General features: G+C 38.7%; 2 protein-coding genes across 3 annotated transcripts; one reads left to right on the top strand and one right to left on the bottom strand.

Moving 5' to 3' along the window:
- The first annotated feature begins 42,972 nt into the window (after nt 1–42,972).
- On the top strand, nt 42,973–50,932 carry spp1 (secreted phosphoprotein 1). Of its 2 annotated transcripts, none has more exons than XM_034125684.1 (8): nt 42,973–43,078; nt 46,233–46,291; nt 47,247–47,291; nt 47,377–47,445; nt 47,872–47,934; nt 48,054–48,194; nt 48,532–48,894; nt 49,609–50,932. In XM_034125684.1, exons 2-8 carry the CDS (start codon nt 46,238–46,240, stop codon nt 50,035–50,037), a joined length of 1,164 nt encoding a protein of 387 aa, XP_033981575.1. In that variant the 5' UTR covers nt 42,973–43,078; nt 46,233–46,237; the 3' UTR covers nt 50,038–50,932. The 2 variants fall into 2 exon arrangements, with proteins under 2 accessions (XP_033981575.1, XP_033981576.1); XM_034125685.1 differs by having other exon boundaries at nt 48,532–48,900.
- Nucleotides 50,933–55,520: 4,588 nt separating this feature from the next.
- LOC117478966 (osteocalcin 2-like) lies at nt 55,521–60,059 on the bottom strand. Its single transcript, XM_034125943.1, has 3 exons — nt 59,915–60,059; nt 59,387–59,466; nt 55,521–57,384 (listed from the first exon to the last, which is right to left on the bottom strand). Exons 2-3 carry the CDS (start codon nt 59,447–59,449, stop codon nt 56,887–56,889), a joined length of 561 nt encoding a protein of 186 aa, XP_033981834.1. The 5' UTR covers nt 59,450–59,466; nt 59,915–60,059; the 3' UTR covers nt 55,521–56,886.
- Between the last annotated feature and the right edge of the window lie 2,441 nt (nt 60,060–62,500).

The raw sequence follows: 62,500 nt of genomic DNA, 5'->3' as shown, positions 1-62,500 counted from the left end.
CATGTGACTTCTTTTAGTTTTGTATGTTTTTAAAGAGACTGCTTTAAAAAAAGAAAAATCGGAATTTCCAAAGAATGATGCAACATGTTGGAGATGAAACCAGTAATGTTTTTGAAAATTAATTATTACTAAAATAACTTGTAACTTAAATGTTAGTATTCATTTACAAGAATATTGTTATACTGTATAATACATAATATTTTTAAACTATAACTCTGCTGATAATATTTTTTAGTGTCTAATAATGTGATCCATTTTTACATAGTCGCTCTTTTCTGTGTTGGAAATTTTAAACAAGCTTCACACTAAACACTTGGTTTAATGACATACATATTTATTTTGTTTATCATATATATGGCAGCATATGAAAGAAAACAGAGGACAACAAGGGAATCCTTTCTTTCAAAACAATGATTGAAATCCAGTAGATTTGCCCAAATCAACCATTTTCTCAGATTACGGTTTAGCTCAGTGCCTCGACTGAAAAAGTGAAATACAATTCTTCTCTGTCACTTAACCCAAACTATTTCCTCTCACTGCAACATGAAGCCACCAACATGAGAAGCTGCCATGTTTAACTTTGACTTTACACAGGTTTACTTTAAAGAAAATAAAAGTGTTTTGAGGCTTTGAACCCTCTCACCTCAACAGCTCTCCATCCTGAACTCTGCTGATGTTTGTGAGCCAGAGATGCTAATCATAGCAGCTGTTTTTCAGGAAGGGAAGCACCGGAGCTGCTCACATACCAGACTCATTCAAACATATTTCCTCCCTGGACACACCCACACCCTCACACACACACACAATGTAAAACAATGTCTGGGTTCAACAGTGATTTAAAGTGGCATTCATTATAGAGATTCTAGATCAACTACTGGTAATGGGGTTGTAATCAATTGCAACACTTTAAATGTTAGATAGCTTATCAGTGATGACAGGGTTTTTTTTTTTTTATTCTAAAATATGTTGTCATCGTCTGAACCAAAGAATGGACTTTTGACAGAAATCCTAACATCGATTGCTCAATACTTCTCCAGCTTTATGAGACTTATCTGAGAGCCTGAAAGACCTTTCAAAGGGCAAACAAACAACCCAAGGTGACTTCCCCCAGTATTCTGACTTCCCATTGCTGAGTACAAAATAAAAGGCTTTCAGAGAATATTTCTGTTATCTGTGACGTCTGTGTTTGTTAACCGCCTGTCTGTGGATTCACAAGAGCTGACTGCCACATGTAGACTGACCAGAGAAACTGAAACATGTGCAGCTGTGGGGCAGAAATCCCCTGATGAATCACAATCACATTGAATTTCATAGAGACAACATGACAGTGGCTTATATTTAAGCTTGCTAGATTTCTTAGGAAAATGCAGAAATTGCATTTTGAAATTGCATTTTGTACTGCCGGACATTTTATCCTTTTGTTCAATTATTTTTGGGCCACAACACATTAAATATTTAAATGTGTACCTGCTATCTCAACATCTGTTATGATATTTTACAGATTTCAACAGCTGCCAGGTGTGTGTGTGGCTAACCAAAGCTCTGTGAATTGAGGGTGTTTTAGTCACAGACCTCAGAACATCTGTCCCACGGTCTCCCTGAGACACACTCGCAAACACACACACAGCCCCCCCCCCCCCCCCCCCCCCCCCCCCCCCCCCCCCGACAGATGGAAAGGTCATGGGTAAACCGCTGTCCGAGCAGAAGCATACAGTATGCAGTAAAACTCGTGTCCTGCTCAGGAAACAGAAACTGTCTAACAGAGCTGCGTTTTCTTTCTGATCACCATCGACTGCCGACCACAACGGTTCCTCCGCTGCTTCAGCTTCACTTTCATTCGCAAGTGTGAACACATGAATAGAAGCTAACGGGTGTGTATACGTTTAGAGAGGTTTATCAGAAGTTTGGAGGGTTTACTCTTTCTCTTTGGGTTGTTTATCCAGATGAATGATCTTTGTCAGATTGTCCGCACATTGAAAGGAAAACTGTTTTGTTAGCTTGCTTGACGTACAGCTGCCATAGCATTTCCTGTGGTTAACAACCATAATTGCCAGTCATTGCAGCTACCCACTCATGAGTTGAAGTTGGGAAAAAAACAAAGCCAAAGAAATATTCTCAATTAATCTTTTCCACGAATCGGCAAAAACATTTGAGTATTTTTTTTGGTTCTATTTCCCAATGGATTTCATTTATTATTATTATTATTATTATTATTATTATTATTATTATTATTATTATTATTATTATTATTTCTATTTTAAAAGTTGAAAGCACTGTTCATTAAGGGACCTCAAGGGAACGACAGTGGGTGGGGTTCTTTGACCCCTTCCCAAAAAACAGAACTGAAACAGAAAGTTCACTTTACTACACTCACACACACACCTTTTGAAAGTTAAAATAATAAACTCAGGTCCTCTTTTTCTACCTGTTGCTTCTCCTACCCATCATCACATCCTGTGTCCAAATATGGCAATTTCACTTCAACAGGAACTGTCAAACTCACATAACGGTTACAAAACCATTCTCTCACGTTTCCTTTCTCAACAAACAAACAGATAATAAAATGGATTTATACAAAGTTGCAAAGAGAAAAACGAAGGAAGCGTAGAGATTCAATGCTGACTTCATGCCCACCCTACTTCCCCCCCTGACATAGGGTTGAAAAATGACAGCACATTTCCTGTAAATGAATCTTGCTGAGGAATGGCCGTGGCAAAAACTGACAAATAACGTGATTGGGGTACTATCATATCGTTACTGTCATATATAAAATCAGACGGATGGGATTTGTGTCTTATGCCTGCATCTAGCCAGGTATAAAACAAGTATTCTCACTTAACTATTTGCTGTAAACCAAATATGTATTTATTAATATGTGACATTGGCACTTTGTCTATAACGCAGGGATTTTTTCACATGGCATTATCAAATCTAGAAAATTGAAACCTTGCATCTTCAGAAGTGTTTTGGTGGTCTCACAAATGTCAATTGTCTGCCCAAAATGACTTTTCCTCTCTAGTGGTAAAGAAGTCTGTGAACTCCCCGCTCTGGGATTTTCCTTTTGAATAAAGATACAGTATTTTCTGCTGCTTAGACCTTGGACATGTATCTTACTAGTCCATTTGGATAAAAAAAACGAAGTATCCAGGAATAAACCACCTTCAATCTGACCCATCCTAAATCAAAACATGCCCTACTGCACATCCTACGTAATAATGTAGTAGACAAAGAAGTTACATCCTATGTGATCTCTGTAATCAGGCCTCATTAAGTATAACAAAGTGTTAAACAGGTTTAATGGCTTCTGTGTTTGTGTTGCCTTTCCGCTCTGCTTTAGTAGATATAATATCACTGGCGTCTATAAAACCAATCTGTTTTCCTCCGTTTTTCTTTTTTTGCACAGTGGGAGGTTTTAAGAACACAAAACAAAGGTCAAATTAATTAAAACTCTACTTTAGTTGACCATTGACTTTTATTGTAGTTACGATAATCTTAAGTGATAATGTTTGGCTACATAGAGGCAGGGTGTAGAAAGTACACAATGTGTAACGGCGTGAAAGGGAACTCGCTCATTAATATTTCTAGCACGTCCTATAAAAGCTGTCAAATGGACATAATTGCAGATGTGAAGTGAGTTTAGTGACGACATTTCTACTTACTAAAAGGCTAAACCTGACCTCAAAACTGTAGAGCAAAAGGTGTTATGGTAGAAACAGCCGTGATCAAATTAATCATTTTTGGTCACCAGTATGCAAATAATTCACAAATCAAGAAAAAAGGGTTGTGAAGAGATTAAACAATAACTCCACTGCTAGGACTCTACAACTGAAATTGCAGGTTTTACAGTTCAGACGGGAAGACAGTTGCTTCATTGACCTCTTGTTACGGGGAAGAAACTTGACCAAATCAAACAATAACCAATACGGACCCACTTAGTTCATTAAAGAACCATTAAATGCGAGATGTCTAAAGCAAAAAGGACATAAACAGACAAGACCAACCGACAATATCCCTTCAATCGCTCAATCAGATCTTGGAATGGTCACCAAGGCAGATAAGAACATTTCTGGGAATACAGCAAAACATCAACCAACTAAAAAGTGGACATCATAGGCGAGACGAACAACAAAAGATGCAACCCGAAGTATGCTATATTCACGAAGAGTGGGGAAAGAGTCTGAACTTACATGACTTCCCTCTGTTCCCGAATACACATCCTGACGCTCTGCTTGGAGTTCAACACGATCGACTTCTTTTTCCTTACGGATGGAGCGGACATATGGGCGGACATGAAGGTGGCAGAACGGACACATATACCACCATACTGTTCAACCTCGTGTAGCGACCGAGAACCGATGCACAGTCAGATTGAGGCAGGATTGACAGTGACACAGATTCACGATTACAGAAGTGGTGAGATTTGGAAGAAGATACCAAAGAAAACGGATGACTAAAAAAAAAAAATGGAGGAAGAGATCAATAGAAAGACTTGATAGATGGGAAGATAGAATCGGTTGTGTTTGTTAGGAAGTCTGCTGAAGGGTCTGCACCCCTGATACTCTGCCAGTGGTTTCCTGAAGGGGCTTCCTCCTCCAGCCCCGGCCTGTCATTGGTCGATTGGCTGAAACATGTTCCTTCCTGCTTCCTCAGCGCTAGTATTTGATTGGCCGCCGGATACAACCCACACCACTACACACACATACGCTTCACACAGTTGGACACACAATACAAGAGAAGCTGGGGGACTTTCCATCCTGTAAGACTGGAACAATACAGAGGTCCAGCACACGCACGTACACACACACACACAAATACAATGACATGGCCACAACTACAACTTGAATCATAACTGTTGCAAATAAATACATAATTATGAAGAAGGGGGAGGGAAGTATTATTTATAGAAATATTTCACATATATATGGAAAAAACGGTAAATTCTCTGAGCTTCTCCGAGAAATGTATCTTGCCCAAGAACTTGAGTAACCAAGGATTGAACTGTGGGCCTGCATTATACAATCTTGAATCCATCAATAACATTGCATGTACACCCTGTTCATCTTGTATACACATATTTTCAGCACTATAAAAATGTGTTCTAATATACCTATACAGTACACTCTTTGCATTTGTTATACTATAAACCTTGAAGTAACTTGCATACACTCTTTAATGATGCTTTTTGGGGTTTTCCCTTTGCTGTAGTGTGTTATTTATAGTTTGTTGTGCAAGTAAATGGTCTGCAAAGGCTAAAATCCCTGTGTTCCCTCCATAGAGACATCCCTATATAACACTCACGCTTCTATTGGCTAGTGCTCCATCACATCGTGATAAGCTAAGGGAAGAGACATCTCCAAGCGGTTGTCCAATAGAGTGGCGAAGTCGCTCCCCTTCCGGTGGACCTCCATGGGACCTTATTTCAGAAAAATTATGTATTGAAGTCAATGGCGAGAGAAAGATTATCTTTCGATCCCGTTTGAATTGTGCCACGAATTACACATATGATGTTTGTAAATGTAAAAGATAATTTTGCAAGTCAAAAAAATAAAAATGTGTCGTAAAACTGTGATGTGACACATTTTTTGTGTGAAACCGCTCAATGAACTACATCTCTGGTCTCACACACGTCACCAACACCAAGATGGCCGTCACGTTGGCACATTTCACCTCTTTATTTGAGAATAAGGCGAAAAGTATTAAAAGAGGTGAAAATCACTACAAGTCTGGGCATGTTGAGCGCTGTACATACACACAAGGGGAGTTAGTCGGTTCCGTAAGAGCCAGCATGCGGGACCGGCTTTACAAGGTTTCGGTGAGTAACACGAGTGTAATGTGTAACGTTAATGGCATCACTTACGCGACTCTGGGATTTGTAGTCTTTCTAGTTGCGTATTTTTCATAGTCTTACATTTCAACAGTTTTACGACAAACTGTGACTTTCTTTACATGGAAATTATTTATTAAGATTGACAAACGAAAATGTGTAATTCGTGGCGCAATTCAAACGGGATCGAAAGATAATCTTTCTCTCTCCATTGACTTCAATACATAATTTTTCCGAAATAAGGTCCCATGGGGCGGAAGTATAAGGGCGGGACTTCGCCTCTCTATCACTACAGACATCCAGCTAACCAATCAGAGCAGACTGGACTCTGGTTTCAGACAGAGGGTGAAAAGAGGTGCTGCAGCACAGGCAGTAGGAGAAAAATAAAGAGCTTTTTGAACATTAAAGTAAACATGTCACAGTAAAGCTACAAAATACAAATATAAAACTTGATCCTTAGCAGACTGCCAGTGTGAGGAAGACCCAACAGCAAGTGCAGTTTATTTGTTCTAAGGACCTCATTTACCATTGTGCTTACTCTGTGTGGCGCACTGGCACCTTAGAAAGTTTCTTCTCTTCAAACCAGAATAGCAACTTTTAGTTTTCTTGCTGCTTTGCACAAAGAACAAACAACCACAAACAACCACACAGCAGCACACAGTCTTATTTTGATTGCAAGAGCTCTAACCACTGTCCCAGCTAACACTCTGAGGTGTTACACTAAAGTTAGAATTTGAAACCAACTAAAGAGCTAGTTCTCTTGAAACTGATGCTTAGCTGCACCTTCATATATGAGATAAAGGGTCAAAAGAGACTGTGTCAGAAAGATATACAGTACAACACTTGACAGATTTAGTCCATTGGTTTTGGCAGGGTCTATGCAGCATTAGAATGAAAGAGTTGTATGATTGTTTTAAAGGTAGAAAATGTAGTCCTACAGAAAGTGTCTTCCAGTCACGCATAGAAACATCAAGATGCAAAAAAAAGGATTTTCATATTATTGATTACAGTAAGTCATCTTCCAAGTCTAGAGCTAAGAGCCTAAACATTAGGTTTACTGTCAATACATATCTCAATTCAGTGACTATAATATCTATTGTTATATGCAGGGGTGCACATAACTGGTACGCATGCACGGCAAAAATCTGAAATGCGTACCGTCACTTGTGTCACAAAGCGTATTTGCGTACCGACGTACTTGTGAAGCTTTTCTAGAAGGCGTTTAGATCACCGGACGACAGAGTTTGTCTCCGTGTGAACAGAGGGGGCTGCTGTTAACGTCGGTCTGTACAACGGAATTGTGCCAAAACTACGCCAACCGGCTGCGGAGGAAGACCCCCCCCCCTTCTGTGTCCTGTGCACACACTGGAGAACTGCGCAAAAAAAGCTGATCACAACGTTCACACGCTCTGTGGTCACAAAGTACTCCAGCACTAGCACCCATGAAATATGGGCGAGCTGGCAGTGCAGTCTGTAACTAGTTGTCATTTAACATTTTAAGACCCTACCCTTGAATTTGTGAAATCAAATTTAAGTATTGTATTTTATCTTTCAACAGAAATACACAGATGGTTGAAAGTCAAAGTGACTTTTGAACTTAGATTAATTTGTTACATATACTGTTTCCAAAGATCAAGAATAAACGTGTATGCTCTAAACTCATTTGAATTGTATTTGAAGCAGTACTGGGTTTTATGACTTCACTCCTTTATATTAGCGTTGCAGGGTTAAAAATCCAACTCTTTTTTTTTCCACTTCAAAGAGTCCTCGCCTCTGAAACACAAACTGCGCTCTAATTGGCTCCACATAAACCAAAAGTCGTGTGAAGCTGTAATAAATAGAATAAACAAAGTTTATAAACTTCTTCTCACAAATTACTTGATTAAAAACCCCCGTATAATGAGTCAAAAACAGACAAAACATTTTTTTTAGATCTGAGAAAAAAGTAAGAATTGTAGTTCTGAGGCCCTCATGTGGCCCTAATCCTCTTCCGTAGATATGCCTCTCATCCTCAAATAATAGCTAGCCTCTGTGTTGGTTTTTCAAGTAGCTGATGTATTTAGTACATATCTTAATGCAAGGGAAAAAACTAGCTCTGCCCTACATTAACTTACATTATTGTCCAAAAAAGCTAAATCTAGCCATGAAATGCTAGTCCTAATCACCTTTGGTAGGATTCTAGTAGGGCTGTGCGATTATGGCAAAAATCCTAATCACGATTATTTTGGTCAATAATTGATATCACGATTATTAAAAACGATTATCCATTTACTTTGAAAACATCCATTTATTGAAACAAAAATGTGAACAGTATGTTTTTAACAGTTGATTACCCTGAACTTTAAGTATAATTCAACAGAAAAACCAAAAAAAAATTAAATAAAAAAAAAAAAAAAATTACATTTTTTTTTTTTTTTAATAAAAATAATAATCGTTTTATTTCGATTACGTTGTTTTCGTAATCGTTTGCAAGCCAAAATCGTAATCGAGATTAAAATACGATTAATTGCACAGCCCTAGATTCTAGTATATTAAGACGTGAAAGGCAGAGCTTTGACTAATTCACAGACATAATGTTAATTAGCTATCTACGGCTAACGAGATCTGCCAACAACTGTTTTCAATTAAAGCCAAATTCATTAAATTCAAAGGGTGAAATTATGTCTACTTGTGTCTGAATTCAAAGACACTATGTTTCAGAAATATGCAAGGAATTTTGAGTGATATATACCTGCCACTGTAATGAATATAAACTCACACTGCTGTGCTAGGCATGAGAGGTTGACTGGAACTGAACAGACACTGTTACATGAGATGAAGTTCTTCATAACTTAAAAAATGAAAATGAACATTATAAATATAGTTTAATTACAGCCTGATGGTCATAACTGTTTTTGTACAATAGCAGTTCCTTAAACAGAATATGAATATAACAGCATCCAAACCAGAAAGAGTTTTCTGAATGACTTGCATTTCTGTAGAGAGCGTGATACAAAAAGCAAGTTCTTAACCAAACCTGGCAGCTATCATTTCAAATAGAAAGTACAATTCATTTACATTAAACTCACCCATGGAGTGCTGTGTCAGCTGTGTAGCTCCACTGTCTGTGTCATCAGTGTGTGAGCCCTGCAAAACTCGCTTTTGCTCAGTTCACTTCCTGGCGTGGCGCTCTAGAGCTACTGTACAGAGTGTCATGACACCCTCCCTTTCACCACAAGAGAAGCTGGCTGCAGCGCTCACACAAACAGACAGGCAGACATACTAACCAGCAAGCCAACATAAAAACATGGCTGAGCAGAACTCCTTAGGGCTTAGGCGGCTACTTGGCTGCATTTTGGTAGTTGTATTGCTTGAATCAATGCGAGAAAATTCAAAATGGTGACAACATGTATCACGTTTCACTGGCTGTGGGACTACAGTCAAGAAAATGATGACTAACTTCCCCTTTACAGTTTAGACGTACCACTCCTTCTGACATCTGGTCAGCAATTATGTAATGAACAGCAACCATACAATAGTTAACCTACAGCCTGTGTAACCAAGAGTGAGAAAACCCTAAAAAAGTTATGTCTGAATACATGGTAATGCATTGTAATGTTGGAGAGCATGTATATGCACAGTATATGTTACATCCTAAGTGGCTTGGTTAAATGACAAGTTTGCACTACAGGAAAAGTCATGAGTTCATCACAATCAGTGGGGTTTATCCTCTTGGGAGCATGAATGTATGCCTTTAAAGTGTACCTGGATTAAATGGTGTAATGTATACTGTACGTTATATAATACTGTGCTTATTGTCATTTCATTTAGGAAAAGATCTTAACAGAAAGTAATGTTTTACATAGGCTGCACTGTGGTTTGTTTGGAACTAAACAAAAGTTATGATTATATTTAGCTAAACTTATTGAATGCAATGTGTTTCTTAAAATAAATTGTGTTCATGTACTGTAAGAGCAAAAGTTGTTTCAAATAGTTTAAAAAGGTTTCTAAAAATAAACCTGCGTAAAAGTAAAAAATAGAACAAATAAACTCCACTGCAGCTGCAGCTTTTAAACGCAGATTTGTACGTGGAAGAATAAATACAGTAGCACAACTTAAAGCGCACCCACACACGATGCTGTCGGAAACGCAGTGTTTTTGTGTCCTTTATCTTATCTGGCCTTTTTGAAGCATATCTCACCACATCTTGAGTCCTTGTTTATACCAACGCTGAACACTGCGGCATTGGTGTCTTAACATGGTGCACAAGCTACTGGTGTCACAGTTTTGCAAGAGGTTGGACTCAAATGCAGTTAAAAGAGGGAGGCAGGCATCAATAACACTTTTTAATTTACCAAAGCTGATAACGAAAAATAGAAAACAGGGGGACCAGCAAGGTAAAACCAAACCAAGAAAAACTGAGCGATTGGATACCAGAAGGCACTTGTAACAAGGACAGGAACGCGAGGAATCAGGCAGGAACATAGACGACAAACCGAAGGAAGACTGGCACACAAGACTATTTACCAAAAACACGATACAGCTAGGAAGGGTCTGCAAAAACAAAAGGGAAGCAGGTGAAAAGAAGAAGACACTAAAACAGGCAGGAAACACAAAGACAGGAAGTAACATAATACAATACACAAGGAGAAAAACCATTTCAAAATAAAACCGGATGCAAGATAAGACCAGTATCATGACAACTGGTGCTGAAATGGGTTTCTGCTCAACACTTTGTTGGCTGGAATATTCACTGAAAGGGATGTAAAAACATACTGAAATATTACGCCAGAAGTCAAAAAGCAGTAGACAACACATGCAACTCCTCAATACCCAGGACACATTCCAATAACCGTCAACTTTAATATATGATCACCTCCTTTCTGTCCCAAATGCATGGACACCCCTTGCAGGTATGTAGGCTACAGTATGAGAGCATGAGTGTCTGAGATTAACAGTTGTATAACGCTACTAGGAATCAAACATTTAACAGATAATCGTTAGGCCTACAATCCACATGGCTGGATAACGTGTTTCCATGTTAGAGAGCAGACCACTATAGCTTTTCTTGTCTAACTTACAACATGAGCACAGGTCTCGTGCACTTTAGCCGATTTAACAAGCGACCAGACAAACATGAACAGGGCAAAAGTGCAGAAGAACTACCTAGTAGAAGTGCAAAGCTAGAGGCAGTTTGCAGGCTAGAATGCTAATTAGCTGCTAATCTAATGAGACATACCTGCTAAATCGCTGCTGGGGTCCTTAGTCCTCTATAACAACACCTGTGTAGGGATGACAAGTAGCTACAGCTAAAGTTTGTTCTTTCACGCTCCTGCCAGTGCTCAGCCTGCCACCTGCTGTCAATCAAACTGATAGCCACGCCTCCTCCAACTGCTGTGTATTTTTTGCCAGATATTTTATAATTTTCTGAGCTTTGCAAGTCTCTGCGTCAGGTTTGCAAAGTTTGAAACATGCATGACTCTGGACAGCATGAAAAATATCTTGATTGTTGAAATCATTTAAAATTATATTTGTATAGCCTGATCATTTTACAATACATCCATAGTGTTGTAATAGTGGTATCAACATGAGATATGTGAACTGTAAATACAAATGGAAGCACTACTTTTAACTGGTTGCTTCGACCATACATCTTAAACATCAAGGCCTGCTCTTAGCCATTTTTAAATCAAATCTCCAGTTTCATTTCATTAATTGTATTTGTTTATCTAAAAGGTATTCTTCAGTAGCGTTAATGGGGTATAATTGCTGTCACTTTTTGAATTAGAGCATCAGTCAGACAGGAAGAGCATATTTAATGCAGCTTTTCAGTTTGTCAGTGCACAGGGAGTAATCACACTGTCTCTGTGTGGCTACAGTGAATGAAACCTCCACCACAGCTCGTCTGTGTAGTCTGGCTTTTGCTGGCGGTGGTTTGGAAAATGTGGATCACTTTGCCACAAGATAAACAATCTGTCTTCTTCAACACTCAATCTGGGTGCTGAGTTTTAAACAGACATTAAGCTACTGTACTGAAGCTGAACAAAAAACCTCTTACTAACTGTCAAGGCATATGTTCCTCTATTCCTCTTTTTCACACAAAAACAAACACAAACAAATCTAAAATGAGAGATTTAAATACCTTTGCTTGGTAGTTTACATGTGCTGGGTTTAAACTCCTTTCCTCTGTAGCTGCTTGGTTTAACAGAAAGATGGAGACTTTTAAAGTAAACCATAGACACACCCATACAGCACTGTGACCACAGTTTTGTTAGAGCAATAAAAAAAGAGGACAAACATGGCAAAAATAAGAGCAAAGTACACATAATATCTAGTAGATAGTATAACCTGCTCTTATCCAACACAAGCATGTTCGGGTTGGGCTCATTTTACTGTCTTTATGGAAGAATATCCACTAATCAGGACTTTTATATGATCCCTGAAACATGTTATGGTTTTAGACCCGTTTAATTTCCGTTCCTACATTTCAAAAATAACATCCCAGCTACATAACAGAGCCAGCCTGGGCAACTAGAGTAGACACAGCACTTGGAATTACACCTAGTCATTATATTTGCTACAGCTCTGCAGTATTATCTGCCAGTCTACTGAACCTCACTGCCCACAAACCTCTCAGTTTAATTTAGTTTCCCCCCATCTTTGGTGCAGATCTCTCTCTACTTGGGAAAGCAAGAAACTTGGGTTGTCTTTTCTTACTACTAATGGAAATTCCAAATATGCAGACCATAACTACTTTTTTTTACAGAAAATATAGTAAAATCCAGTTTCTTGGATTACCGTTTTAAGGCCTACAGTTTGGCATGTTGGCCGAGGCCATCTTGGTTTGTTGGAACTAAAGAAGGGACCATAATTGAACGAGAGGATGGAGCTCAAGAGGCCAGGTACCAAGAAAACTTGGATTTTTTTTTACATCCAACTCCAAATGTTATAAAAACGACACAGTGGTAACGACGCTAGTGGCTACATATACGTTGCTCTTTATAGGACCACAATTGACAAAACGAACATCATGCTCTGTATTGAAGATCATTAAAACTTGAGATTGACACCATATTTAATATAAACCAACATATTAAAGGTGGGGTAGGTAAGGTATTTTGGCCCGGCTAAAATAACTGGATGGCCTGCCTGCCTGTCAGCCTTCCATCTGTGCACAAACTTATCTCGTGCCCTCATTGGTCATGTGCGCGTTCGTGTGTGTTGGCTCTGTAAGGAAGTGGCAGATTTTTTCCGGCTGTGTATTTTCAAATTCTAGCGCACTCGAGCTGGTTTCTCCAAAATTACCTACCCCACCTTTAAATTAACTTTGAATCAATGTTTTTCTGTGACCAATGGAATCAGCCCCTGCTGTCCATTAGAAAGAATGCAGGTATAAGGACCTGTGACATTTGAGACCAGTACATGGCATTTTGCTCAGAAGCTGAGAATTAAATAAAAAATGTCGGGCTTTGAATTTGAAATAGAAAATTACTTCTAGTGCCAACCATACCTTCTTTATTGTGTTTTAAAGTTTTTTTCTTCAGATACCATCGTAATAATATGAATCAGTGTCCCAACCTTGAGAAAATGTGCTTACGAGAACACATCTGCCACATCAGTTACTGCAGGCACAGGTGAAGTCCCTAAGTCATTGATGTAGCTTCCCACACTTAAGCGTTGAAATTGACTGCCATTGAAATGAGGTCGGTGTCTACCAACACATGCTTCCTGTAATGGGCTCACCACTGCTGCAGTGTTCAAAGTTTCTGTCTTTTCCAAAACAATATTCAAATATATTGTTGCTTAAAATAAGCTTATTTTTTATTTTCAATGTGGAGGTGCAAAGATACGATTTGCATATCGCAGTTTTCTTCTGAAGAAACGACTCAGGGGAGTTAGACAGAAGAAAGAAGTAGGTGTATGTGCAAACATGTGGTGGGTATGTAGGGTGTTGGTGGTGTGTAGAGGTACTGTAGGTAGGAGAAAAGGTGGGTATAGAAACTTCTCAGGTTTCACATTGTTCAACAAATGATGGAGAGTCTGACATTTGACAGAATGCATCTTTCTGTTAGGGGACTGCCTTGGTGTATGTCAGAGGTTTCACCCAAATGCAGTAAGAGAAAGAGGCAGGAATATGTAACGAAAATCGAGCTTTCAATTAAGAAAAAACTGACGACGAACAAAACGTTTAACACAAAACAAAGGGGAAACAGGCAAAATAACCAAATAAAAAAACTGAACGAGTACAGACCGGTTGTGGGGAAACAAGAGCAGGAGCAGGAACATTGGGACGAAATACTCCACACATCTGGACCAGACAGGAACAAATATAACAGAAGGGGAGACATATACAAGACTAATCACAAAGACAAGACACCGCTGGGGAGGGAAGGAAAAAGATAAGATAAGATAAGATGGACCTTTATTAATCTCTGTGTGGAAATTCAGTAGTTTAACAGCAACAAGGTCAGAATGAAAAAACAGGACAGCACAGATTCCCACAGATTAATACAATTAAAGATCAAATCGAAGATAAAAATGTATCTAACTGGCTCTCAAGAGTGCCTTTTACGTTTTTACAATACATTAATGCTACTGTATGTTCTCTGAGAAGTTCAATAAGGGAGGGCTGAGGGGGAATTCAGTTCGTTGAAATCCGAAACCTCGTCGTAGCTGCTACTGAATCCTCACACTGGACCACCTTTTTCTGCAAATGACACAAATGAAAAAATAACAGCTTGTCAGAAGTCCATCATTCTTATTAATTACCTGTATTTGAATAAGCAAGACATTTCTATTTATGTTGGCTGCACACTTTCTCAGAATCACCAGTCTTAAACATGGATTAAGTAGATATAACTAAGTAAAAGTAATGATAAAAGTTAATAAGTAAGCATCATGTTGCTCTATTACATATAGGTCAAAGTTGAAGGGAAGAAAAATCACCTTGAGTTTTACAATATTTTACACGGATGTAAGTGATGACGTCTGAATCCGTTTCACAAGTGGTTTTCATTTTTAAAGCTATATTTAGCATTGAATTAGTTGCCTTAAAGTCATTCCTGTGGGTGGGGGGGAGTTAGTCTGGATGGTATATGTATATGTGTGGTTGTTTATGTTTCCATGTACACAAAAATACATATTGCACCAAAATAACTTCTGTACTGTTGACCTCCTGTATGCGTTGAAACTGATGCAAAAGTGAGCTCAGCCCCCTCCTTATTTTTTTGCATCAATTATTTTTTGTTTAAAGCTTTATACCCCAAATCAGCACTTTTGAAACAGGAAGTGAAATGGAGGGATATGAGGCATGGCTAGAATGGGTGATCTGTTTGGTATTTTGAGCAAAACACTTCATAGACATCTTTTTTATATATTTTTATATATCTGAGACCTATGCTATTGCCTAAAAATAGCATGATAGGTGACCTTTAATGGATGTATTTAGATATTGATTGTACCTAAGTTTAAGGTTATTTTGCCCTAGCCAATTAGTAGAAAAGTTACATATGCATTCTCCAAATGTCATTTTCAGTCACATGGAAGCTGATGAAGCAGTTGTTAGGAAGCAGTACATTTTGAGATATGTTAATTTAAGTCATCCTACAACAGAGTCAGTTTCTTCCACGCTCTTAACTATATTTGTAGCTATATATCTTCAGCTAATTTTTGACGAGGAAAGATTCATCGTTATTTACATTTATAGATATGAGGAATCTATTTTTTGAAATAGAGCTAAAAGTTAAACAATTATTTCTATATAGATCTAGTTCTCAACTGAGAGCATTCAACCAATAAGGGTTCTGTAAAGGTGATACCTTGGCCAGCTATTATATTTAAATCAGTACATAAATTATGGTTGTAGATGATGTTTCAGAGATCTGGACACAGGCCTGTTGTGTGCAAGAATTGTGTTGTCAAATTTAGCGTGAAGTACATTTTTATACAGAATAAGGAACAATTTCCTTGAACCAGACAGAGATCCACCATTTCAGGTTGATATGGTTGTTTGGTTTTCCCAGGAATTTGATTGATAGTGTTGGCATAAATGAATTAAACCTTTACAATGGATTCTCCATGAGGCTCAATATTTTTCTCTAAAACTACATGAGACACTGTTTTGACATCAACACCTGATGTCATAAGTGTTACTATAATTTGTTGGTTGTTTGTTTTTCCTTCGAAATTTGCCACCTGATTCTTATCCCTTTGGTTGACTTATTTCTCTTGAGACTCTTGTGGTATAACCATGATGTTCCACTTTTGACTTGCTAACCAGCCTGACTGCCAACATGTTACAAGTGAAACCACTAGCCTCTTCGGCCAATAGATGCAAAGCTCCTATCTCCTGCAGTGACCACACATGGTCTACGTGGTGGCCTTCAGAGAGGCCTGAAAATACACTTGTTCAAAACCCACAGCACATTTACAGTTTGGTGCAACTTAGAGGCACTTGAACTACCTAACAGTCCTTTTACTTTGCTAATATAATGTGTTTGTTCCTTTAATTTACTTATTCTGTGGATTGCAAAGAAGCTGCATAAAGATAACTTGAGCCAGGGTGTCTATTTACGTGGAAGGGGATGTTGCTGTTTCCCCTGTAGTGACAGTAAGAGCGTCCCACGTGTCACATCGCCGCTCCTCCTCCCACGCTTCTCGCAGAGAGGAACACACAAAGCTATTATTATCACTGACAGGAAACGCGCTGAACCACAGCAGAGCTGAGCTGACTCTCACTCTGCGTCTTTGTCTCTTGGTCTCTGACTCATTTCTTCCTTTTCTGTTGTTTAGCTGATGCTCTTCTAGCTCTCTTGATCTCTCTGTCTTTCTGCCTCAGTTCACTTTCTGTTTGCTGAAAGTCCCTTTTTCTTTGTATCTCTCTAAATGCATTCTGTCCGCTGTTTTTTGTTTGTCTTGGAAATATTTACTGTAACATGAAACACCCCGTTTCTTACTTATTATGCAAAACTGTCATCATAGCTTGTTGGTGCCCATGCTTTTGATCCCTTAATGCTCGGTAAACACAACACATTATTTTGTACTGTTTCGAGGGTCACTGTAACGGATTTGATGAAGTCATGACATTTTATCCTGACTTGACTGATCCTGCAGTCTGTGCCCCTCGGTCAAAGCTTTTCGTCTTTTACAACATTGTCAATAGGAAGTGCAAGGAACTACGCTTGTTGACATTCAGGGATTATAAAGTTGGTCATCTATAGCAATGGAATTGTTAAATGTCATTTGTTAAAAATGCACAACTAGTATTTGATTACTTTTAGCCACTGTGCCATTGATTCAAAAAAAGCAAGGGATCAGGTGCTGTAATCCATCCATTCATTCTTACTGTTAGGCCCATCAATAGTTGCTGTGCTTTCTTTATGACTATGGGTTCTGTGCTCATCCACACGCTGTGTAACTGTGTATACCTCAGATGTTCAAAAGATGGATAACACACTCTGTGGTTTGTGTTCAAGACAGGCTGTGAGATATGTCTGTATATGTGTGTGTGTGTGTGTGTGTGTGTGTGTGTGTGTGTGTGTGTGTGTGTGTGTGTGTGTGTGTGTGTGTGTGTGTGTGTGTGTGTGTGTGTGTGTGTGTGTGTGTGTGTGTGTGTGTGTGTGTGTGTGTGTGTGTGTGTGTGTGTGTGTGTGTGTGTGTGTGTGTGTGTGTGTGTGTGTGTGTGTGTGTGTGTGTGTGTGTGTGTGTGTGTGTGTGTGTGTGTGTGTGTGTGTGTGTGTGTGTGTGTGATGCCACTGGGACATTGCAGAGGAAACCTTAGTGAGAAAAACATTCCATAAGTAAAAACAAATTCCAGTTTATGAACTGTGTTTTGAGTTTGTTCACACTGGGATCATGTCAGTATCTCTTGTCTTTTAGATAGAAACAACAATGCTTTTTGAAACAATACATTCTGTATACCAATATTCATTCAACTTGCATGTTGTGTTTGAATGGGTTACTGAGGGCTATATGTGCTGTTCCTTAAGAGGACGATGCTGCTCTCTGCTGGTAGGCTGAGTATAAGGCCAAAACAATGAAGATTTTCCAAAAAAGGGCAAAGAACAAAAATCTCTAATCCAAACCTCAACAATAGCACCATCTAGTTGTCAATTACAGATAGTGCATACAATCTGTAAATGCACAACATTTCACCACCACTCATTCACTCCAGACCACGAGTGAGGAATGATATTGAGCACTGTGTGATGAATGCACCATAAAGCATCACAAAGATATCGTGCAAAGTGTGTCTACTCAAAACATTCTATAGATAGGCTTCCTTTAGCATACTGTCTTCAAATGTTATCTTCAAAAATGGACAGATCACTCTTTAAATCCCTGTTCAAAAGAAGTTTGCAGACATAGCTGAAGTTAGCCTTTAAAGATTCACACAAAAGAAAATATGCAAGCTTTTTTATTATAGTATTATAGTTATAGTAATATAGTATTGTTACAACGCTATTATAACTGTTGTGGCTCAGAAAAAGAAAATGCCTCATTCACAGAAAGTCAGTGTTTAGGCCAGTAGGGGTCAATAACAGGACATAAGATGGCTGGCGAGGCGTCATGAATCCAGAATGAGGCAGGATAAGTCAGAAAAACAATGTTGGGAAGTGTCTGTCATGAAATTGTCAATGGCCTACTAATTAGAAACCCTAATAGTCTGAAATCAAATGCTTATTATTTGCCTTTTGCTCCGAAAATGCATTTTTTTGTTTACCAACTGAAGCGATATGGTCTATTTGCAGATTTCCAGCGGCACCATACACTGCGCTGACCTCACTTACTTAGACCAATTTATTTCGTACCTCAAAAAACCCAAACTTTGACAGTAAGTGAAATAGGCAAAACCACTCTATCCTATCAAGTGCTTTTTTAGCATCTAGTAAAATAGCAACAGCTGGTTGTTGAATAGATGCAAAGTCTGTAACGGGTTTTTACAAGCCTTGCTAAAACTTGTCAGGAAATGGAACAAAGCCCAACTAGAAAAGCCATCACTAATTAAATTGGTAGCTTTGTGGAGCCAGTAGAGCATCATATAAAATGGGAAAACACAATAAAAACTACCAAGAAAAGACAGTGTTTCCTCTCATGAAACTTTTACATGCTGAGTTTATTCTGTAAACACATTTACAGTGTGACCAAACAATATGGCTTTGTCTGGTACTAAGCAGGACGCTAATCCCTCAAAAAGCTATCACTGCAGTGCATAAATGGTTAATAAGAAAAATGGCCTAATTGTCAATTACAGAGAAAGAATGCCTAATAACGGTAGATCTTGTTTGTACAAGCTTTAATCTTCCTTTTGGATCCAGATTATATTTACACAACAACTTTAATTACCTCAACCTGAATGACATTTGTCCTTAAGCCAGACACGTACGCAGTAGCTGACAGATGTGTGGGCCTCCACCCAAACCCTCCTCTGGCTGTTCACAGGTCCCGACTCAGACCTGACATTAAAGAGTATTTATAGCTGCCTCTTTCTCTGCTAAATATTCTCAACCCCTGCAGGCAACATTAAAGGAGCTCTGGTTCCTTAAGAGGAATTTGAGGTATCAGTGTAAGTGCTGCATGTCATCACCACCAAATACACTAGCCTACAGTAGATGAAGCCCTAAATCTGTAAAGTAGAAATGAATCAGAGACAGACAATGTACAGAAATATAGCATTACAGCTATAAATTAGACTGTATGTTTACGTCATCAAGCCAAACAGGGACACTTTTCAATTTCTCTATGTGTTCAAGTCAAATGCTTATTGTCAGGATTTCTAATTACAAGTTGAAAGCCTACTGTTGGTGTTTATGTATAGCCTTATAAGACATTATTTTTTCTACTTCTGTAGATTGTCTTTGTGCTTTGAATTTCCTCACACCACAATTGTAATATCTTCCTGGACAGACCTTGTAAGTACCATTAGCTTTTGTTAATATTTGTTACACAGTTTTTTCGCAGCATACACAGATTCACACCTACGTCCACAGAATGACTTGTGGAGTTTAAAATAGAATTCAAGCAAAGTTATTTTAGCCTTTGACTTAACTGCATTTGAAAACATAATGCAGACATACGTAATAATGACTTTAAAATCACGTGATTTCCTGCAATTTTATAAAAATAACAAGCAATAACATTACAGTAGGTGACGTCTTAATCAAAATGTTTATGCAGAACATCTTCCCACGAGTCTGACCCAAACCTCTGCTCACCACTCAGAGGATTATAACCGCCCACTCACATGAACAAAGGTGAGGGTTTCCAATCAATGGAAAACATGTCATCATCTGCACAAAACTTGTCCTTTGTTTCTCCAACACCATCTTTCCCCCCTCTTTCCCTCCTCTTTTCTCTCTCTCTTCTCATACTGTTGATTCTAGTTTGGAGTGGAAACGTTGACCTTGTTTATGTCCACTCATGCCGTGTTAGCTAACCTGACCTGCTGCCAGGTTTGAGATTTTGGAAAGTTTAGACAGAAAAACAAATCTAACTTTAACTCAGTGTTATGCACTGTGCGTCTTCACTTATAATGCTTAAACCATTGCTAGCTTAGATCATGGCTTTTCATATTGTTCACATTATCAGAACACTTAGTGACCAGTGGCTAGACTTTTCCTGAGCTGTTATTCTCTGGTGTTATTCCACGTTTTAATGTTCAAAAAGCTCTTTATTTTTCTCATACTGCCTGTGCTGCAGCGTCTCTTTTCACCCTCTGTCTGAAACCAGAGTCCAGTTTGCTCTGATTGGTTAGTTGAGCAGCTCTGTTGTGACACAATACAGGGAAGGAAACCCCCAAAAGCGTAATGGGGCAGCCACATACTGTAAAAACATTTATGTTAAATTACTGTCAATACCAAGCAGTCATATTTGTGCTATTTTGGTCTATAGGGTGTTACAGTAGGTCAAGTAAAGACATACAAATAAATAAAATAGCAATATATTCATCTTTGTCAAAATATCTATCTGTTCACATCCAAATAAAGTATTTCCCATCACAGTCCAAAAACGTGCAAATTAGGTTTACTTGCGACTATAGATTGCAGACATTAAGCATATGTGTCGCTGTTTATATATGTGTGATTAAAGGAACTCATCCTCTGAGGACCATGATTATCAGCACCAAATTAGATACAAAATGCAACTATTTGTCTATAGATTCCCAAATAAGGTCATGACATTATCCTGCAAATGCAGAGCTTGGCAACCCTCCTCCATCCTCTTTCTCTTTTACTCCAGCATTCATCGAGCATTCTTGGTTTCCGGAAAAGCATATTTTCAAAACAGATTACATACCATCACTCTCAGTGTTGACCACATTAAGGTTGATGTAGTTCAGCAGCTTTAGAGTACCACAGAAGCAGGAATACGGCCACATTTCAAGAGGAGTGCCCATTTAAGGTCACTTCCTCCTCCCCAGAAACAGGGCCTCTTGGCTGGGGCCGGTGGGCTGGGAGTGCCAGCGCCCTCTGCCTGGTGCTCTGTAATTACTGAAGGTTGAAGACGACCATGTTAGTTCAGATGTAGAAGAACTTACTCCAAACTTGTTTCAAATTAGAGCCGAAACACACGTGCGTAAACATGTAATGACATGTTCACACATGCACAGGAAGGCCATGTTTAAGCAAAACATATGCTTACATTTGCCCATCTACACATACAGTACATGGACATAGAAAAGTGCATGTAACAAAAAACACAGTTATACACATGTAAACAAATCTATAACTGGTTTAAGATCATGTATTCCTTAAATGCAAGAAGTATTTAGTGTTCTCGTATAATTATAGTTTGCTCACATATGCTCACATGAATTGAAAGTGTAACTGAAGGTTCATTTATTCAACTTGTGGCTTTAAAAATGAACATACTAACTTAAACTTGGCTCTGTCATAGTGTTTCCAAGGTAATTAAACGTTGAAGGTTGAAGGCTGAATTAACATTACATACATCTTCGTAAACATATATTTTTGAAAATGGATATTTTTCATGGAAATCTTATTGAGGTCAGTTAAACAGATTTTTCTGAAATTGCCTTCTAAGGTGCAGATTGAATCCCAAATAAACTTTTTTGATGCGGTTTGTTTGTTTTATGCAACATTGCAAGTTTAACATATCACATCAAAGTATTTTTTGTCATTTTGTTAGAAATTTGCTGACTGGTTTCCGAAGGCACATTTCAGCGCAGTCATAATGGTCAGTGGGAAATTACATAGCATGCATGTGTGTTCCTCAATCTCCTCAATGTCATTGATGCATTGAGGACAAATCCAAAAATGTATAAAACCTCCAAAACCAAGGGACAGTACAGAGACCAGTCTGGGGCGAGTGGGGGTGCAGATGAGTCATTCTCAACTGAATCAGTGGTTTTACAGTCATTTACCAGAACAGGCTCAACAGTAGACAGGAAATTGGTACAGTAATTCTGAGAGGAGAATAGGGAATTTATTATTACATCACATTTAATTTAACTGACACTTTTATCCAAAGCGACTTATAATATTTGCATTCAACCATGAATACCATTTCTCATTGGTAGTATGGTCTTTTTGTTGAAGTCATCCTTCCTTTGAGGGATATTTGTAGATTCATCCAATATTGAAGGTGTTTTGAGAAGTAGCTTGAAGTTGATATAGACCAACTGTAATATTCTAGGGTAACTGTTGATTCTTAAATACGGGATCCATCCAGAGCACAGAGAGATTATGGAAATAAAGTAGAACGTCCTCTGCATACAGGCTGATCTTATGGTGGGTATTTCTTTTTGTGAGTTTTTTTACAGATGATTTAGAGTCCAAATGTGTGTCTCTGATGTTCAGACATTTTTGGAAGGAATCCTTAAAGGTAGTGTAACCCTAACTACTTTAACTTAAGTACCAAGGAGACTGACCAAAATGTATTAAGTGAAATCAGACAATGAGCGGATATTTCCACAGACAACTTACTGACATAGTAAACGCCCTGAAAAGCTCCATCATCTCAAAGATCTTCCACTGAACACTTTCAAAACATAAGAATGTTTTTCTGGCTGAAAGTGGTATGTCATAGCCCACCTTCAATTAATTCCTGTGTTACTGTTTATCTCCCCATTTCAAAGCAAACTTTAACGACTGACATGAAAAGTTATTTCACCAAACCACACATATCATTTTAAGGGAAGATATTTTAAACATACATGGATATATTCATAAATGTCTGAGTAATTGTGTTGCATTAATTTAGTTTAAATATATTTGATCCGTTAGCTTGGTCTTATTCAATTATTTTTGCGACCAAATATGAAACAAAACAAAATCATAAAATAATCATGCAGAGAATGTCATGTCTCGCATTAAAAAAAGACACAACACCACAGACACAAATACACTTCAGTGAAACCTACACACACACACACACACACACACACACACACACACACACACACACACACACACACACACACACACACACACACACACACACACACACACACACACACACTTAATATGCTCGCAAGCTGGTACAAAGACAGACATCTTATTTTGGCCAAAATAAATGGGATATTTACAGTGCATATTTTTGTACACAGACTCATGAAGTAGGATGAGTCTGCTGTCATGTGTCATTGACCACACAGCTGCCCACACACACACCACTTCAAGTCCCTTGTATTATTACCACATGCGGTGAACTTTCAACCTTTGAGACAGTGATGATGTTTCTCTACACACATTCGTGCAGGTTGAACAGTTGAGTGTTCATCTAAAAAAAATGTTGTATTCTTTTTTTGGGGAGTATGCGGACACATTTGACTTGAATATCTGGAACAATCTAATGCAGAACAAATACAAAATGTAATTTTGTGAAACAATTACTTAAACTAGAAAACAATTTAGTATTAGAGTCAGGATTTAAAACATGGCTGACAGCGAGAGTGTGTTTCACATTAAGAGGGGAAACATGACCGGCCTGAACGGTCCTAACAGGCAAAAGAACAACTGAGTCACATCAAGGACAATCAAATCTATTAAAGTTTCTTGCGTGTGATTTCTCTCACACAAGGTCTGACTCCTTACTGAACTTTTCCAAACGCTTCATAAGTAACTACATTTCTTGGTCAAATGTTCTCCTTGCATTGTGTACAACAAGACACAAAGCTTCCAAATTAAAGGGTACTCTAACTGGGACACCACTGGGTTACCCTAACCCTAACCCCAAGGACCCGAATTGATTATATAATAATTTAAAGTATGAGGAAAACAATTGTTATGAAAACAGTTATCTTGCATTTCCAGTTTTTGTAGGTACTGTAGACCTGGAAGTTAGCATTGCAAGGGGTCCTTCAACAAAAATGAATAGGATTTTTACATTGGATTTTGGAATATTGCAGAAAATAAGAACAAACTTCCATGAGAATTAGAATAATAATCCTGTTTAAGGGAAAATACATTGTTATGCTATAAACAAACCACATCATGATTGCATTACTTCACGTCACCAACGCTAAGCTAAAAGGTTGCTTAAATTTGGCCTGATGACGCACAAACGCCTGGTCTGCCACATGTGGAAGCCCCTCTTTAGTTTTTCACCTGCTGAACCCAGAGTCAAATGCTTTTGCGTGCACAAACTAGAGGTGAACAGCAAACACCCGTGTGATTTTGGTGGGAGTACGACCGACCTGGACAAAGTTATACTGTAGTGGGGGATCCAAATCCGGCAGCACCATCACCTGGTCTGCCACATGTGGAAGCCCCTATTTAGTTTCTCACCTGCTGAGCCCAGAGTAAAATGCTTTTGTGTGGACAAACTAGAGGGGGACAGCAAACACCCGTGTGATTTTGGCTGACACAGATATAATGAAAAGATATCAGTCCAAGCTCAGCTTTGGTAAGGGAGATACTGGACAGGCCGAGAGAAAGAGAGACAGTGATGGAAGTCAGAGAGGAACTGCAGGGACAGCCTTCTGAGCCCAGGATTGCAACACAAACTATGTAGGTTTAATAACCCCATCTATCTATCTGCAAAGTGAAATGAACTAAATTACTGAATTATTTGTAATACACTGGCAGGAGCGACAAGTGAGGAGAAGCATACAGTTAACAATAAGGGATGAGTAGAGGACAGAGAAAGTAATTAACAGAAAGGAGACAGCGAGATTACTTTTCCAATGTTTTGTGAGCATTTTAACCTCTTCTGCATGTCCAGATTATAATGTGGATCATTATTGGTAACAATCAACTGATTCTCATGCATTACACTTTCAAATATCATTTATGCTGCAGCCCACTGACATGGTTGAAATCAATAAATTATCCAATGTGCCCCTGAGCTCCCCTAGCATGTTTTTTTGCTATCAGGCCATAACGTTTATTTCAGGAAAACTTTATAAGACCTTAATCAAGTTCACACATTTGTCCACATTGAAACTGTAACCACTTAGTAGCAGTTATAAAGATGTGCGTGTATACATGTGTCTGATGTCTCTCTGCGTGGGGGTTTAATAGCTTTGAATGAAGATGCGGCTGACAGAGAGAGAGAAGGTTACAGAGGGTTTAGGAGCTTGTAAAGTTAACAATAGAATCACTAGCTCAGCACAGTGTCAAAGTAGTTGTGTGAGTTTGTCTGAGGGATAATATTAGAAAGAAAACAGCCAGTCATCTTCAACACAGTCACATGTTTATGGGGCAAAAAGCATGAGGGCATCAAGGAAGGAAAATGAAAACACTGTAGGTTTAAGTTCATTTGCTGATTTTGTACTATTGATTTTAAGGCAGAATAACAAACCATGATTTTGCCGGGACTTCATTCCCATGCTCTGGCGGAGGGATTTTTGGGTTAGCCTTATTTAAACATTTTTATATTAATGTGGATTTGAAAGACAAAGACTGCAGTGGGGTTTGAACCTGATCCGAACACCAAGAAGGAAATGTACTTCCTTCTTGGTGTTCGGATCAGGGGGTCACAGGTTCAAACCCCACTGCAGTCAGCATGTTGTTGTGTCCCTGGGCAAGACACTTCACCCCAAATTGCTCCTGTGGGGATTGCCCATAGTATTGAGTATGTAAGTCGCTTTGGATAAAAGCGTCTAACAAGTAACATGTAATGTAATGTAATGCAACATCTGTAAGACTCAAAATGATGTATAAAGAAAGAAAACCCCCTGTCTCAAAGTGTGCATCTTTCTCTCCTTGTCTCAGACATGAAGCACCACATCACTTGGTCATGATATAAAGGCAGGGCCCAGCTCTTTTCTGAGCCTCTACTTCTAGGAATTGACTGAAACAAACGTAAACAAACGGGAAACTCAGCCCACTCACTTTGGTTTCTGAAGTCTGGGTCACAGCTGCTGCTGAGCTTTTGTTCTGAATTCTCCACCTTTCTGTCTGTGTGCTGAGGTGGCCACACGGCTAACAGCTGTAACAGGTCTGACAAATGCGTTGATTTATAGGGAAATTGCAGCGACAGAGAGAAGTTCAACACCAAACTGTCTCTCCTGATAAGAAATGGGTGAAAGTGTGCTTTAGGACTGTCGATTCTTAAGATACTGAGTGAACTTAAGGACGTTTTTGAACCACAGCAGGCATTTGTTTCTAGTGAAAAAGCTCTGATTTGCCCAATGTACATTATCTGCCCAGCACCAAACAGCAGACACACATGTAGCTACTTGCTAGGGATCATGGTACAGCATTAAGCAGCTAAAGAGTGACATTGCCCTCTGGACATTGTAGAGACCAAAACATAGCTGAAGACACTGAATGTACTTCCATCAACATCAGTGATCATGAACAGGATTACATGTGAACGCGTGAATTAGCTTTTTCTGCCAAATGCGTAAATAAGCAACTTTTTGAAGATGCCCATATTAAATCTGAGGCTATTGTTCTCAGCAGGAAACCAATGGTCTGTCTACTTCAAGTAGTGTCTTTCCCCAAGTACGGGAGTTCAGGTATTTGGGGATCTTGGTCTTGAGTAAAGGGACAATAGAGCATGAATTATGCCGGAGAATTGGTGCAACAGGAATAGTGTTGCATTAGCTTTACCGCACGTGTGATGGAGAAAGCGCTCAACCAGAAGGTACATCTCTCAATCTTCTGGTCTATCTTCATTCCTACGTTCACCGTCCTATGGTCATGAAGAATGGGTCATGAGCAAAAAGAAACAAGATTGCAGATACAAGCAGCCGAAATGTGTTTTCTCCGTAGGTTTGCTGGCAGCCTTTTCTAAACAGTGTTAAATACGGCTGGTAGGCTTAATCATTGGATGGTGTGTGTGTGTTGGCCAGATCTATTTACACATGTCCAAAAAACATGTTTTGGTCATTTGCAGTTTAAAATATATAGAAAGCTGCTAGATACCACAATGAGACGCTTGTGATTTCTGGACTCTGATCTCACACTGTATTGGCTGGGATGCTTTTGCCATTATATTTCTCAGCATCACATTTGCCAGAGGAAAAATACACATTTACTACCTCTTTGTGGTCAGCTTTACTGTAGATATCCCATATACTGTAAACCTTGTTTATTAGAAATTAATAAATTAGTGGGGTTAGGGGCTGGTAGGAAATGGTCCTGTAAATATTAAAGTGGTTTAAGGTCACTATTAGGAATAGAAAGTGAAGAGGTTTGAGAAACAAATGTTAATGGAGAGTCAGTGAATGAGGATAGGCTCTATACATAGCTTTTAAATTAGGGAAAGCACATGAGTTTGGAAAGAGGTAGTGTTTTCTTTTTCTGGTTTGGACAAGTCTTTTATGGCTGAGTGTATTTTACTGAAAAACACTGGATTATGTTGTTGTCATTAACCTGTATATTACATAGTATTAGTGTACATTCATTCTGGAGGGGTGCATGACTGTTTGTCCCAAATTGTATGGGCAATGTCTCCAATAGAGCGGTGTAGGGATGAGTCCTAAAACCCAGAAATTCTGCATTTTAACACTTCTAGTTCCCTTGTCTTGAAGTCAATGTTGTGAACGTGTTTTTGGTTAGATGGCAGAATTAAGATTTGTGGTTAACACAAGTTTAAGAGATTATACATGTTGTTTTATGATGTAAAATATGTCAGAAAATACCCCACTGATGAATGTCTGAAGCTGCAATGTGACTTAAAAATGATGGTTGCTAACAAGTGACTGAATAAGAGTGCTAAACGTCATCAGCGTAAAGCTTAGCGGTAATGATCCACAGCCATGCAACTGGATGTAGTTTGTTTATTGCCTAAAATAAGAACTTTTTATTCGGGCAATTGCATTCACACTCTGAAAAGTGATGTTATTATGTGGAGATTATCCTGCTGAACAAAACGTGTAAGTATCATAAACGTGTGTTTCCCAAATATCTTATTTTCTGCAATATTTCAAAATCCAATGGAAACAATCCAATTACTTTTTGTCGAGGGATCCCTTGCAATGCTAACCTTCGCTATGTATCTGGAACCATTTATAGTTGTCAAGAAATGTCCCTTTGTGGGGTAAAAATTAAATATGGAAAATCAACGGAAGAAACTTATACATATTGGTGAGAAACCAAACCAATTTTGTCTGGTGGCTGGTGCAGACATACAGCAGACAAACATTTTAAATATGGCATATTTAAATGTTCTACCATCTGGCAGTAATTCTATTCATCCTCAATAAGCAGAAGCTATTGTACAATCAAATTACTGTAGGTCTGCTGTCTGTAACACACCGAACTGGCGAGAACACAAAGAAGGGGTTTTCCCACAATGGCAACTATAGTTTATATTGTAGGTTTGGAGAACAATAGATAGTAACCTGTGGCTAACGTAGTGTTTGCCACAATGATACTGTATCAGACACCACAGTGAGGCTGTGTTTGACATGAGCTTGGCTTATTGTTACAAGAGAGTGAACCTTATGGTTAACTGCCCAAAACAAACTGCAGACGCAATGTTACAAGGTCACTCACATGCACATTCATCACATTTACCAAAGGACGTTTGAGGACAGCTTCGCAGAGCCACTTTTTTGGCTATATTCTTTGGTCTTGTTTGACCTTTGAACCCCCAATTTAGTGCTTATAGAGAACAGCTACGTTATATTGAAGTCTAGCCAAGTAAACTGTTTGTGTGTGTCATTCAATGTAATGCCTATGGCCATGCTCAACAGACATACATAACATATTTGTATTAAAGGACTATAAAGAACATGAACTTCCTCTCCTGTCCTTCACCTATTATCAAGTTGCTCTCTTCTTATTTGTCCTTTTCTCATGGATTCTCCTCTACACACTTCTGCAGTGTGTTAGAGTCTGGTCAGATTAGTGTTGCACCACAACATGAGCACAGGCATACATTTTCACAGACAAAAATACCCGAAGCGGCTTTTCTGCTGCCACACCCTGGCGCAAATAGAGTAGAGACTACACAGGCGCATGTAGGGACCTGCACTTCTTTAGCCAAAAATATATGGACCTACCATATACTGTAGACCTTTTCGAATATGTAATAACAAAGAACGTAGCTTGATCTTCTTGCCTTGAAAAAATATATTTATAACCAAAGTACTGGGATGCAGGTTCACAAACATCACTAGAAATGAATGTAACATAACCAGAAACATGTGATTGGTTGGGTTTAGGAGCACCATTATTTTTGCCGTTTTATAGTGATAACGTCAGAGCTTAACTTTATAGCTTGTTCTTCCATGCTGCTCGTTTAATAATATTGGTGAGCATAATACCACAAAACAATGACAAGAACCCAAACAAGACAGCAGCCAACATGACCAGAAAAACACTGACCCGGTGACGGAGCTGACTGTCATTCAGAAGAAGTTTTCTTGGCAGTACAACCAGTCAATGTGCTTTCTGGCCCCATTGCAGCCAACCACAGTAGTCCGTACTGAGCAGTAAGAGCCAACCAAACCTGTGTTTTCCACACGAAAAATCCAAGCATGCTCTCATACACACAGTGGAGAAAAACATACACCACCCTTTAGCCAAATACATTACTGGAATGAATAGTAGATGCAGGTCTAAGTTGAGGTTTTTGAAACTAAAGCCTTTGTCAATCTTAGTGATTAGAAGAAATGCACCAAGACCAACACCATCATGTAATCTCTCTCTTAGATATCTTGTCTACATAATGAACAGATACATGTGCAGGTGTACAAGCAATATTGCAATCAGATTGTCCGAAACTCATTTGATTGACCAGACAAAGATTTCGAATGGTCAAATAGACTATGAGTTTACAGACGTTTCTGAAGCTTCGTAAGCTAAAGTAGCGTTTTGCAAAAAGGCCACCATGCTTATTCTAGGCAGGTGTAATGTTCAACATAGTTTACTTAGTTTTAGCTAATGTGTGCTAATTAGGTCTAAACAAAAACACTCCTAATGTCTGATAGGAATGCATTTTTTAATAAGTTAAACAGAAATGTGAACTAAATATAAGATATGAAGGGAAACAACATTTTTAAAAACCATCTGTATATATTATATGATGAGAGGGTTAGTCCACTTCAATGTAGCCATTAGCTAAAGTCAAAATATAGAACAAAAACATGACTGGGCGGCGCTGGAGTAACCACCCACTGTAACATGTAATGTTAGAAGGCACCATTAGTACGTCTGTCCTTTTCTGTTCCTCACCATGACCTTTTAAAACAACAGCAACTCAGATTTAAAGTTAGTGTTGGATAATCTCCCAAATTGAAGTCATTTGTCCTAATGGGCACAGGACACAAATAGTCACCCACTCAGCAACTCTTTGGTTCTAACATCAGATAATCTACAAATCACTTTTTACAGTTCTTGTTACCTCCTCCTGATTAATAGTCACCTTTTGATGCTCTTTCATTAGTGTGACTTGGCGACTTATTGACTCACTACACTGCCAATATGGGCTAACATTGTCCTACTTTCCTCTGAGCATCGCAGTAAAGCTTCTAACAATCTTGTACATACGTTTTCTTTCCAAAACATTATCCACATCCGTATTGTTGGTCAGCCGGCACTTGGACAAACATCCTAAATATGGGATTTGGCAGAGGTCATATTTTGACAGGATTCTTCTTCTGTAAACATATTTTCTTTCCAAATCTGCTTTTCCTGGTTCTTACAACATATTGAAAAACAGACCAATTATGAGGTGCACTCCTGCTGCTTCTATCTTCAATTGTGGTCTCTACTCCCGCTGTACATAATCAGAATAAAAGCCAAATCAAGATAACAGTACCAACACATGTCACAATATATTGTACATAAAACCAAAACAAACTCTGTCTGTACTGGATTGTATTTATTGGATGTGTTTGAGAGTTCTTGACTTTGTGTTTCGGGTTTTCCGTTAACAAATGGCAATACTAGGAATACCTTACAATAAAGCACAGGCCAAAAACACAAGGATGAATCATCGCCTCAAAATATAGCAATACGTTGAATTAACACCTCAATCAACGGACATGAAAGATTTAGAAATGGTAGTAATCATTATGGGGATGTTTAATATAAATTCTGTACTATAAATGTGTTCCTGACATTTATTCTACATTATCTTCTTGTTAAATAAAGCCCTTGCTCTGCTCCTGCATTAACATTATTAAAGCTGTACACAGTTATCAGATAGCATTCACACTCTAACCACCCAGTGATATCATTGCTTTTACCCTCAGTGTAATCTGGTTTAATACGTTTGTTTTGACGGCGCCTCTGATTGAATATCCAGGATTAGCTGCTGGGCATCATCCCATTTTGATCTAACCCTGCAATCCGGCAGCCAATTAAACCAGAACTGTCAGGCGTAACCTAAACGTCTAAAAGAGAATGACTGTGGCGCTCGCTAATGAGTGAGAAACAAACCCTGAAAATGACCAATATGCATTAAAAAGTGTCATGCTGCTTGCTAATGGGTGACATAAGTCTATCAGCCGACAGCCAAAATAACACACATGGTCTTAATCCTCAGTTAACAACTGAGAGTAGTTTTATGAACTAAGAGAACAAGTGTTAGTGTTTGTGATAAAAAAAAAACTACCCCATATTAGTGCTGGGGTTAGGTGGTGCTGGAAGCAAGAATAATTATGACATTTGAGAATATAATGCCAGGCCAAATGTATTTAAAAGAAAAATAGTTTAACTAAAATGAATTGAATGTATAGTGCTAACTTTGTGGCTCCCACAGAGAATTGGCAGGTACTTGTTGACTGTGATTCTTGGAATGAGGATTGATATTGGTTAGGGTTAGTTTATTATGGTAAACCAATCAGCATTTGTCTTTTCCACCAGTCTTAAACATAATTCTGTAGTTTTAGGAACAATTACCGCTGGGAAAAATAATAGTTTTTTTTTTTTTTTTTAAAAAGCCCAAGAGTCCAATGGGCCTTTTTGGGACTTTTGGGGTTATTGAATAATAGTAAAAGTCAAAATAGATGTTTATTTTGGTGTTGGTTTTGTCCAATCCGAGGCTAAAAGGAGCTAATTCTGAAAGCATGTACAGTAAGCTAAGAATTAATCTTTTACATTATTATTTAATTGAAAACTAAATGACATTTCCATTTTCCAAAAGAAAAAACATTGGGTCAAGAAGAGGTCAGTGTTCGTCTTTGTCAGTGGACAATTGAATTGAACCTTAATCCAGCTCCACCCTCACTATATCCAGAGTATATGTAGGACATCTTCAGACTACAGAATCAACAGAAGACATCACATCTTGTCTGAGAAGTCGGCCAAACCAAACACAGCTCTGTGCACAGATTTTCACGGTGACACAAGAGTGTAATGCTTCAGTCGTCAAGTGAAATATAGAGCTTTAAATGAGGGCAGACTTTTTAATGTTTTAGTCCCCCGGCAATCAAACACACACTTACACACACACTCTTTCTCCTCAGGCATAATTAGAAGAGGAATGTCTGTGGAAGGTTGTTAGGAACCACCCTGCCTGAGTTCCTGACACAGACAGGAAGCTCGACGTATATTGCAGACCTGTAATTCTGATGCTGCTCTGCTGCACATCTCTGACGCAGACCCTAGTGTGAAAAACCTGAAAATATATACGTTGAATTTAAAGTCCTGATTGCGTCAGCTTTGTTAAAGCCAAAAGCTACCAGGGATGGAGACATAATATGCTCCATTTAGCTGAAGCTCTGTACAAACAGGCACCAGTACTTGTGACTGTTAAGAAAGGATATCAAAAGTCAGAACAGAACTTAGGTTGGTAAAATTGGAAGTAAAAATGGAAGTAAATTGCAGAAAATGTACTGTAGCTTGTAAAGCTCATGAAAAAACAGGGAAAGATTATGGAATAAAGACAATTAGTTATAAGAGAGAATATGAGTTTTGAAAGATTTTCAGGATTTGATTCATTCAAATAAAATAAAATGTTACTATCTTCGGTTAAATGAAAGCTCTTGAGCTTCGTGCATGTCTTCCATGTGTCTAATTATTAGATATTTGCTGAACATTTACATTAACCAAAGAACCTCATTTTAACTCTCCCCTAAAATCTGAGGGTGCAATCTGAGCTCCAACTAAATTGTCCTTGTGAAATATTACCTTATATATCATCTTAATAAACAGTCATTATAGGAAACCATGATGTTTTTCACAACATAAATGCAGATGTACCAAACGCTTTATTTTAGTCTAGCAATTGTGTGCAATCACACCAACAATAAACACAATGCATGTTTGAAAATGTCGACAATCACTAAAGATTCACTCCTAAAGGATCCAACGTGCTACAGTAATTATAGGGAAAAATCAAACCAAATGGGCAAGCAACATTTCTCTGTGATCTGAGGTCCTCCTAATTTAGCGTTTGCATTGTTCTCCAGATCACTTGCAACTGCAACTAAAAGTTGTGTGTGTGTGTGTGTGTGTGTGTGTGTGTGTGTGTGTGTGTGTGTGTGTGTGTGTGTGTGTGTGTGTGTGTGTGTGTGTGTGTGTGTGTGTGTGTGTGTGTGTGTGTGTGTGTGTGTGTGTGTGTGTCTGTGTCTGTGTCTGTGTCTGTGACTGACTGAGGCGCTAGCTAATGAGTGAGAAACAAACCCTGAAAATGACCAATATGCATTACAAAGTGTCATGCTGCTTGCTAATGGGTGACTTAAGTCTATCAGCCAACAGCCAAAATAACACACATGGTCTTAATCCTTAATTAACTCAGAGTAGTTTTATGGAATGAAGAGAAGTGTCAATATCCTCTGCTCTAAAACTCCTAACTTCTCCACATCACCTACACCCTATATTCTGCATTAATTCCATTTCTAGCTGGTGATAAACTATTCTGCCTCTGATTCTGATCTTAATCCCTGTTGTTCTTGAGTTTGCAGGTATTTCCAGGTTAAATCCAGCCTCTGTTCTGCACTTACGTTCTCTGGTGCTGTTACACTTTACTTGTTTTGAATCTTGGACATCAGATAACCTTCTCTACTATACTGTTAAATGAATTCCTGCCTTACAAAGTTGTAAAACCCCAGAAGCTCTGTTGTACAACTCTTATGCAGTTATCGCTGCATGCACACAGCGGTACCGGTCTATATACAGACTGTAAATTTGGGTTTGGCAGGAAACTCAGTTGCCTGGTGTCAGTGCCAGACTGCTGCAGAAAAAAGAGCGTCTGTAATCAGTCACAGATGACCAGCTGTAATGTCAGAGTGGATCTAAAAGAGAGGAAGAACTACACTCTAGGACAGAAAGATGAGGTGATTATACAGTAGTTACAGTAGCTGAAACTGAAACTAGATCTACATGTTAATCTATAGAAACCCAAACAAAAAACTGAAAATAAACTTAAAATATGTATCTTAACTGGGAGCTGAGTAAACTGAGCCTGATCTCTTGCAGGAGAATTGTGAAGTTATGTAATTAGTTGGCTCTCCACATTTTTAAATCACATTATATTGCGTGAACCTTGCGTATTTGGTTGCTATATGCGTGTCTGTAAAAAGCTCGGCTGTATCTCAATTTGGTTGAGGAATGGTTTTTGGTTTTTGTTAAAATAGGTACAGTATGTTGATATATATAGTCAAATATGTAACATACAGTATGGTATGCAAGTTGATTATATAACATAACTTATGTACGCTACTCAATGTTGACTAATGGTATCAAGTGGGACATGAACTTGAAACTTGTACATGTCTGTATTGTATTGGAATCAAGGTAACCCTCCAGCTATCATCAAAAACACATAACACAGAAAAACACCTTCCTCTTTTTCATGCACGCACGCACGCACGCACGCACGCACGCACGCACGCACGCACGCACGCACGCACACGCACACACACACACACACACACACACACCCCAAACCAGTAAAACACCAGTCATGTTCACCCACATGACAATCAGCCTGCACCACTGCTGACAAACTGAAGGACAATACAGCGAACCAGCATCTCCACAACCACTGCCATTTAGGCGAAGCTTTTACCACTAACGTTTATTTTCTTGGCATAAACCAATGTTGACTTTATTACTGTGTTTAGTCTGTTCCCAGTGCACATGCACAACTGATCAAAAGCTTGTAATCAAAGGTCACATGATGCACTAACTGATGCCTAATTTAACCGTCACAATGCCATTTTTGTCTATTTTCATTTATTTTGTTAATAGGTGAGTCAAAACTAATTCAGGTCCAACTTTCTGAAATATGCTGGAAGAGTACACTTCTGAATATTAGCATCAGTCTACTTAAGCCTTGTTTTACACAGATTTCCAGGGAAGATGCCATTATTAATTTCCTTTTTGGCTACTTGGGCCTGTTTCCAACGTCGCCTTTTTACGGCAGAAGTTGCTGGCTGTTGATATAATAGTTTCCATCTGACAAACATGGCTCAAGAAATGCTTCTCCTTCATTTCTAAAGTGACGTCACCGGTGCTTTTCTGAAAGAGTAATATGATGCTAGCTGCAGCGTCTTTTTCTCGTGGCGGCTGCACGTGCTCGGTTATCACTGGAATCCATTGAAAAGAGATGCTGGCGCTATGTGGAAACGGGCGCTTAGATGTCCACCTCAATTCCCTTCAACCCATAATGTTGGTGTTTGAGGTTGTTCCTATTAGTTTGATCAGATAATTAGTACGTTTCTCTTGGACTGAGAGTTACATTTGTAGTGTTACCATAGTTGGTGCAATCAAAGAAGAGACATCTGTCTACTCCATCTCTCCCTCCTAGTCTTAAAATTCAACGTGATGAGCAGCAGTGTTTCGTGGCCATAGGAAGTTGTAGTCACATTCTTACATATCTTACGTATTTATTTCTGTAATAGGAACATGTGACATCATAAGTTTAGTTACCACAAATATTTAGAAATAAAGAAAAAAGCAGACTTTTCTGTTGATAATATCAGGTTAAACGAGGCAAAGTTGCAAATTATTTTCCGGACCAACCTAGAAAACATTTAGATGCATGGTGTTCAAATAACCTTGTGACACCATGGTGTTGCTTAAAATGTATTTATATGGTGCATATATGTACATAAGTAACACATGAACACATGCACTCAATAAAAGCCATGTCATTCCATGGAAACTGCTGCTACTGGTTCCAGGAAGTAAGACAACGTGGCCAAAGCAGAAACAGGAAGTCACCGGCCACCCAGTCATGGTGGAACCTGGAGGTGGAAGCTAAGAATAGGACAGAGCTGTGTGTGTGTGTGTGTGTGTGTGTGTGTGTGTGTGTGTGTGTGTGTGTGTGTGTGTGTGTGTGTGTGTGTGTGTGTGTGTGTGTGTGTGTGTGTGTGTGTGTGTGTGTGTGTGTGTGTGTGTGTGTGTGTGTGTGTGTGTGTGTGTGTGTGTGTGTGTGTGTGTGTGTGTGTGTCACATCAGGAAGTGATAAAAACTCACAATTTTATTTTTCTGTTTTTCAATAACACGTTTTACTATAAGCTTTTTGTCCCTGTCTTCCTACTATTGGTCTTACATTTGGACATTTGAAGCTTTCAAATCAGCAACAACATCCCAGATGAATTGTTTCTTGGGTTGCAACATTTGGTCATTTTTCTTTCTTAAAGAGGCAATTTTGTCCATGAAAACTTTCCACCACAATAACTTTAATTTGCTTTCTTGCAGAGGTCCAACAGGTGGCTGTTATACACGGTGGATAGGCAAACCCGGCCAAATAAAGCCGCAGCCTTGTCTGTTTCACAATGTATTTATTTCCTGTCTCAACAACCACAGCTGATCCTGACTGTTTATGAAAGATGCAGAATTCTGGCAAAAAAGATCCAAACTGTGGCCAGTTTCACCATTGTCTAAGCTCTGTCACTAAAACAGAAACCAATTAGATTTAAATCACTTGTTATGTAACTGGAAAGATTTGGAGAGCTTGATTTTTTTCATGGAAACTAAAATGCCCGTTACTTCTGCTTCTACTAGTTCTGTGCTTCTTTGTCTGGGAAAGTCCTTATCAAAGCAGGTTTCACACTCTTCTCATTAATGTCTTGTTCCACTGTCTGCCCGAAAGTGTTCCACCACATATATAGCCTGGAAAGGGTACGTGTGTGTTCAAGCATTGTGTGTGTTTGCATGCATTGCACACAAACACGTATTTGTGTGTGTGTGTGTGTGTGTACATGTATTTGTGTGTTGTTCAACACATCAGATCTCTCCCAGCATCCATTAACACTCATATATATTTTTTACGGTAACAGAACTTGATGGACTAATGTTCTATTAAGGATTAATGCAGCATTAGTTTGAACACACATATATCCTGAGGTTTCTTTTAAAGGAAATATTTCCACACTGAGGCGACCACAGAGTTTGAGGCCCCTCTCATGCATTTAACAAGAAGCTACAAGTACAACATGACTAATGACATCAGCTTTACAATGCACATGTGTGAGCATGTAGGGAAATATCTTTCTCTTACTGTAAGCTGTTTAAAGCTCCAATATTCTCACCAGTTAGTCCCTATTTTTGTCTGTCAGTTGTTGCTGTGCAGGTGATTTTAAGTTAGATTTTTGTTTTCTGGAAACAACACTATGAGAACGGTGAGAGTCACTGTGATGTAAATCCAATCGTGGGGTTTCATGCAGAGTGAGAGGGACTTGGGGAATTTAGCCATTGCAGACCATTTACATGCACAAAAACCTAAATAACACTCTACAGGAAAGGGGAAACCACAAAAGCATAAAAGGGCCCCTTTAAGACTTTTTGACCTCTTACAAGTCCATGTTGAAATAAGCCAACATTTAAAAAAAGCGCAATTCAATTGTTTGGTTAAGTATCAGCGATGAGTTAGTAGTAAAACATGTTAGTGTAAATAATGTATTTAAATAAGAACGCATACAGTATGAAGGGAAGGCCATAATATGAGAAAATATAGACAAAATATACAAACTGACAGAGAAAAAAAACAAAATGGATGACTGCGCGTGACTCTGAGAATACGTGACACGTGCACATACACACCAACAAATGGAGCAGAGAGAGACATTTTAGTCCATTTGATCTGTTTTTAGTTGCACTTTCGTCCTGCTTTTGGACGATTTTATTGAACTATGAAATGCTACTTTTGGGTTTTTCCAAATTAAAATAGTTCACAACACATTTGTTTTTGTTCCCAACTTTGGAAAGTGTAGGAGGCCTTAGAGCCGACTCAGTGTCCCAGAGCAGTCCTCTCATTACCTTTGATGTTTTTACTGACCCTTCATTTTATTTTCATCGTTGCTAGAACGGTTTTTCTTAGTAGACATTTTCTTCTTCTTTAGGTTTTAGTTTTCACTAGTTTCTTCTTATACTGTAACTACTTTAAAGTGTATTTCCCCATCAGAAACAGTCACGTTTCAAATCACTTTAAATGCATTGTCAGTAGCCCACTGATAACCCTAACCCTAACCAAACAAGTCAGTTCTCAGGTCAGAAGGGGAGGACAAATTCTCATCAACAGAGACACCCTTTAAATAAAATTACTTTTACAATCTATAATCAATTATCAGACAGTGACTATTTTCCATTGATCAAAACAAGACCAAGCAAGATGCCCCTGCTGTGTTTCATGTGCAACATACCTCTGTGTGTCGGCAGAAGAAGAAGAAGAAAGCTTTGATTTGAGCGGTTGAGTAATTGTACGTTTGTGACTGAGGCCTCAGAACTCATCAAGCTGTCAGATTGCAGACACACTGTGTTACTGTAATCAGACTGTCAGTTTGCGTTTTAACCCAGTGAGTAACAGCGTTGAGTGTGTCTGTTTGCATTAAAAAGTCAGTGACTAATAAATGGCTTTTTATGCATGATGTGAATGTGTTTGTGTGGATATTCTGAGCCTGTATTGAGTCTTACAAACTTTTAATTTGCGTCTATTTTGGATTACCGTTGATGGTTCATTCGAAATATTTCCAAAGCAGGTATTGAAGAGACGCCTTGTTGTGACAATTTGTTTCAACTTTCTATGGGACCATGTCTTGCTTGTTGGTCGTCTCTCGCAATTTGTGACCTCTTTGCGAAGCCTGTTCCCCTAAAAATTCTGATCCCGAAAATGCATTGTCAATCAGGTTCCGCTGGATATTGTTTGTTTTATGACATTTCTGATCAAAGTCATGCTGAAGATGTCGTAGAAGGTTAAAAATAATATATTACTTTATTCCAAGATTAATGTTAAGTAGACTCTGAAATAAAACCAATGGTAAATCTGCTCTGTGAGACAGGAGATACAGGCACTGGAAGGGTTTCTCCAAACCGCTGACAGAAAGGCTAGAAAGCTACAGTGGTTCGGACACATAACTATTACTGGTTAAGTACGGGTAGCTAGCAAATGAACGGTACAGTTGAGGAAGGAAGAAGTGCAGAAAGGCCATGGGGAGAATTGCTGACGGACATAAAGAAGTGTACGGGGAAAGCGGTGGTGGAGTACATGAGACTGGCGGAAGATCGGGACGTGAGGAGACGAGTGGTGATGTCATCAATGTGCCCCAATAGCCATCCAATGACCTGACCTTTTGAATTTGCTGTTAAACTCTAACTGTTGGCAAATAGAGGCTAAAATACGTTCTTTGGAAGTTGTAAAATTGTTGATAATTCTCTGATTCACCGATTTATTCCAAACATTTAGAACTGAGTAGTAGATATGTAAACCTAAACATATGTAATCCTATTATGTAAACTGATCAGCACTGAGACTTGTGTATATCAATTGTTTGCTACAGGATTACCACTAATAGCGAACAGTTTAGCAACAAAATGTACGAAAAGTGAACATCGGGTCAATCGTGCAATGTAAAGTGTTTAAATGTCGGGATTAGGGGCTTAAAGGTCCCATGTCATGCTTTTCCGGTTATTACCCGTCCCCTTGTGTGTTATGAAGCTTTTCCTGCATGTAAACGGTCTGCAGAGTCACAAACCACAGACCCCACGCAGCAGCCAGGAAACAACACCAGTAATCCAGCTCACACTGTCCGCTCCTCGCAGCAGCGAGCCCCGCAACGTCCCGCCAACACGGCACCCAGAGCCCACGAAGCATTCTCATCCGTTTGTCATTGCTGGTGTCATTTTCTGGTTGCTAACAAATGCTATTGTAACACATAAACTCAGAACACTCAGAAAACTCAGAAAAAATCAGAGCACAGTGGGCTCATAGGGAGGGGAGGGGGGGGGGGGTTTAGGACAGAGAGTGAATACACATACTATACAGAGATGCTGTATGAGAAACCAATGTGAGTTTGGAAAATTGCACAATGTAAATCTATTCTAGTAGACCTTAACAATGGAATTATGATCAGTAGAAATGGCCATGACATGGGACCTTTAAAGTAATCAAATTGGAATTCCATCAGCAATTTGCTAGACGTGAAAGGCACAGGTACAACACAGTCCTGGATAACAATAGGGTTACATGAGTTTTAAGTTAATATTTTTTTTAATAAAACAGCAGTACTTATCAGTGTTTCTCTGAATTGAAGAGTCCCTTTGGAGCAAAGCTTACGCAAAATGATATTACGTGTGAACATAAATAAATACATTTGTGTGGGGAAGAAACAGAGCATCATGTTTCTGAAATGTCTAGGTTTTTATGTTCATCTATTCGTCTGTTCGAAGATCATAAATCCTGATGTGTAGAAATGTGTTTATGTGTCTAGTTTAGTGTAGTAGTGAACTCAGATGTAAACAACTCTGCATCTGCATGTGAGGGTGTGTGTGTGTGCTATATGGTGTATATCATCTGACAGACTCAGACACTTTACGAGCAATTCAAGTTTAATGATTGAGTCTAAACACCGCTGCGAGCGTAAAATACACATTCCACGAGAATTCAGAGAATGCTCGTCTGTCTGGATGAAACCCACTTAACCTCGTTTTCATTCTTAAAAACCCGCCTCTCAAAGTCGGCAGGATGTTAAACAAAACAGTTTTTTAGGGACAACATGTGTGTATAGCCAAGTCCAGCAGATTGAACCTCAATTGGTCTACCCTACTTTATCACAAGGTTCAAGGTTCTTTATTGTCAATCTGACATAGCTACAGAGTAATTATGCACATATAATCAAATCATCTTGTCAGAATAATACACTGCTCCTTTCTTCCTGGAAATTGCACAATGCTCTTCCTGATACATACTTTTCATATGTTTGAAATCTAAATACCTCATATAACCAACTTTTATTTTATTGTGTGTGATTTTGGTCATTTCTGCTGTTGCCTATTGGTCCACCCTGGAAAAGGGATCCTTCCTTTTCCATATTGAGGCTCTAAGAGGGTATGCTCTACAGATTTACAGTCATTTGAGGCAGTTTGGGTTGTAAAAATAGAGAAATAGGATGTGACAGTGGGTTGTAAGTAAATATTGCACAGAGTGATCACAAACTGTAAACAGTAAATGAAAGCAACGCTACAACTCTGGAGTCTTTTAGGGTAATGTTGCAGTAAACAAAGTGAAGGATCAGAACCAAGAACCAAAAGGGTGCAGACCTCTGCTAAGGATGTTTCCATAAGAAAATAAATGGTGCTTGTATCTGTCCCGTGATCAGCTGCATCGACTGTTACACCCTGACAAACAGACATCTAACCCTTGGTTTAAACATTCAAGATTTTCCATTTTAAAACACAGTATATCAAGCTTTTTTGAGCCATCATTTGGGCTTGAAGTGAATAACAAGCAAATCAGTATTTAGTATTTATCTGAATATGCCCTATACACCGCAATGTTTCTTCAAAGTGCAGGTGCCATATGATAACGTAGTAAACCTTGTTGCTAAATACGATTGCAAAGTATTATCTTATTATCTATCCACTGCAGGCACGATACACAGCAAGTGTTGGCCTTGTGTGATGAGATGAGGTTTATCCAGCCTTGAAAGGTGAACTGATGTGACTTCTTGACGAAAAACAAACATTTTTTTGTTGTATTCTTTTATATTTGTGACACTAAAATATCAATAAATCTCATTCAGTTTTTCTCAAAATGTAACCTTGGTCCCCCGGATCCTTATTTCTTGTTTAAATACAATGGCCCTAACAAATCTTCTTAAAAAAAAAGACATAAGAAATACAAAATAAAGGCAGTTACCCCGATATGTTGAAACAAGGTAAAATATGTGGAGAAAGGGACATTTCTGAAGAAAAAGAAAGATGTGTAGCCTTCAATTATTAGAAAGTAAAGGTTCTCCAGGGTGATGACACAAACATCTACTTTCATACTTTGAAATGAAACATGGACTGCTACACATACAAAGTCAAATTAGTCTGGTTTCACAGACAACTTCTCAATTATCCAGAGAGACCTCAGTCAGATGATTTCCGTCTGTCTGAGAGGAAGCTGAATCACTATCATACCAGCAGACACTATATGCTGCTGTTTTTTCCCAGAGCCTGTCACTACATGTCCTTAAATTAACTTCATGCACAATGAGAATGAGAATGTGTGAGTCTGTCTGTGTGTGTGTATGGTATGTGTGAGTGTGTGTCTAAAGGAAAGAGGCAAAAAAAAATATTCACATGTCTGTCTGGCTTGTAAATGTCTGCATGTCTTTATCCATGTATTTGCATTGTGTGTGTGTGTGTGTGTGTGTGTGTGTGTGTGTGTGTGTGTGTGTGTGTGTGTGTGTGTGTGTGCCCCTATACCACCACAGCACCAACCACAGGAAGAGTGGGAGAGAGAGGAGAGGTGGACCCAGGAGCGGTTAACCTCATGACATCACAAGCTCACAGCTGATTGGCTGTTGCCTAAAGCTGGATGGTTTATAAGCCAACCAGGAGCCTCGGATTCAGCAGCAGCATCTTTGAGAAGCACAAACAACATCCAGGGAAACCCAGGAGATAAACCAAACACAAACCACGTCTGCGTGTTTCGGCTCCACAGTCTGCTGAACTCCTGTCACTTCCTGCGACTGCAAACAAGGTCAGGATAAACACAGATTTTACTTTCTGAGCACTGTTTAGTAAGAGTTGTTTTGCAGCATTGGTGGCATGTTGAGATGTTAATATTTGTTGAAGCTGCTGGAAATGTGGTTTATTTACATTACCAAATACAATTCAACCTTAAGAAACGTTCAGGGTGAGAGGCCTGAAGTTCTTCTGTGCAATTACAGTTATGGGCAAAAGTTTTGTCTACTTAATTTTGGTCTTGGGCTGTTTTTCATTATTAGGCCAGTTCTCTTATAGTTCCAATGAAGGGAAATCTTAATGCTACAACATTCAGTAATATCTTAGACAAGCGATATCTTCATTTTAATATTTTTTGTTTATCTTTTGTGCAATCCTTCTAATCTCAATCAAACAAGAGTTGTGTTTTGATAAAATATCTCAATATTCAAACTAATTATTATTGTCATTGTTGACAGTGTACCAAGCTCACTAATGCTCTTGAATAATGGTTAATCTCTGCTGGTTCCAACATCTTTTAGGAAGTGGGGGCTGTTATTTAAACAGATTAATGCCCACCAGTTTTGGAATTACTTACATTTAAAACAGTGTGTTTCATTTTCTTTATTAATTACTTCTTTCAAGACTTATGAGTAATTAAGAAACATTTTACAAATACTACACTGAAAAAATTGCAATTGACATTTAATTTACCTTTATTTTGTACTAATACTTTCAAAAAGAGAAAACACCATTTAGTCCCAAAAGTCTATCTAATTTATAAACAAGAGAAACATTTTGGTGTGACAATCTTAACTCAAATGTTATACAAACTGGTTTGAAATGTTAACATCAAACTTGTGCTCCACAAGGAGGGTTTGGTTATCCTTCGTCATAAAATGCTCTGCAATTTATTACATTTAATTATGCGTTCTTTTTTAAGAGTTACAGTGGTGGAAGTCCGCCTGGGATTAGCAAGAGGCTGCGTTTGATTGGTTGATTAGTTACACAGTGACACAGAGGCAGGAAGGAGAAGCTGTGGGCAGCAGGGAACTAATTTCTGGTGTCACATGACCTGACTAACCACACTGAGTAAACACACACACACACACACACACACACACACACACACACACACACACACACACACACACACACACACACACACACACACACAAAAGTTAATCAAATATTGTAATATATTGGTTTTATAGTCCACAATGGATACAATGCAACTAAAAGTTCTTCACATAAGGATAACTAGAACATCTCAGCATAACGATTTAGTAGTCCGGTTTTACTCCTCGTAAAACCATAACTTTAACATAACATAAGCTTTTTTTTCAATTCGTTTTTTGTACAAATTTAACAAAATAAATGTCTTTATTAGTGAGTTTCAGAGGGGTTAGTTTACTTTTGGACAGAGCTAGGATAACCGCTTTACCCCCCTGCTTCCGGTCTTTATGCTAAGCTAGGCTAATTCCCTGCTAGCTTCAGCTTCCTAAAATACAGATATAAGACTTGGACAGTTCTTCTCAAAATTCTTAGAAAAATGAAAATGAATAAGCACATTTCCCAAAGTGTCTGAGTATCCCACCACAGCTATGTGTCTAACCCCAAACCGTACTGTTACCCTAACCAAATGTTAACCTTGATACTAAAACTAACACAGAGCAGCGAGGTCCAGAAATAATGTCCATGCTTTCGAGTACTGAAACTTAAATGATGCCTCTCAAAGATAGACGTATACAGAAATACACACATGCATACATATGGGCGTATTTCATGTTTCTGCTGTGCTGTGGCTTTCCAGTTATAACCCAGTGAATTACATAGTATACAGTATGAAGAGTCCATCATTACAGATAGACGCAGACACTCAGACTGTTCCTCCCACGGCATCCGCTAAAAGAAGAGCTTGTTACAGTAAGAGAGTTGAACAGAGAAAAATAGAAGAGTTTATAAAGCTGCTGTTGACAATACCTGCTCTATGTTCATGATATGTTACTGTTAAAAGTCTGTGTTGGCAAGAATTACCATTGCTGTGACTTTGCAAAAAATCCCAATACGAATACTATCAATAAACTGATCCCAATAACCCTAACCCTATATAAGTATTGTTTCTGTACCTAAAACTTGATCTTAATCAAATGTGTGTTACTCCTCTGCGGAAAATAGTACCCAAAAAGTGCAGTATTTCCTCCTATTTTCTTGATGCTATTAGCATATTGCCTTATTTTGGGATATTTGTGCCCTTGAGTAAGGCACTTAGTCCTTAGTTACTCCAGGGAGAATGTCCCTGTACTGTAATTGGTAATTGTAAGTCGCTTTGGATAAAAGCCTCAGCTAAATGAAATGTAATATAATAATATAATATTTATCTTTGCTGACTCTTATTTATTTCTGAAAACAAGGGACTGAGCTGGTGGAGTTTTAGATGACTTCAAAGTAAACTAGTTCCTTGAACCTAAAAAGAAGTAGCCAAATACATTTTCTTGCAGTGTAGATTGATGTCTTTTACTTCACGACATCTGTTTGCAGTCAACAGCTCAATGTAATGATATGATGAGAAGCATAAAGTGTAATACCTCCTTACAAAGTGCTTTGCAGAGTGACTGAGGGGACTGTTACTAGACTCAGATGGCAAAAACCTTGAACTGTTTCCGGTTTTCTTCCTTCAATCTTCAAACACCCACAAAAATAATACCCGTTATTTTCTCACGTCTTCTCGTCCAGAATCGTCCAGAAGCATCCTGTCCCATAGTCGAATAAACCACGCACCAAAATGATGTGATTTTCTCGCTCTGATGACAGACAAAATGTTTAACTATCTCAAACTGAGTTGTCAGGGTCACATAAACGCACGTTTAGGTGTATAATTAAGGACTTAATGACTTCCTGAGAACTACCAAGGCCTCCGGAAGTGCCACTGCTAGTTAACAGAAGTGTGCCAGTGCTGCCTACATTTTTTAGAAGGAATCTGCGAGATAATTGACGGAGGAGACGAGCAGCTCCTTTTTTGGTTTGACATGTCATTGTGTTTCCTGTGAAGTTATGGCCTCCGGGCGAGTATTCGATATAGAACAAGCTCTGTGCCTCATGATTATGTTTCATTGTTTTATTGTCTTGTACAATGATGTTTTATTGTGTGGCCTCAACCTGCATGTTTTTTTGGTTTTCTGCCCATCCAGACACAATGAAAGTTGCCGTTGTTTTCGTGCTGCTCTTCGCCACAGTCCTCTGCCGGCCGGTAAGTCATTCTGTCTGTCGAGGCAAAACTTCAATGTAACTTTTGTGGAAATGACAGGAACCATTTTGTACATAATTCCTAAGATGCATGAGAAAAAACGTTTCTGGTTATCCGTTTTCTAAGTCTGAACAAAAATAAATTCTGGATCTACATTTATGATTTAACCCTTAGATGCACGAGTGACTGGACCCTACACTCTTCCATAAGTGGTTCTAAAAGGACCCGTATTAGAATAATATGTGTTTTTATGCAATTTTTGTCATTTTGGTTAAGAAAAATCTCTTGTATAATATTTAGTATTATATTTTGGTTCACACTAGAAATATTTTATATTTAATTTTTCACTATTTATAATTTTAGAAATTTCTTTTACATTTTGAAAAAAAACTTTTTCCCATAGGTTTCCATAGAAAATGCATGCAGGTCAGTTTTGACCCACTTATGGAAGCTTGGGGTACTAATACAAAAACTACAATTTCTTAAAATGTAAATTAAAAATGTGAATGGCATGATATCTAAAACATGTTTTTTGAGGAATAGCTGGAATATGAAATGATAAAACAATGTAATTACAAAGATACAGTACTTCAAGAAAACCACCTCACCGGGTCAAAAAAGACCCACTTATGCATCTAAGGGTTAAGAACAAGTAAGAACATAGTTTTGGATTCTGTAGCAGGTGACATTTATGTTGTTGTTGTAGCCCAAACAAGTGTTACCAGTGGTGTTTTCCCACCATTTCTCATCGTTTTAAATCATAAGCAAAGGAAGAAAACTGTTTCGATAAGATTTCAATCAGATATAGGTGCCCAGATTGTTTTCTTTCTAACTTCCCTTTAAAGGCAACCGTAGATTTTGTCTTAAAATGCATTAGATTACATCAGTTTTCTTTATTTACTTACTTTCTGACTAATGTTCGATTCAAAATGTAAATATATATTTGTTTGCTTTTTAGGCAAGAAAGGTTTCTGTCAGCAGTTCAGAGAGCTCTGAAGAAATGGTGAGTATCTGGAGAGAAAGAGTTAGAAAGTGAAAAATATAGAAATAGCTCGACATGAACTCATCTTGGTTGATCTTGTCCACAGGCGAGAAGACCAGCAGCTCCAGCCCTCACGAAACAAGCGCTTCCTGAGCTTCGTGCAGCACCTCTACAGGTAAAATATTTTTGGTTTATTCAGAACTCCATATCTATTGTTATGTTTTGTTGATCATTTGATCATGTTTATCTACGATTGGATGCCGTTTTTTAAAGAAGAAATGGGTTTCAAACTGGAGGTGTGGAGCTTGAAAAATGTAGGCTTTTGAGTTGCATTGTGGGATATGTTGCATCCAGTATTTTTGGGGCTTGACCCAAGGGAAGTCAACCCTAACTTTGTCAACCTTTATCATGTGTTACTTTATTGAAGTGCAATACAAAATCACTGGAGTATCCATTTACGCTTTGCATAATGATCTCATCCTACAGCCTATCGTCCATTAATAAACATTTAGCAAAAGCAAGAAATAGTCAGAATGGCTCAAATCTTTTAAAACATGTGACATGAGGATTATTCAAATGTATTGTCCTTCTCTTGTTGCAGAACGTTGAAGCAGCACCTGCTACCAACTCAGACGAGACCACAGAGAGCTCAGATGAAGACGAGGTGAGAGACGTCAAATCAGTATTTTAAATCTTTTAACAACATTTGATTATTCTTTTGTTTGTAGACTGCAGATATACTTTAGGACAGTTGAACACTTTGTGATTGAATGATTCTTGCAGCAGGTGGCAGCAGAGGCTCTAGTCGAAGTCAAATCAGAGAGCGCTGACACAACTTCATCCCCAGAAACAGCCTCTGTCAGCAGCCAGGACAGTGAAGACAGTGATGATGATGTTGATGATGACGATGAAACAGAGGAGACTGTAAGTAAATAACACCTCTGGTTAGATAATGGATATTTCTAGATGTTTGGGAAACAGATGAAACCACATTTAAAAAAAGAAGAAGACAATATAGCCAAATAAGTCACAATTTATTGCTGTCAATATACAGACATAACATATACAAACACTTTTTGAGAGTGAGTAGTCCTGCAATTAAAAGCCTATTCATCTGTTCCTCAAAATAATGATTGCTTATCAAAGTAGATTGTGACATCCATAGAAAAGGTACAGGGTGGGAAATTCAAACCTGACCATCTGCACCAAACACCAAAGCATATTTTAACCCTCCAACTCTCACCTCCCTCTGTTTGTCCAGGAAACCGATGAAGATGAATCTAGCGATAGCGCAGAGTCGGGTGAATCCTCGTCCCCCGCTCCTTCCACCGAAACCCCTGTGTTAGTCACAGATGAACCCTTGGCTGAGACCACTGCTGAGCCCATCGTTCCCACCATCGTCACCGACATCCCCGCCACAGATTCAGGCCGTGGCGACAGCTTGGGACGCTACCCCAGCGACTACAAGTCCAGCGACTACAAGTCCATCGACTACGTGGAGGAGAAATCCTACCACAAGGTTCCCGGCCCCTACAAGTCCTACGAGTTCATGGGCACCGGAAAGAAGATGGACTACGACATGACAGACGGCAACGAGGTGGACAAGTCACTGAAGGTGTACAAGGTACAGGTTAGTTATGGTTTCTTGACAGTGTGAGTCTGTCCATAGAGTCGGAAAAAAAAGATAAGCTGTAATACAATGTGCTGCTAGATGAAATTACCACACAGGTGCTACCTTCTAACACCTACTAAGTTACCGTTAACCTAACCGCTCTCATTCCCACTCATTACAAACCTACGTTTGGTCAACCGCCTGGTATCACTTAAGTTTAAAAAACGAAATACTTTCTAAGATTTCGTCAAAAATCAAGGTTAAAATAAGGAAGTTATGTTTGTGATCTAAGTAAAGTATGTCACTTAACTTACTACATAACTTTAACCTAGCCAACGTTGACTTTGGGTTTCACCCGGTACTCAAGGAGGGTGAAAGTCCTGTGTTTGTCTGACCCATCCATCTATCCAACAATTTCTTCATTGACATTGAAACAATTTATAATACATCACCTGACTTGAATAAGTGGTTCTGAGTGTCTAATATACACACATTGTGGAAATTGCAAGCCCAATATATCCAATGCAGACGTTAAACAGGGCCTTGACAAAACGTTGGTATTGACACCATGCAAAAGACACCAGGCTGACTACGCATATGTAAGCTTTTACAATAAGCAGAATCAAAGCTATTCCTAATGTTTTAACACAAAACCCTACATACAACTTGAATAGAAGAAAGACAAATCAAACTAATCCTCCATTTCTTCCTCTGCCTCCCCTCCAGGCTATTCATGTCCACTCTGAGCTCCTGGAGGAGGACACCAGCACCCCTGAGGTGGAGAGCCAGGGCCTCGACGCCTCCTCCGGCACCTCTCAGGACCAGGCCATCAGCCCCCGCCAGGCCTCCTTCCCAGAAGAGGAGGAGAGCACCAGCGCTAGCGACGCCTCCACCAGCGAGAGCTCTAGCGCTCCTGAGGAAGAGGAGGAGGAGGAGGAAAGCGCCAGCACAGCCAACGACAGCGCCAGCGCCAGCCAGGAGTCGGAGGACGAGGAGAGCCAGAGCAGCGAGGAGGCCACTGCCACACCTGGAGCCGCTGACAGCGACTCAGATGAGAGCACTGAGAGTGATGAGGAGGGGGCGGGACCTGTCATCACCACTGACATGCCAGCAGTCATCACCACTGACATGCCAGCGGTCATCACTGCCAAATAAGCATCTCACATCCAATGGAAATGGAAAGGAGGTGTCAGATAGAATAAAGAGCACACGCTGCATTGAGGTGCAAAACGCCCTCCACTTTCCACTGTGGGGCCAAACAGGGACCGCCAAGGCTTGATTATTTTGTTGATTTTAACATGTTCCGACATTATTTCTGTGATTATTTGTGCATCTTTAGGAAAGCTGAATTGCTGTTCCTTCTGGATTGTATTTAAATAAACCAATTACCCCTGCATCCTGTGGTCTGGTTGCCCTGGTAAATCCCATGTTTGACCTTACAGGCAACAAGTGGTAGGATGTTGAAATCGCGACTGCAACAGAAGGTTGACTGACCTCATGACCTTTGCCCACTCCCTTCTAACCTCCGTAGCTGGAAAGACCAAAGAAATTTGAGTCCTGATATCTACACCAGCACTACACGTCATTTAACCATTTACTTATTACTGCAATATGCAAACCTACATTGTGTTGTGCTTATAAGAATACAAATGCACCGTTTATTTAAATAAATGTAATCATTTTAAGTGTAACGAAAAACTTGACATTAAGCCACACATTTGCTGCCTGTGTGGCTTAGCTTCTTTGCTAGCTAGTAACACATCTGCTTGTGTAGATAAAAGGATTCGAACAGAGAAACTATTATAGGGTTCAGTCGGTTATAGATACACACACACACACATACACACACACACACACACACACACACACACACACACACACACACACACACACACACACACACACACACACACACACACGCACATGCATGCAACACAATCCCGTTCATTTGCACAGTTACCTACCTGTTGTTTGTCCCATGTTGTTTACTGTGTTGTATCATATTGTACCATTTATAATATTTGAATAAAGTTCTTTTTTCATAAAAAGAGATGATGGTCGTTTACATTTGTTTAAAATGTAAAGACAGGAGGGGTGGTGAGATGATCAGCTGAGATAATTGATTGCAGTTGTAGTCCATTTATGACTACATTAAAAACATAGAAAAATAAAAACAGAAATGCATTCGTGTGCGTTTTGGGATCATTGCATGTAGGAGGGGAGGGATGCACTGTAAACAGCAGCAACAGAAATACTGGTTACTTGTGTTGGCAGGTACTTGTCAACAGATTGACATCAGGTACACATGGGTTAGGGCACACACGTTATTTACGTCATATCGGATGGCACCCATAAAAAGGAACTCACCTTGTGGTAAACCGGCAAGAGAGAAAGCCTTTGAGCTCCATACTGTTTCAGAAATAATCCTTGATGTGGTTTTGGCGTTTCATCACCGCAGCATTTATTTTAGGCAGTATCTGCCGGGTTCCGCATGAGCTCAGCCCCCTCCTTTTTCTTTTCTTTTTTAAAGCTTTATACCCCGAATCAGCACTTTAGTAACAGGAAGTTAAATAGAGGGATATGAGGCATGGCTAGAATGGGTGATCTGTTTGGTATTTTGAGCAAAACACTTCATAGACATGTTTTTTATACATTTTTATATATCTTAGACCTATGCTATTGCCTACAAATTGCATGACAGGTGACCTTTAAGATGTTTTTCACCTAGGTTTAGTTGTTATGCTAAGCTAGGCCTCCTGACTCGCATAGGGAAACCCAACAATCCAAAATACTTATTTTACCTGTATTATATAATCCAAATAGTTATGGTGTGAGAGGAGAAGATATCCCCCAAAAGATGTCTGTCATATCACCAATTTAATAAAAACGACATGGCTCTCGGCTTGTGGTGTTCAAAGTGCCAAAAATAAAAAATCACAATTCAACAACGTTTTCTTGCCAGAAATCCAAAATCTTCATTGATCTTCTCATCTCATTCTCTGGAAGACTAACTAAACAGGTCTTGGCTGGAGTGCACATAGTGTCGTCAGAAGGCAGATATGTTCAGAATAACCAGCAATATACTGTAAGAGTGACTTTCACATAACTCTCATTATGAAGCACCTTGTTTTTGTCTAGACTTGATCTTTTCATCTGTTAAAGTCATCTCTGCTGTCAAACGCTGTATAGACACAGAGTTCAGACTGATTACAGGCTTCATTTCAGCTGTTCCCCCAAAACTGCAGCAGTGAAGCCCCTCAGGTGGGAAGACAAGACAGGTTATAATGTGTTAAGATTGATGTTCCTGTCACAACTCTGAAGAGCTAATCAAAGGATCCAGTCAATTCACTGACAGTGTCTGTATATACAGGTACACCTATCAACAGTTTATAGGAAAAGGAACAGTGCTAGCTTTTGTTTCTTAGCGTGTTTGTGCAGGTGATTACTTAACTCCTGCATCTGAAACAAAAAACAATGCTCCTATTGATCAGGAGGTTTATTACAGCGACATGATGGGACTGTGTGAGACTGAGAGCTGTTGCGAAACTGCTTTATGACCACAGGGCGGTCATAGATACAGCTAGGCTAATGTATGCTAGCATTATAATCATTTTTAGTAAGACCTACTGTACGTAGAGTTCAAATGGGTAACTACACTTTGCTAGCATGAAAACAATGAAGTGCATTTAGCTAGCTTTGTCACTTTATTTTGACAGCTCATGATTGGTGTAACGTTGGCATGTAAGGTTTTAGGAGATAAAGCAGATAATGTACATCCCCAATTTTCATCTATCTAAAAGTTGGGAACCAGGTAAAACATACCATAGTATGAATGGTATGTGGTATGAACGCAGACTGAAAACAAAAACTTATATACTAACTAAGCACTTATATACTAACTAAGCACTTATATACTAACTAAGCACTTACATACTAACAAAGGACTGGCTTATCTAAAGCCTGTTGAGTATCACTTGAAATGGTTTGGCTCTATGAAACCTGATGTACTTATATGATTCTGTTTTCTTCAAGTAATGTAATGTAATGTAATGAAGCTGAAAGCAAAGGTCCAATCTTCAATTGGATTTTATATTCCTAAACTAGTAAGTCTGGGCGTCACAACCCTTAAAAGTGTATTCAATATATATGATAATAATTACACACAACGTATTGTCTATTACCTAAATTAAATATGTGCAAAAGATACAAGAGCGTATCGACACTTGGGTGACTTAGTATAAGTGTTTGAGTTCTATTATCATACAATTTGGAGCATTTAGAACAGGGGTGTCAAACTCAATTTCATTGCGGGCCACATCAGCATTAAGGGTGCACTCAAAGGGCCGGTTGTAACTTTAAGACTATATCAATATACATATATATATATACATATAAAATAATGTTTTATATTACATTATTGCCTCTGCATTGGATTATTGTCGGATAGGGTAATAACTTCATAATTAACTACGTCTGAGAGCAGAAGTCTAGGGCAAATCATTTCAAATAATTGCAAGTCTCTTCAGTGCACACGTCACAAAATGAGATGCATTGTGGGACATGTAGTTTATGGACATCGTGCTTCTGTAAAGTGGCATGAAACCGTATAATAAACGTATTATATTTTTTGCAAGCTCTTGCGGGCCAAATAAAATGAAGTCGGGGGCCAGATTTGGCCCACGGGCCTTGAGTTTGACACCCCTGATTTAGAAGGTGTTATCCTTAATGATAATGTTCCAGAATTCCAGTCAACGCTTCAGTTAAAAAAAATATTTTTTACTAAAGATACTTAATATGTAAAATGGGTTAGGGTTACTTTCATGATATTCATTTTTTGTATTATCTTTTTCCTTTTTTATTTTCGTTTTCCCACCTGTTTTGACTGTCTGAACTGACCTTATTAGCTCCACCTGTTCCCCATTAGCCCTGCAACCACCTGACTTTCTGCACACCTGCACTTCATCCCCTCATTAGTTCTGCTTGTATTTAAGCCTTGTTTTAGGTCATTGTTGGATTCAGGTTTGTCTTGTTTGGGAAGTTCTGTTCGGGTTTGCCTCAAATGAAATTAAGGTCTTTATGTTGAAAGTTACTGTTGCCTGAACTTTCCTACAATTGGGTCTACTGACTCCCTGTATGGACCATTTGGAAAAGTGTTCAGAAAGTGTGACCTCTGCTGGTGAGGATTTGTAAGAATAGTTTGAAACTTCCTTCATATCAAACTGTGAGACATCCACTTCTTTATTCACCAAGCTGTGTATTCAGGGGCATTGTCGGGCTATATAAGAGTTGAACAGGTCCATATATCAGCTAGAAACTTTTGGGGAAATCAACATAGACGGTAATAATTGACTTTCTCCATTAGGTGGAGCGGAGTCACTGAAATATAAGCATGTTCTGGTCTAAAGATATTGAGTTGTATTTGTTATTAATAATAGAGCCAGCTTTTTAGCAGTGATCAGAGCTTCTTTTGTTTTTTTGAAAAATATTTTAAGACTTAAAGGCCAATCTCTCTAATAAATACAGCACGTGACCAGGTACAATATGACGTCTTCCTTAAAGACACTAGAGCAGGACATTTATGAGTCATATGAGTAGATTGGTTATATTTACAGTGCATGACAACCTGTGTCTCGCATAGCTTGCCGGCTCAATTAGTTAAAGGGGACCTATCATGCAAAATGCACTTTTGTACGTCTTTTACACATGAATATGTGTCCCCGGTGTTCCAGGGAACTCACCAAGTGTCAGAAAACACAACCCTCTCTATTTTCCTCCATACCCAAATCTCTAAAAAAGGGGCTGCAACGGATCTGATAAAAACTGATCCAGATTTGAACACTGTCCTGACGTCAGGACAGTGGCGCTACGGCTATTGGGCCAACTCCACCAATCAGGAGGAGACCGCCACGGCCATTGCCGTTCGAAAGCGCTAGAGACGCTGTAGTACATATGCCAGGCCAGTAGATGGTGCTGTTCTCACTGAATCTGCCCCTGCACAAACAGAGCTATAAATTGTCAAATTGAGCAAAATGAGGCATGGCTAAAATGCATGATCTGTTTGTTATTTTGAAAAAAAAAAAGTATAAATATGCCTTATATAGGTATGGTCCTACACTATATTATTCAAATATAGCATGATAGGTCCACTTTAAGTAAAGAAGAAGTTTTGTTGTGACCTTAAAGGATCAGATTAACCACATTTCATTAACAAATGTTTCCACTGTGCAGAGGGTTTTGGTTGTATGTGGCTTTGGGATATTTGTCTCTCCACTAGCTTTCATAGCAACTTTTTGTTGGTAATACATATGTTTTCGGGGTATATGTGTTGCTGGATTTTGTCCTATGCTCTGAGTACCACAAATCAAATTCCAGAAATCCCTAATAGGTGGACACATAATACAAATAATGAGTTGCATGGATATATTCCTCTAGAGGAAAGTAAAATGACCTGGTAAATCTTAAATATACCGTACATCTGTCAGACACATGCATAAATGAATTCCTCATATTTATACTGTACAGTATAAGCTTCTATCTTTCACACTCTAAATGGGTTACTTTATACGGGAAGAAGTTCACAGTCACAAGCTAAATAAATAAAAAAAGTATGTTTAAAAAAAAAAAAAGTGAAAAATTAATTGTAATTAAGATTTTTTATTTTCCTTCAGAAGAAAAAACAGAACAGTTACAACAAATTAATTATACAGATTAGATTCAGTTCAACAAAATAAAAAACAAACCAAAAATATGAAGGTATTGTATCCAGCCCTCTAAGCTTTATATAGTTTGGGAAAATATGAATTCACAACCCATAATTATCCAAGCCACTGTGGCAATAACTCAGTTTGTGTTGTTTGCTCTCTTCTGATGCCTTTACATGCTGAACAACAGGACACACCCTACTGTGGGTTTCATACTCTGGATTTCTCTGTAAAATGTTGTATAAAACTTATTGTAACAAGCTTGTGTAACAGGTGCTACACAATATACTTACAAAAGACTTAGATAAATACGTCAAACAGTAGTTTACACACAGATTTATGAAGAAAAACAGAAATAACTATTTTGACACACTGAAAGAAATCAACCAAAAAAATCCTGCTGGTACTTTTTTGATTGGGTAATACCTACAGTAAGGGTAAACACGATTGAGCAACATTTTTATTCATGTACTATAACCATATTTATTTGATCTGGTCTCTATCTTTTGATACATTGGAGAAGCCAGAAAGAGTTCATACGATTTTCAATTCCAATCCAACTTTATTTATATAACACATTTAAAAACAACAGAGTTGACCAAAGTGCTGCAATTGATTAAACCAAAACTCACAATTGAATGTTGTTAACTCTTTTCCAATCAAAGAAGCTAGCAGCATTAGCTTTTAAAAGTCACAGAATCTGGTGGGAAAGTTGGCATAACTGTCAGTCTTCTTAGACCTCCCTCCAAAATCAGTAACTCAACATATTCATTATGAACATCATAATAAGCAAAAAACAAACATGGCTGGTTAGCTTCAGTCCGCCCAAGTTGACGGGCATGTTGACTGTCCAACCATTTCATTCAGGCTGAATACATTTAACAGCCACCGATATAAATGTGTCTTTGTCATAGCTCCAAATGTATTATATGCTGCAGTGTTGTAGAGAGAATTTTTAACTAAAAGTTTTTTTAAAGAGGTTTACCTACCCCAGCTTTACACACTGCAGGCCTATATGGATGCTAACTTGCTTTTTTTTATCAAGCATCTAGTGGTCATTAAAGGACATGCATCTTAATACTTGATACTGTAACAGGTAGTTTTTTATCTGAAAGCGCCACCTATGATTTTCCTCGGGAATTTTGCCCAGCTAATAAAACTGCTAATGTAAGGACTTTATTCAGCAGGCCATAGGCATAACAGACATTTATAGAATGGAAATCTTTGTGATACTTAACCTGTCATAACAACACAAGAGACATGTGAGAAAGATTACATTTGACTGGCATATGAATGCCGTTGGTTAGTTGTCTCCTCTATTTTCTGTGATGGGAACTGCCGTTGGAATCGTCAAGATAAAACACTCAGTACATCCAGATGACGTGATACCATCAGATGGGGTCGGTGTTGCTGGCGGGACGGTTCTCCCTGAATCAGTCGGCCCATCTGTGCTCCCTGTGCCTGGCTCAGGGGTCGGCGTACTCCTTTTTACATTAGTGATGGTTGTCATGGCAGTGGGGGTCACGCCCATAGTTGTCTGATCGGTGAATGGACGTTCCTCAGAGGACTCCTCCGAAGACTGACTCTCTGAAGACTGACTCTCTGAAGATTCACTCTCTGAAGATTCACTCTCTGAAGATTCACTAGATTCAGACTCCAGTGACTCACTCGACTCTGAAGATGAGTCACTGTAGCTCGAAGATTCTGCAGACCACGAAGACCCCCTGTAATTCATCCCCAGCCATCCTTGCATCAGGTCATTTTCAGCGATGTCAGCATCCTGATGCCGACGCCAACCAATCTAGGGAGGGAATAGAAAATGAGAGAGACGTTGTTACTGCTACTGTTGGTGTTAAAGCACACAATTTCCTATTTGACGTGCAATTACGTATCTGCCACTACGTTCTTCTGCACTACTAAATACTGTTAATATTTACATTAATTAAGTGACCGTCTATGTTTCCTGTAGATATTTAATGGCTCTTTTTACTGCACTTTTAGTGTACAGTTTTATTATTATGCTGCTGTGTTTATTGTATTTTTGTAACTCTGGCCCGACAATTTCCTTCGGGATAAATAAAGTCTTATCTTGACATCTAAACCCATGTATCCAGCTCAGTCTGTAGGGACTTGGGAACTGAAGGATTGCTGGTTCACGTCACGACCGGACCAAAAAACACGGAAAGGTGCCAGTTCACCAAATAATACACTTCCTGGGCACTGCCGAGGTGTCGTTGAGCAAGGAATCGAACCCCCAACAGCTGCCGGAGAACCTGGCATTCTCTCTCTCTGGCACCTCTCCATAAAAAGTGCATGTGTATACATATTTGTATAGGTCCTATGTATTTGTAATGTGTGTGTAGACAACAACGTGGATACATGCATTTCCCCTTGGTTATTAATAAACGGTCATCTTATATATTCCCATTGTTAAATTATTCTACATGATTTTTGTTTAGTTACAATGTATAGGGTGTCCGTTACGCTATGCATAGCAAGATGTGAAATATAGTTAGTTTAAAAACACAACGCCACCTTTTCCTCACCAATGTCATACTGAAGGTTTGATGAGCAATCATCGCAGAACTATATTCATTTATCAGCGTTGTCATAAGGTTTGTGTCCTGTGTGAAACCAAATGCTAGGGGCTTATATTAGGTTACGTATGCAATTAAAGACAAGTATCCACAAGTCAGAGAGTCACATAGGGAGTGCTCACATTACTGGTTATTGTTACACAATTAAAACTCACAATCCTCTTTTCCTAAATGTCTCTAAGAATTGACGTGATATTGCAAACATAATTTCTCTTTTTAGGCCGATAAAGCACTTATTATTTTGACCTAATAATTGTCAAACACAGAGGATATTAAGTATAAACTGATTAATTAAAAGGTAATTTAAGTTCTGCTTGCCAATCAGCTGATCTACTTATTATTTGTAAATTAAAGGTAGGGTAGGTAATTTTGAGAAACCGGCTCGAGATCGCTAGAATTTGAAAATACACAACCGGAGAAAATCTGCCACTTCCTTACAGAGCCCCTCCTCCAACACACATGAACGCGCACATGAGTCATGACCAATGAGGGCACGAGATAAGTTTGTGCACAGATGGAAGGCTGACAGGCAGGTAGGCCATCCAGTTATTTTAGCCGGGCCGGCTAAAATGATTGGTCGTGCTTTTTACAGTACTACAGCTTCCACAGATGACATTTTTTTATGGATTTTTTGTCAAAGCACTTAAGATATTCATTGCTATCGGGATGTTAAGAGCATTCCATGGAATATAACAAAAAGTGTATCTCGAGCTGGTTTCTCAAACTTACCTACCCTACCTTTAATGTGGGTAACAATTAACCAAATGTAAAACCTAAAGTATATTGTGTCCACAGAAAAGTTACATTGTTACAGCACATGGCATGAATGTGTTGGGTGCAACAAACCCAAAATGTAACTCATAATGTAGCAATTTTAGAGGCTTAACTGTAAAAATGACTAAATGTAAAAGTCTTGTGTTCATTGTGTAATGCAAGTATTTCATCGACAAACAAACATTTGATCCGCAGAGGGAATATTTAAAATGGAAATGCCTTAATTCGTTCACCATAGAATAAATACATTAGTAGAATACCTCAAATAGAATCGGTACGTATTCATAATAAAGCAATAATCAGTTTTACTGTAGCACAGGGTTGAAAACCTCAGTTGTGAAAGTGATTGAAACAGGCACAGTTGTTGAGAAGGAAAGATCAGAGAGGAGGAAGAAGAAGGAAGTTTTATATGTTGCTTTGTGGTTAGCTTACCGGCTTAGCGGATGCTGTTATAGACAGGAGAGCGATGACTAAGGCGGTTGTCAGAAGCTCCATCTCTGATTGGTTCTTGTCTGCAAGGGAGGGAAGCCACAAAGAACAACACAGTCACATATCCCGCCAACACACTACCAGCGACTGGGTATAGAAATATGATGTAGTGGAGAATTACTATCCTCAAAAAGGTGAATATAATACAAATTAAAACATGTTTTCTAACGACATACATATTCACATACCTATTACAACAACAACTGACTAACAAAGCACTTATATACTAATAAAGGACTGGCTTATCTAAAGCTAGTTGAGTAGCACTTAAAATGTTTTGGCTCTATGAAACCTGATGTACTTATATGATTCTGTTTTCTTCAAGTTTGTATCTTCTTGGTCGAATGCACTTATTGTAAGTCGCTTTGGATAAAAGTGTCAGCTAAATGCAATGTAATGTAATGATGTAACACTGAAAACCTTTTTAAAACAGTTAATCACATTCAAATAAAACATTTAAAACAAACTTACAAGTTTCCTGTAGAACCAGATCTGCTCTTTTTCTTTCCTCTCTTAAATCCTGAATATAATCAATGGGATTCTCTGCAGCTGTAATCGCTCTTGGTTTCAGTTCAGAAGGATGTCTCCATGCAGGAGTGGCTGCTGCTTATATATTCTGCCTGGACGTCCCAGATGATGTGACGGGCATCGGACCCTGTGGGGAGGATTGGGCAAGACTGGGTCAGAGGGGAGGGAGAGGAGAGGAAATTTACCGCGGTAATATATCACACAAAGGCATGCATGAATCATTGGAAAACATGTTTGTTTTTAGTCCAGAGTCAGGAATTGTCTTTGGCAAATTTGCGTATAAGTGACGTCAACATGTTCTTGGAACTTTAAATATAGGACTCCAAGGTGTGGACAAAATACCAGGAACAAGAAAAATGCAATCTAGCCCACATCTTCCTGGATGTTATACAAATATACATGTATATACATACAGTGAAAATACTGAAACGTTGACTTTAATTAAATGTATTATGTGAATACGTTTCACAAAACTGTATTAGGTTAGTTGAAAGCGATAATATTAAGTTGATCCTATTTAAACTAAATGTTATTGCTTTCAACTAACCTAATACAGTCTTGTGAAACTTGTTGACATAATACATTTTATTAAAGTCAAAGTTTCAGTTTTTTCAGTGTATATATTTACCTCAGAATGTCATAGGGGTCCTTATAGTTTGTTTCCTGTAATAGCCTAATGTCTGTCACAACCATCTGTATTAACTGTAACTTAACCGTAACATAATTGCAAAGGGCAAAACAAAATTCAAACGTTTGGATTGGACGTTGGTTGATGCTTTGGGTTAAAGGCTAAAGTGAAATGTGACGTTGTGACAGAAGGCAACGGAGAAATTACAAATGGCGAAGGAATTCTGCATGAGGTGAAGGATGAATGATCCAACGTTCAGGCTCTAGGTTGAGCAGCCAGTGGAGTGTAACAGTAGAGTCAGTGTGTAGCCACACTTTGATCAGACCTGCATGTGTGTGTGACACCGCTGTGTGACCGCACTACTCAGAAACTCCCCCCCTCCTCTCTTACTCTCTCTTCCTCCTGTGAAAAAACACCTCAGGGTGAATTATGAACAAGATGCATCATGAAAAGGTTTCCAATGAGAAATGTAAGGACCCACATTAACATAATAAACAAACCCGAAATAAATAAAACCTCCTGGGTAACCATATGAAACCAATGCCAACCGGCAACATCGTAAGTCGTGAAACCCACTGACCCTAAGAAGACTTTTTCCTATTTCCAGAGCTGAAACCATTAATAAACTAATATATGATTTGAATTAATCAGCAGCAATTAATAAATAAGGTATTTTTTTAAATATTAGCAAACATGCCAAACTTACCCTTGTTGCCCCTTTGATGTTAGTACTTTATCTATTTTGGGTTTTGGACTGTTGGTCCAACAAAACAACCCTAACCGTAACTCTTAGCCAATAGGAATGAGTGGTATTTCTTAGCAACATTGTGATGTCTCTAGGGAAGGAAAGAAATATCTTAACAACTAGTGGATTATGTTTTTGTGAATGTTCATGTCCACCGTAGGATTGATCCTTATTCCTTAGGTACATCTCTCACTTTTTCTGTAGCACCATTATGATGACAAAATATCACTGGTTTTCTGAAAATGAATCCAAACGATTAGCTCATTTCTTGTTACTAAAGTGAGTTAAAGTTCTCAATTTTCCCAACACATACTAGATATATTTGCAACAACATTCATGGTTCCCAAGAGATGAACCCTGATGACTTCAATGCTGCACATGTTTCCTTTAATGCCAGGTTCACATCTGGTTTTGGGGTGAAACTGTTCATACAATATATAGATTATTGGATTACTGTGAAATGTGGTAAAGACCACATGGTCAGGACAAACTGTAATGCTTTGATTTTCTTGTAGGATCATTCGGATGATCAACCAATGACAAATACCTGCAAAGCTAAGGGAATTCCATTAGCTTCAGCTGTTATTTATGGTCACTACTGACTACAGTAGCAAATGTTAGCATGCTAAACTAAGATGGTGACCATTGAAAATATAATTTGGCTAAACACCAGCGTGTCATTGGCCGTACTCGTTAATCGCCGGGGCATTCCATCGTTTCCAAACGTGCTTCCACTTTTCTCTACTTCTCTGCCCTTCCCAACCACAGCTTCATCTATACATGTATCACCCAATCACCCAGCTGCTTCTCATTCCCTCTGATTAAATAAAGATTAGATTAGATAAATCCTTGTTTATGTTGCGACACCTGACTGATTTTGCTATTGCGGGCCATATATCATCAAACACAAGGAAACGACACTAACACAACTGCAGTACTGCACAGAGAATTGCTTCTGTAATGTATTAGTTGGTGGTAAAACACACACAGACACAAGTATATCCATCATCATCATCATCATCATCATCATCATCATCATCATCATCATCATCATCATCACAGCACACACAACACATGTCTCCAACAGCATGACACACACTGCTACGGTAAACACATCTTCAATCATGTAAGCACATGTAAATTAGTTACAACAATC

Source organism: Trematomus bernacchii, unplaced genomic scaffold, assembly GCF_902827165.1.
Source record: "Trematomus bernacchii unplaced genomic scaffold, fTreBer1.1, whole genome shotgun sequence".
Taxonomy (NCBI): domain Eukaryota; kingdom Metazoa; phylum Chordata; class Actinopteri; order Perciformes; family Nototheniidae; genus Trematomus; species Trematomus bernacchii.
The sequence above is the reverse complement of the archived record's forward strand: the minus strand, read 5'-3'. Positions and strand labels throughout refer to the sequence as shown.

What these genes read in the sequence shown, in the direction of transcription:
- LOC117478966 (XM_034125943.1), bottom strand. Translation starts at nt 59,449, where the DNA reads ATGGAGCTTCTGACAACCGCCTTAGTCATCGCTCTCCTGTCTATAACA. An exon ending in TAACAGCATCCGCTAAGCCG is followed by an intron (nt 57,385 to 59,386) that starts GTAAGCTAACCA and finishes TTCCCTCCCTAG; the next exon opens with ATTGGTTGGCGTCGGCATCA.
- spp1 (XM_034125685.1), top strand. Translation starts at nt 46,238, where the DNA reads ATGAAAGTTGCCGTTGTTTTCGTGCTGCTCTTCGCCACAGTCCTCTGC. An exon ending in CCACAGTCCTCTGCCGGCCG is followed by an intron (nt 46,292 to 47,246) that starts GTAAGTCATTCT and finishes TTTGCTTTTTAG; the next exon opens with GCAAGAAAGGTTTCTGTCAG. An exon ending in CAGAGAGCTCTGAAGAAATG is followed by an intron (nt 47,292 to 47,376) that starts GTGAGTATCTGG and finishes TCTTGTCCACAG; the next exon opens with GCGAGAAGACCAGCAGCTCC.